A 69,973-nucleotide genomic window follows, 5' to 3' on the forward strand; every position below is an offset into this window, starting at 1 on the left:
ATGTATATGTATATATATATATGTATATAAATACATATATGTATATACAGTATATATACATATATTCATCTTCTATACCCGCCTATTCCTATTCAGGGTCACAGGGGTCTGCTGCAGCCTCTCCCAGCTATCTTAGGGAGAACCCGGAGAGAACCCATGCAGACACAGGGAGAACATGCAAACTCCACACAGAAAGGCCCCAGGCCCGGAATCGAACCAATGACCTTCTTGCTTTGAGGCGGCAGCACTAACCACTGCACCACCGTGTTGCCCTATATACATACATGTATATAAAATTAATGAAAAGGTGTAAATATATATATATAACTCAGTATATATATATATATATATATATATATATATTATATACATGTATATATATACATGTACGCTCTTGGTAATTTGATAGAAAAATCTGTAATAATAATGTATTTTTGCACTAAACTGCAATAATGAACCAGAGGGTATGAGGCAATTAATTATACATGGGAGACAACTTGCCATGCTGTTTTAGGGACTAATTTGTTGGTTCCTTCTCATCTGTCGTGTCTGCATGTGTCTCCGCAGCTTGAATCCGTTTGGAGAAAACAAAGATAAACTGGCAAAAGACTTGAAATGTTGCAAACAATCACTCGGGCAAGCAAACAAATGAGCAGATCAAGGCAGAGGGACGGACTCATGAAAGGCCTGAGCTGTTGGGAGACGGAGCCGTCGCTTTTCAAGCATCTTGTGGTCGAGAGGATGGAACCGCAACTCCAACCCCTTACATAATGAGACCTTCTGCCTCAGAGAGGGGAATCCCCTCAAATGCTGTCTCACGTCTGGAGAGCTTCATTAGGTTCCTTGGGGGCTGCTTGGAGATCCATGTCAGAGGAATTTATGGAAAATGGTGCCTCATCGAGGAGTCGGATAATAACCAAAGTCGATGGAAAAAGTTGCCTCATGGATGCAGCGGCGGGTTTGGTCTTTGGTTTCAGGTCTGGGATGAAGTCATGAGACACGCAGTGGCACAAAGATCAGGTTCCGGTGGCTGGAATGCGTACGTTCAGCGCCGGAGCGCCGCTTTAGCTGCACAGGACAAGATCTGCCCTGCACACGAGACGAAGTCCGTCAGCCACATCTGGCTTTGTAATGCACCAAATGTGATGTCCTTTACAAGAAAAAGGGCAGAAGAAATCTCTGCAAGTATCTGCTGCAGGAGTTGACCAGGCTGCGGTCCTTTCTGTCCTTCGAGCAAGACAAGAGGAAGTGTAGTCGGAATCCACGTCGGAGATTGGAATCACTCACATTGAGTCAAACTGATGACGCATGTCATTGGAGTTCCTCCATTGTAGAATGTATAATATGGACAATAATGCGACACGAAAGGAGGAAGAAGAAATAGAGTAAAAGTCACACATGGTTACTTAGTCAGAGATGATGAGATGGGGAGTCACCAACATCGCCTACAACATCCACTGACTTGACAAATATATAACACGCGGCTTCCTTTAATAACTGGCCAATTACCTACTGCTCTAGACTGCGGATGGAACGTGACACTATTGCAACCAGTGGCAGGGAGAAGCAAAAGCAATGGGAGGAAGTGATTTGCTTTGCACATGTCCAATCGAAGGGGCCGAGCCATGACTCGGCAATTCCGGTAGACGAGCCGCTTTAAAAGACAGGGTCAGATTGTGTGAGCGTGTGTCTGTCTCGACCAGAGAGGGAAGTGAAGACACGCACTGAGTCAGAGCGGTAGGAGTGGATGGAGATGATCGGCATGACTCACATATTGAATGTTAATTTCTTATGAAAACAAACTGGACTCAACGGCCTGCTTATCTGGTCCATCACAAATCTATGACTCACATCAATTGATAAAGATTTCACATTGTGAACGTAAGTGAAGCCACGAGCTGTGAGTCATGAGCATGACTAGGAAACAAAAAAAAATAGATCCTATCACGCTGACTTTTCATTTCACCACTGACCTTTATTCAAAAAAGACAAGTAAATAAAAGATAGAAGATCTTTAGAAGATTTGAGAGGGACAGAATTTGTCCGAATTTAAACTGAATTCCTCCTTGTGACAAGCGGCTTCGATCGGTTTCATTCCACGAAGAGGCGAAATTCAATGAAAGTGGGACTGGCGGCGACTCTTTCCTGTCAATCATGGCCTTCACAGAACTCAAGAGTGGGCGGCGGAGTGATGCCGGGGGGGAGGGGGTGGAGGAGCATGTTAATTTGGAAATCTCGATCTGAAACTGATGTATGCTTTTTTGCTTTGGCAGAGGGAAGCCAGCCAGACGGTCAAATGTGATTGGTTGAAGTCGTGGCGGCAGGTTGAAGGACCGTCGTTCAGATCGCTGACGACTGATGTGCGAACAAACACTTGTGAACGCGCGGCGAGAAGACGTGAAAGTCAACCTGAAAGGGGGGTCCAGCCGAGTTTACACGCATGACATTCTTTTCATTCCTGCAATTCCCTGAAAATATTCGCTGGCTCACTTGATTTATTATTGTTCAGATTCTGGTTCTGATTTTGATTTGTTTTTTTTTAGATGAAAGGCAAAAAAAAAGAAAAGAAAAATATCCAATATAACACACACAATATATGCATACATTACACAGTATAATGTTCTTACCTGGAGCTACCACTCCGGAGCCAGGTGGACAGGTACTATGCGTGATGCAGAACTCGACCACTAGGCGGAAGCCTGGAGCGCACTCACAAAGCTGGTCGTGGGTGCTGTTGCACTGGTGCTTGACAAGCTGACGCTCCTTGCACACCTTAACGCAGCAAACACACGCGCAAACAGATACACAAATGAGTTTGACCACTAAAACTTGTCCTCGAGATGCGTTTCATGCGCAAAAAGGTGATTTCTCAGCTCGTTTTTGCAAGGCCGTGCGTCCGTCTCACCGAGGTGCAGTATTTGCACGAGTCTCCCCAGTGCCAGCTCTCTGCGAAGTGGTCCTGGGGGCAGGCGTGGCACTCCGTGGGAGTGTCCGCGGTGCAGTGTCGCGTCACGGCCGTGCCAGGAGGACACTGGTCGCACATCAGGACATCAGAGGTCACGGGGTCACGGTACTGGTACTTTGGCGGTATGTCCTGCTCTTGGAAGGCCCAGGATAGAGAGGCTGTGACGAGCTGCAAAGCAGAGCAGGAGGGAGGAGCGGGGGGGGGGGGGGGGGAGCGTGAGGACAATGCAGAGAGTCATTTTGAGTCCAGCGCCAAGCAGCGGTGGCAGATTCTCTAATGAAAGCCATCTTTCAGTGCAGCACTTTGGCTTAAAGTTTAATTTTTTTTCTCCCTCCTCTTCTTCTTTTTTTCGAAAAAAATAATTTGGAGTGCGCTCCAAACCAAAGCTTCCAGTAAGAGTGAGTTCAACGAGAGGTCACAGCTGTAAAGTTGAAGGTCCTAAAGTGATTTCCTCTTCTTTGCAGAGGACAGCAGAGCAAAGAGTTCAGCAAATGTAAATGCAACGTTAGCAGCTAATTTGCGTTGTTTGCATGCTGGCACGTCGTAGCGCCCGAGGCTCTGGGCTTCGTTTCATTCGAGCTCAAGTCTTAAGTCTTGATCAGGGGTTCACATCTATTTCTGTTTCGCTCTCTGGCAACCGGCGGCCTCCTAATCCAATCCAGAACTCCTGACTGGATTCAGATGTTGCGCTCAGGTCCTCCATCATGTGGATTCAGGATCACAGTGAAGGGTCACAGACCATTAGCGCTAATCGACCCACCGCGGTGGGCTAATGGATGAAGCCGTCACCTCCAAACCCCAAGAATAGACGAGGGGATGGCTTGCAGTATGTTTAGGTCGATGTGATTGTACATGGATGTATTCATATCCTTGCCTGTACACATGAATATATTATAATTTATGTTATGATGTTATTCATCATTTACTGTGCAATATTAGAATTATTGGAAAACAGTTGTAGGACTGGAAAAGTTTTTTTTTTACTTCATTCTGATCCTTTTTAAAAAAAATGGAAATCTATGTTTGAATGATGTACTTGAAATGTCAGAAAGATGTTTGACAATTCTGATGTGGTTTGTTTTGTTTCTTGAATGTAACCGCATGTACATGTTCTCATTCATCTTTTTATTTTTATTCCTTTCTTTTTGCTCTAAATAAACGAAATAAACGAAATTCCCGAAAGGGGAAAGTCCTGCCGGAGCTAAGCTAAGCTACGCTAAGCTAAGCTATCCGTCAACGAGCCCGTTTGGCCGTGCAACTGGTCAAGGCCGCATGCGGACCAGATGTCACACATCTGGTTCCTTCCAGCCTGCAGCCGCTGAGCCGTCACTACTGTGGACTTTCCCGTTGGCTGGTTCACATCCTCGCTGGCTGGACAAACTAACAACAGGCCGCTCCTGCATTGTGTGCATATGAGTATATGCTTGTATGTGGTTTCTCTGTTTCCCACCGTGTTTGTGTGTGCATCTTCAGAAATGAATCAATTCATACAAGCAGCACAAAGTACAAAAACCTTTGTGTGTGCGCGTTACTCTGTGTGTGTGTGTGTGTGTATGTGTGTGTGTGTGTGTGTGTGTGTGTGTGTGTGCACGAGTGCAGGAGTGCACGCTGGAAGGAATGTGTTTGTTGCTGAATGCCTGCGCGTGCGCCCGCGCGCGTGTGTGCGCATGACTTTCTGCCAGTGTACATATCCTGTTACCAGCTTCACTCTGCGCTATGCGTTCGCCTGCTGGCTGCTCTTCATACCAACAACAGTTGGAGGTTGCTGGGCTTTCCCTAGTGTGCATTTGCACGGATCCCTTTTACCCCAAACTGACAACCGCCAAACACATCTCGCCGACCAGAGAGACTGTATACATGTGTGTTGCTGACCCTCTCCAGTCTTGCCGTCTTCGGGGCGTTCTGTGTTTACGTTTGTTGTGATTCGCTGTGTGATTTATGCTACACGTTTCATACATTTGCCGGCCTCAGACGACAGCTTGTGCATATTTCAGTTTTCCGAGGTTCGAAAAAAAAAAAAAAAAAATGAAAAGATGCCCAAAGACGTTCCAAAAAAAATAAATAAACAAAACACGGTCGCCTTCCTCTATTTTTTGTCTCCTCTCGCAATCGAGGTCATTCAAGAAGTCAGTAAAAATAGATGAATGGGTTTTACACTCCATAATAGAAACCTAAGCTTCAAACAGTGCGGCAGGCGTAGCGGTTTTCCCGGCAAATCCTATTGACCTCTGAGCACCGTGTTTGCTGGAAGACTTTCATCCGCTGCGACTCCAATGTGTTTGTTTATAGCTTGGGTGGCCCCGGCGGGAATCGGACCCATAATCATAGTCCTCAACGGTCTTCAAATTAAGAAGCGCGTATACACAATATTAAGCCGCGAAAACCACATCCAATCAATTTCAAACGGAGATCAGGAAGGTCGAGTGCACCAAGGGCCGCATTGGTTTCTCTGGCCACTTGCGAGCACTTGTTCCTCCGCTCGTCGCTTCAAGTGGGGATGCTTTTACTGGCAGAGACGGAGCGTCTTCGGCCGCATGACTGATGAGCACATGTGGAAATGGTCGGGCTTCCTTTTTCATGTCTTTCCCACTCAAATTAGAGCACAGTAGTTTGGCTCTGCTCCAGCTCGATCGTGCTGCCGGTCAAGTTCGGCGGGTGAAACATGACCGCGTTCACGTGCGAGATGCGGCTCGATATACTCGGTGACAGTGACTCTCTCGGAAAATGACTGAATGACTGAATGACTGAATGGAAGAATCACGCAGTGGCTCGCACACTCACTTTTAGAAGCATCTACTAAAAATACACTCACGTGCTATTAATTTTTTTGCCGCAACTAGATTTTTGATTGCTCATAGTGAGCAATTTTGTTTCGATAAAGAACATGCCCACATATAAGGAGGCACTCATGTGGTACAAGCTGATGTGGGATATCAGCAATAAAGGGATGTTATTAAAATATCATAAAAAGAGATAAATGCTAGTAGACATTTCAGTCAACTTTTTTCCTGTAGGATTCCTGATCTGATTGCACGCCATCATTTGATAACCTCTCACAGCCAAACTTGCATGGGTATAATCCTGTACTCGGTATTTATTTGCTTGCAATATGCTTTACTAACACTAGATGGCACTAAATCTTAGAAACTCTGCCTTTAAAAAGTAGCTGTAGCTACTTAATGATTTCATTTTTCAACTCAGCAGAGACTCTGTTTCTACAGTTCTGTTGTTGTTTGTTGTGAGTGAGAAAAAGACAAAATAGGTGAGTTGTTAGTTCTATGCCGTGCGTGTGTGTCTATCAGCAACCAAGAAAGATACGGAACTCTTCCCCCATCTCGCGCCCCTTTGGACGCAGCCATCCGATGACATCCAGAGCAACTACTGGAACCCTAAATTACACCGAATCTGGGGTCCAATGACAGCCATAATTACGCTGTCAGCGTCATTAAAGAGAAGGCATTTTCTTCGTGGAGCCCAGCCAGCGAGGAAGAACGGGGTGGACAGCGAAGGTATGAAGGATTTCTGGCCTCGACCAGCACGGCTGATATGTAAATGACTGTAACTGATGAAAGAGCAGATTCACTACAGTCACACTGCAGTGGGAAAACAATGTTTAAGGTAAAAACACTGCAGATTTAAATGTACTAAATCAGCCCCAATTTGCCTACGTAATTTATGCAAATGTACTTAAAGCAACAAAAGAAAAATCACCCTGAACCTTCTGACTGCTTTAACCATCAGACCTACATCAGGAAAGTTGACTCCACCACACAAGGATGCATTCAGTCACATGGAAATCAAGGTTGTTGGTCTTTTTCTTACTCAGGCCACAATGTTTAAACTAACAAAAGAATTAAATTAAACAAAAAACACCAATACAAACAGTATCCGTGCAAGTCACAGGTGGCGACGTGTTCAATCCTCAGCTTAGGTCATGCGTTGCTTCAACTGACCATGAGAGGCTACACTTAACGACTGTGGCAAACACTGCTGAGAAATCCGTGTTTCGGAAAGTTACAAAAGATTAATGGATTAGTTTGGTGAACTAGCGTTGCTCTGCAGTTGAGCCCCCTGCCAGTAGAGGGTGCTGCAGCCTCCTCAGCACAGCTTTTCCATTGTTTTTTTGTTTTTTTCACTGAAGAGATTTTCTCTCCCGGAATGACTAAACGGAGGGCACGAGTGTGTTCCGTCACCAAACGAGATCACGCCGGGGCGACGGGGGGGGCAAACAGAGTTCTCACTCTGCCTTTTATTGGCGGTGAGGACGAGTTGTTCGCGCCGCCTGCCCACATTTAACGTCTGTGACTCAGGACTCGTCAGAAAGGCCCTTTTCTTCAGCCTTTTCAGCTTTTTTTTATTTTTTTACTTCCCACAGCATGGACTGCCATGTGTGGCAATCGCAGGGCGGACGGAGGGTTTCCCCATCAGACCCAGAGGGAAGCAACGCAGGTCCAACCTGACCTGCGAGGACGGACGGACGGACGGACGGGAAGCGACTGAGGTCGGTTTCAAGAGGAGGATGGTGTGAGAAGAGACGTGGCACAAAGGGACCAAACCGCAGCAGGCACATGGCTTCAGTTAGAAGCAGAACGCAGGTGGTCTGAGGGGGGATTCCAGTGTGTGTGTGTGTGTGTGTGTGTGTCGTTTCATGTGACTCAGGAATCCGTCGCCGTCAACTCACACTGACCGGGAGCGTCAATCTGTCCTCACGTCAAGCTACAATGGCTCTGCTTTCAATACGGTCCGGCAGAGTTGAGATGTCAGTCAGATGTCGAGCACATTGACAGTTTTTTTATTGTATTGTTTCGTTTCTTTGATCGTGCAGGGAATCTGAAGGAGACACAGGCAGGAAGTGAAGCCAGGCTATAGTGCTGCAGTCGGGACACCAGGTGGAGTCGGGACTTTTGAATGCATCACTGGATATAAGTTCAATGAGATGCTAAATCAATCTCCGTTCCCTTCCCTTCGCCACTGACTGATCACTGGCCAATGTTCAGTCCTTCCACTGGCGCTCGCAGGTGCATCAAATCCCCCTCGGAATCTTTCAAACAAAAATATTATTTTCTCTTAAAAGGACACAATGACCCCGACATCCTGATGACGTAGACATGTTGGGGGTTAAAAGGCCGTCGCTCGTCCGTGAGAGTCAGACACGCACAGCGGGTTTTTTTTTGTTTTGTTTTTTAATCTCCCAGAGAGGGAGATACGGCCTCGGAAAAACAAGCCAGGCCTGCGTTTGTCTTTTTTACTGCCCATTTGATATGTAAATACCGCCGGTGCCGTGGCTGTTTAAACACAGGGGGGACAAATAAAAGCCGCACGTTATCGTCCCATCGACCGTCACGTAAACTTTCTCCTGCCAGATTTGCATGAGGTCAGCGGCGCTGATTTCAATATGACTCATTGTGGCTGCGATAAAAGACGTGTGTGTGTATGTGTGTGTGTGGTGCCAGGGGGGAAGAGGGGGCGGGGGCTTCGTTGGAGCCGTGTAGCGTGCGCACGCACACAGGCACACACTCACTTCTGCTATCAGCGTTGCTGTTGATAGAAAAGGGGAAGTCAGTTGTTGGGAAGCGACTTCCAAAAGGCCGTCGTTGTTTTCTGAACAAACGTTTGCGCCTGTTTGTTCAAAGTGCTGTAATCCTCCACATCAACCCCCCCCCCCCCCCCCCCCGACATCCCTCCTTTCTTCATTGTTTGTCCTGGGGTGGGTGGTGGGGGTGCTCATAGCGATGCAACGTTGTCAATGCTTTTGTCCCGGTGACACCTCTTGCAGCGCCTGCGAACCGGCTGCAGGTTTTGGGGAAGTTGGCGCCGCCGATGCCAACGGCCACCGCCGAGAGTCGAGGATGAGGGGGAGATAAAGGGAGCGGTAGATGAGAGATAAAAAAAAAAAAAAACAACACACAGAGGGAGCTATAGTGTGTTCCTGCATGTCAGAGGGTGGGGGGTAGGGGGCTGGAGGAATGGATATGGACTCTGTCAACCACCTGCTGCACAAACCAGACAGTGTTTGTCACACCGGGAGCAGATTTACGACTTGGAAACAATTTGTCCTTGCAGCAGCAGCAGCAGCAGAAGCAGCAGAAGCAACAATGACAAAGCGTAATCACAATTCATCCCGTTCCACAGTGTTTCGCTGATTTCACTCACAGCAACACCAACACAATCAGGCATCTCCATGGCGACCTGACTGACTGACACGTCAGGTGCACCAGGAGGCAGCAACAGCTCTGAGTCTCAGCAGCCGGTTCCCTCCGTCGACATTGACAGAAGAAGAAGAAGACCTTCATTGATCCCACTATGGGGAAATTTGCATAAGCAGCAGGAGGTAAAGAGGCCGAGGAGCAGAGCAGGTTGACTTCTGGACAGAGCGACCAGGACCTGGGCCGACTCACGACTCATGACTCACGACTCATGACTCAGCCAAACCGGGAGCTTGTTTGGCAGAGTCAAAATTACATCCTGGCAGGCTGAGAGGCTGTGATGATTGACAGGCAGGAATTGTAAAGAGCAGAATGTTTGCCCAGCAGGGACGCTGATAAACATTCACCTGCAAGCACAATGAGCAGCGGACAAAGAGCCTGCTGTTGTCAGGGACCGTAGCGTATGAACATATGAACATATCCAAACATATCGCAAACATGCGACGACGAGAGAAAGAAAGAAAAAAGGAACCATCAGTGGCTTCAAGCTTAATGAAATTGCAGACTGAGAGTAAACACCACCTGCTGCCAGTGAGCCTCTGTACGGTGACACACAGTACACGTTCATCCAGTGAGGTGAAGCTGGATGGTTGGCTGTTAGTTCTGCTGGCTGACAGTGTTTGGATGAGGAGCAAACAGGAGGATGGACTCGGCTGAAGAAAACAAACTCCTGAGATGAAGTTTCGCCTTTTTCTTTTTTTTTTCCCAAGATTTTTTTTTTTTTTGTGCAGACAAGCGGAACTCTTGTAAATCTGTCACTGCCGCTGCACGGGCACTATTACACACACTCTCTCTCACACACGCACGCTGCTGATCCAGATATATAAAAAAAAGTATCACTACACAGCAGATGCCACACCGGCTGATGTGGAATCAACCGTCCTCCTGCTGATCAACAAGGCCATTCATGCCAACCCAACAAGACTCAAACTCTTGCAGCCAAATGGAAATATCATGCAAATGCACTTGGCTATGCAAATGCGGAGGAATGACATAGCGGAGAATTGTTGTCTCTCTCTTTTTTTTGGGGGGGGGGCTTGAAAAGCTGTCGAACGGCTCAATGGGAATTTCAGCAAATCATGCACAATTTCATTATCAGGCATAGTGCAAATGTACCATAAAAACACAACAAAAGAGTCTGCCTATGAAATAGTAATAATAGTAGTAGTAATAATCATAATAATCAAACGCCATCATGACTTTTCCTCCTCACTAAAAGCAGCGACGGTGCAACAAGGAGCTCCATTCCCTGCAGGGGCACGCGAACCGTGACGTTTAATCGATCGAGTCCAAACAACAATGACGCTTCATCTTTTTTTTTTTTTTTTTTTTTATGACGATAAAAGAGAAGCGGCGGCGGCGGCGGCAGCTGTTGTAGAGGCGCGAGACTCCTGCTACTCACCAATATGAGTTTCATGGCCGGGTTGCAGTTGTTGACTATCCGAGCGCTCATCCCCGCTGCGCGACACTGAACTGCGGCGTGAAGTGCGGGTCTCCATCACACTTCTGTACTTATACAGCGCAGTGAGTGAGGGGGGAGGAGGGGAGGGAGCGGGGGTGGGTGGGAGGGTGGGTAGTGCCCACCCACCTCGTTATTCAGAGCTCCCTCCTCCTCCTCCACCTCCTCCTCCTCCTGCTGCTGCTGCTGCCGCCGCCGCCCGTCCTAAAAATACACCCCCGCTGCATCCTCGGCGATTACGCAAAGTTGTGAATGGCGCAAGGCAACAACACGGCGAGGCTATAAAAAGCTGCGGTTCCGACAGGACGGGGGATCCATTCATGGATCCAGCGATTATAGAAGAAAAAGAAAGAAAGAAAGAAAGAAAAAAACCCCGGGGGAAGCACGGCGGAGTTCTAGTGGGACGGGATATTAAACAGCTGTCCCGGTTATTTATTGGCTGATCGGCGTCTGGCGCAGCGGCTGCGGGACAGATGGAGAGTCCACACGCGGCGCACAGTGCAAACCCGCAGCCCGTCAGCGTCTCATCTGTCTTTTCACCAAGTTCGTTTCTCCTTTTCATGCAGTTTGTTTAGAAATTGCAGCATGCGAATAGATTATTATTATTATTATTATTATTATTATTATTATTATTATTATTATTATTATTATGTAGTTAATGGCCTTGAGTATATGTTTGCAGTATTTCAAGGGTGACAAAAAACAATAGCAAGTATGTTATTCACTCCAACTACACCAAGAATCCTATACATCATAATAATAATAATAATATATATAAGACTATAATAAAGTTTTGTTCCCTCTACTGTCACTATCATAACTCCACCAGCTGGTTTTCCTACTTTTTGCAGATTTCTTAATGCTTTGCGTCATTTTCATTCTTTCAACAGCCACCTTGACTATGATGTGTGGAGCCACTGTGTAACAGAGATCTTGTGTTTAATCATTTATTTTCTGCTTGTCACTTTAGGTTTACATGCTTCAATATGTGGCTTTTATTTCGTGTCTTATTCTACCAGTGATGCGATGCCTATTTCTGTTTACCCACGGGACGACTTTGCCATTTTGGGACTTTCACAATATGTCACACACATGCGGATACAATGAGCTTTTGGAGTTTAATTTAACCATGACATTTAGTAAATTTCATGTTTAAAACAACTTGAAATGTTTGTCTTCTTTTTCTCCAGTTGTGTGTTTTTCATAAAAACACTGCTCCCACATTTCTACATTTTAGTGCAGGGACAATACAACAAGAAAACCATCACTCGGAGTTTAGAACAGAAATAGAGCTCATGCGCCGAGGTCAAAAAAGTAAAACGGGCTCTGGATAATTCCTGTAGTAAACCCAAAAGATCTCAACATATGATGTCAAAGATCACAAAAATATCAACTTTTCCTCTTTGCTGTTTTTTTGATGGGCGTCCAGCCCAAGCTCAGCCAGAATGAAATGTCATAGCCGACTGGCAGAGGAGCAAAAGGTCTCAAAGTAATCAGAGAAAATCCAAACTGGCCCACCTACGACTCTCCTGAGGTCTCGGTTCCAGCTGACCACGGCAGGATTGAACATGAACTAGCTGGACTGAGGAACTGGATTGTTTTCTTGGTTACTTGGTTACTATCTCAGTCTAGTGGTTGAGCGTCGACCCTGAGACTGGGAGGCTGTGGGTTCCATCCCCGGCCGGATCATACCAAAGACTGTAAAAATGACACCCGTTGCCTCCCTGCTTTGGGCTCTCTGTAATCAGGGGTGAGATCATCCAATGATTCCTGGGTGCTGCATTGCTGCTGCCCACTGCTGCTGCCCACTGGTCCCTCAGGGGGACGGTTTAAATGCGGAGGGCAAGTTTCTCATCCTTTGTAATGTGACAATCACTGGGACTTTGACAATGAAGTGAAGACCTTTTTTTTTTGTAAGTAGTGAAAGTAAAATGCGTTCAGTTTCCACGGCTGTGTGTCCTATTGAGGACTGTGAATATTAAACCCTCTTTAAACTTGACATATCTGACATGCCTGTGGTTGTTGTTTCACCATTAATACTGACTGTGATTGCTTGTCGTCAGCCAGACTACAGCTTTTCTTCTTCCATCTCACGTTTCTGTTTGGTCCTCAGTGCGTGTCGAAGCATGTTTAGTGCTAATGGAGAGGTTTCAGTTCACATGAGACATCTTTTCTAAATGATGAAACAGGTCGGGTTTTTTTTTGTTTGTTCTTTTTTGCGTTTGATGGTTTCCAAGCAATTGTAGAAAATTAGTGTTTTAAGTTGTTGTGTAAATCTCACAGCACAGCAAGTGAACGCCACACCATTTTAATATATTGAATGTCCTTTGTGTTTGTCTGGTCTACAAAAACTGACACTTATTGGTCCATTTAGCGTCTACCAAACCAGATACATCACCACTAAAAAAAAAAGGAAATTTGATTGTTTAAATGTATTTAACATGGCTCCCCCTGATTTCTCTGTTTTTCCTGGCAGAATTCTGTGCGCTCGTTCGCCGCACAGCAAGAACATGAACGCTACGCTAATGCTGGACGTGTAAGGCTACACTATGTTTACAATGTAACACTGAATTCTTTGCAAATTTATTTCAACAAAAAAATAATTTGGGCTGATTATAAGATTATGAGGTGCAAATGTTTTGAGCAGGAGCCGGGAAGCTTCCAGTGCAAAGACTTCAGAGGAACCACTCGGAGTTGTGTTGTTGAATTGGCAGGGAGGAAGCATGTTGCCTTGTTAAGGTTCTTGACCTTCTCATATTCTCCACTTCGCCTTCCTGTGGTCCACCTCAGAGTTCTTGTTTCATGGTATTTTATATTTATCATTGCCATGGCCCCTCACATGAAAATCCCTCTGGACGCCATTTTATTTTACAAAATGTTGAAAGAAAAAACAAAAACAAAAAAGCCCAGACAGGATTCTGAATGGATCAATGTGGGGCAAAGATCACCAGAGGGGAAAACGGTGGATGGACGGCGGAATTACAGGGAGGAAGCAGGTCGAGGACGTAAAACAAAACAAAACAGAGCATCTCAGTGTGAGAGGCACAAGGAGTTAGTGTGGAGAAAGTAGTAAAGAAACGTAAAGCAGGGTCACAGACACAGACAAGGCTTCCAGCAGACCTTGTGCCTGAGCCTTGGAAGTTGTGCCAGTCAAAGCAGTGAGTCACATGTGACCTTGAGAGAAGAGAAAACAGCAGAGGGATCCCTGGACTTCCACAGCAGCTGATGTGGTCACCTTGTTTGCACTGGTGAGGTTTCTGAAATGATTTAGGGGAAACTCTTCTGGGCCAACGAGCTACGTGGTGTCAAGACTGACGCATGCCACAGGGCTCCAGCTCTGGAAACCTTAGCAGGCCTGCAGACTTGGAAAACTGTCGGCGTCCAAACACGTGGAGGTGGGATTTTTTTTTTTAGATGAGACACATATATCCACCATTTATAAGAATATCAGACAGGAAAGAATGTAAAGAATGTTTTTTCTGACAAGGGAAAATGAATAAAATGACCACGCCATGTCCAGCACAGGGAATTCTTCTAAGTCAATGAACTGCAGGGCTGCACTTTAGAAAAAAAAAAACAAAAAAAAAAACCTATGACCTTCGACTTTAGGTCAAGTGATGTTTAAAAAGCTCAAGGAGTGGATTCAACTCAGGATGTTTGACCTACATGGCAAATGCTCTCATCCACTGGGCTTTCAGGACTGCACAGACGAGCATTTGTTTTGCAAAGTCTCGAGATTTCGCTTTAATCCTGTTGGTTCACTGTGGTCTCAGCTTCACCTTTGCATTTGACAAATACAGCAAATAAGAGTGAATCAAATGTTTTTAAGTCTGCTATACAACAAATTACTTCTGGTTCTTTGCCAATTTTAAACCCATCTGTGTAGAAGTTATTATTTTGTATATTATGCGTATGTGAATTGTTGTTGAGACCATCATTAAATCAAAACCGAATCAAATAATTAAATCACAATATGGTTTTGGAAGCTCTGCCGTATTTTTGTTGGTCATTTCAGTTGGTAACTGCTTTGGGATATTTAATGCATCTTGTGTTGATGTTTGTTTAAGTCTTTTTTTTACACCACCACACCCTCAACCAGAGATGAACCTCAAGCACACCGTCAAGTTATTCCAGAAGCCCATAATTAGTTTCCAATTATTGCACCATGTTGATTGTGACTATTGTGATCAAACGGTTCAAAGAAAACACTGTTTGTTAAGCAAAGCTAATTTTATGTGAGCGGCCTTAAGGGGAAGTCTTGTTTGATTGAATTCAATTCCAGGGCCTGACTGTTAGTGAGTTCATTCTGAAGGTCATTACTTGAAGGGCTGCTGTTATTTCCCCATCTCTTACACTTCCACAAGGAATAATAAAAACGTGGTGATGAAGAGGATTCTACATGTCACAGTTCTTGCTGCTATTGGAACACAAAACGTTGACATTGTTTCTGTCTTGTGTTTCTATTGCTTCAGCATGAATTTCCCCCCTGGGGATCAATAAAGTTTATTCTATTCTTTTCTATTCCAGCAACGGATGAATAATCTTAGTCGAATCATCAGGTTTTTTCAGTCTGTTCCCAACGTGAGCCTGTTTATGTCTTCAGATTTATAAGCAATTGGAGCTTAATTAAATAAATTTAACAATCAACTAATCCTACATGGTGATGGAAAAAGAGAAAGTTGGAGCCACGTTGGGTCTTATTGTTTTGGAACCGAAAGCAGAGCAGATGTTTTTCTGCTAGACAAATGATATTTTGTTTAAGTCTCACAATTAGTTTAATCAGAAACACTTGTTTTAAGACTTTAATAAAAGAATTAGAGAGTCATTAGCAGAGTTTGGTTGGACCACTTGATGAGCTTCTTTTTCCCCCTGAGCTCTTCCAGATTTTATTTACGCCAGAGCTGGAGGCATTTCCCTGAAATCAGACTCAGAGTGAAGAACTGCAGCACCACCTCTCAAGTTTTCAACTTTGGCTCTTATTTGCACATGACACCTTGCAGGAACCGTATCAGTTATTGATTCCATGTGTGAGCGGAGGCCTGACTTCATCCGACCTGGAATCTTCCTGAGACAATAAAAATCACAAAATGGAATTCACATTCCTGCCACTGGTTTATGAGCTAATAAGAGTCGTCTGGCAGCACGGGTTGATCAAACAGCTCCAGTGCCAGTAATGTATTTGTATAAATACAATCTTATCAGCCAGAGTCAGACAGAGCGACATGAAGACAGCGATTAAGAAGAGGAAACTAAAGACCAGAGCTGAAACAACACACAGATTTTTTTTTTAATCGTGAAATGTGATATCAGTCCACGCCATGCCAAGATCAACCAGGCTGCTTATCAGACCGTGAACCGTGAGCTAATAGGAATTTGGATTCCATTTAAAGTGCCAATATTTATCAAGCTTAGAATGTCAAGTGTGAGGTAGTCAAAGTTTTGGCCACAAAACACAGTCTCTTCTGGGGGATTTCCAGATTGAAATGCATTTCAATTTAGCAGTGTTGTCAGAGTGATGGATTCATTAGAATCATCTTTGCTGGCCGTCAGTTAAAAAATAACTGGTCAGAGAAAATCAATGGAGGGTGAGGAGTTAGCCTGCTTCCCTGTTTGACTACTCACTTTCATGAATGTGTGTGTTTGTGCCCAGTGTTTACTGTCCCTAACTAGAGCACGGCAAAAAAAAACAAACAACAACAACAAAAAACCCTCTTACTCATTGGCCACAATCTACAGTGGCAAAGATCCAAAGTAAAGGCGGCTTCACTATGAAGCTACTGTACGTGCAGTGAAAGCGACCAGAATTCACCCTCATGGTGACCTCATCAGCACCTCCAGAGAACCAACATGACAAAAATAAAACACACGGCTTAAAGGGGGAAGTAGAATTCAGTACAAATCAGATGCTTGATTCTGCCATGTATTGCTGGATAGATCTGGGTGTTGAAATGCTGAGAGTGTTGGTATCTGCAGTATGTTTTATGGCAAAACTTTGTTTGGCGGCAGCTTTGCGGCCTGTAACAAACCTCAGAGCACCATGGTTCACAGTATCAAGAGATTATAGACAATGTACAGGGGCATGCATATACAACACCACCATCACTGTACAGGGTGAAAAGGTAGCAGCAACTAATTTCTTTCCTTGTAGCAAAGGAGAAACATGACTTGTTCTCGAAGAAGCCTAGCTAAATTTTCAGCTTTTTGATGAGGCTCTCAACGTGGGTTTTCAAAGTTAGGTGGTCATAAATTAAAATTCCCAAATACTTACAATGTGTAACCAACTTAATCTGGTTTCCCTCCAAGGACAATATGCTGGTTGGAGGATCACTGACCTTCCTGCCATTGGTGAACATCATAAGTTTAGTTTTGGAGACATTTAAAACAAGTTTTCAGGTCAATCAGTTGGGATTCCAAAAGATTAAAAGCAGTATGCAAATGGTCAAAGGCCTGATTTAGAGTTGAACCACAACAACATAAAACCGTATCATCTGCATAAAAATGAAATTTGGCATTGCGAACATTTCGACCCAGCGCATTAACATAGATACTGAATACAATTGGACTCAAGACCAAGCCTTGAGGAACACCAGACAAGACATTTAAAAAACCAGAAGAGCAGCCATCATAGTAGACACATTGGTACCTATCGGCCAGATAATTTGAAAACCAACCAACAGCTTGTTTGGACACTATGTCAGTGGTTAGTGTGCCAAAGTCCCCCATGCACAAATAGGAAGCCTTGAGCTGGCTAGCTCGCAACAGCAAATGTGATTAGTCCACTTGAACGTGATGAACGTAGGGTTCACCCAGTCACATTCCAACTTCTTCTTCAATTGCAAACATTTCTTCTGGGCTCTTTCAGGTGGACATGTGGCATGATTTCACAGGACTGAAGAAGAATTCCATCTGCTTTTCAATATAAGGCAAAAATAATAAAATATGAATGAACTGGACTCTATATTGCAGTTCTGTCTGATCTAATCATGTTGGTTGTTCCAGCCAAGCTGAGCTGGACTGCCTCCTTCCCGCCTGATTTCCCATGTGATGTCAGCTTGAGATCAAGTGTTCTCTGATACCGGGTTGAGAGATCATCACCACTGTTTCCTGAATGTGTCTGTCAAATCCAACTATCTCCTTAACATTCATAACGTAAGGTGAATTATTTTAGTTTTTTTTCTTCTTTAACTCACAATCAAGACTTGAGCAGAGGGGATTTTGAGCCGAGTCGTTCAGCTTGTTTGTCTGTTTCCATCATTATCGCTGCGAGTGCTTTCCACTGGCCTGATCTCCCGCAGCCTTCTGTTGCCTTGGAAAACATGACAAACAAGCCTGCAGCCTCTCAGCAGCGCGCTTTCCTGCCGGCTCACCGGGACGCCATTAGCAGGTCGGCCGCCGGGAAGGCAGCCCCTGTTCTGTGTGTTACATAGTATTTAGGTTAAGCATGCGTGTGTCAAAGTGGGTAGCTGAAAACTACAGTATGTAGTTTGAACAGTTCACCACAAAAAGGGAAACGTGTAACATGATTTTGCATGACGTGCACACACGTCAAAGGTGGAAAAGAGGGGAGTTGTTGAGCATGACAACAAGGGATAACAGGCTTAGCCAAATTCTCTTATTCTGCTCAGCAGTTATTCACTGATTCTTATTCTGCTCCTCGTGTAACATTTGATTGGAGCTCAGCGTGACGACAGAACATCAGGACAGGCTTCCACAGCGGAGGGAGGTGCACAAGTGGGACGACGACCAGAACCTGCTGCTGTCTTGTGCCAGTACAAACAAAACCTCCATCTATCATCTCCTCACCACACAGTCTGTGGCTCTGTGTCGGTTCCTCCGCAACCATCCTCAAAAAAATAAAACAACTCATCTGCCTTTTCAATCAGCTCCTCCTGCACAACAGTGGCCTGGCACAATACCTGGTGCAGCAGAGTGTGTCACTGATCCGCCACCTGGTGGCCACACCCCGAGAATCATCAGCTCGAGATAGCAAAACCTAAATATCGCAAGAGAACACACTTCGTAAAACCTCTTCAATAGCCAAAAGGTTTTACGCTATCGTATCGATATTGAGGTATATCGCAAAAGTGTCATGGAAACACTTTTTTCGCATTTACACGTCAGCGGACGTGACGTACGGGGTCACGTGACCCGTTCACTTCAAGTGAAAATGACGCGTTACTTTTGGACGGAGGAGGAGACAGAATATTTTTTACAAGTAATCAAACAGAAAAATATAACAACCATTCTTGACAGCAAACAAACGTAAACAAACAAAAGCAAACGTAGTTCTCGTAAAATCTTGTCTCGCAAGATTTTATGAGAATTATGGCTTGTGTGCTTCACACCATTCAATGGAAACACCTGTAAATCGCAATTGTACTTTGTCGAAATTTTCGAAATATCACTTTTATTTTGCGGAACACTGTAATTGAAACACAGCTACTGACACCAGTTAGGAAGCAATGAACAGCACTAATGACACCAGCAGTAGGTTTGACATCCTGGATGAACTCTACTGTGGAAAGTTTTCACAAAAATGAACATTTCCATCGGACAGCTGGGGGTCCTAAATCAACTTGGTGTCCCTCCAAGCGAAGTCAATGAATAGGACGATTGTTAACTCACTGGGTTTGTCGAGCGTTGCGCGCCACTTTGCTAGCTGGAATCACCACCGGTGTAATCAGCTGTTCAGGAGGTATATAAAACATCAGCACAACCAGTGGAAAAGTGAAAACCATGCAGTAAAAATTCTCTAGCCTGCCCCTTCAGACCATATTTACTTGTGTTTGCCCGTAAATATGTTTTTAAGACACCCAGGGGCTAGCGGGGGGCTAACAGGGGGTTCCAGTCAACCTCTCACCGGCATTTAAGATCAATTATCCTTTTAAGTCTTATGAATGCTCAGTGTGACTTCATCTAGGACTGCTGCCGTGCGGTTGCATGACCTTACTTTTTTTCATTATGCTAAAATACCCAAAATTCAGATTCAGAACATTTTTAACACGACTAATTGCCAGTTTGCTAACTCCACTCACGGCTCCATTACCGGTAAAAGGGGCGTTAAAAAAAAATCTAAATTTGTCAGTGCTGGGGTCTGCCTGCCTGGAAGTGACACAGAGAGCCCTTGAAGGTTGCTGCAGAGAGAAATTGATAGTCGAGCTGAGGGGGGACATGCCGGCGAAATGAAAGGGGAAGAGAGGGAAGAAGGTATTTTAGAGGCAGTGCGACGGAGCCTCTGAGACATTGAGATCGCAATGTCGCCGATAACCGACGAGGGGGAAAAAAAACAACGTAGCAACGGAAGCGGAGAGCGGATAAATATAACTGATTGTGTTCCGTCCTTCCTTCAGCGCTCTAAGCCCTGTTTGTTTAACGGAGGTTGTCGAGGGGAGGAGGGACCTCGCTCAGCTGCGGCCCGTCCGTCCGCGGCAGGGTTTTTACTTTCAGCGAGGTCTCCCTCCCCGACCACAGCGGTGGTCTGCTGACGGTCACGGCGCGGCCGAGCCTGCGGAGGAGCCGCTCGGCCTTCTTGGAAGCGTCATCACGGCCCACATGAAGGGAGGGGAGCAAGGTAGGAAGGGAGAGAGGGAGGGAGGAAGGGAAGGAGGGAATACCGTGGAGGACCCTGTGAGCTGCTGTGTGTTCAAGGCTGGCATGGACAGAGAACATTTATACGCATGCATACACACACACACACACACACACACACACACACACACACACACACACACACACACACAAACACACACAAATCATGGACAAATGCTCTCTAACTAAAGAAGTAAGGCTGGGAATCACCGTCAGGACAGCTGCCTCCCAGGAATAGCAGCTCCAGTGGGTGTGTATGTGCAAAATAGAAAACAAAACAAAGAGATTTGTGTATGTGTGTGTGTGTTTGTGTGTGTGTGCGTGTGCACGCGCGCACGCGGGCCTGCGTCTATTCTTATAAGTCGGAGTGCTGCAATTTCCCGGGGATACTGTTTACAAACAGTCGAAGCGAGTGCACTAACCTGACTAGTCCTACGGTCACCGTGCTTAAAGAAGCCTGAGGTGACTAACGCAGCCCTTAATTAGAGAGTCAGGGGAGGATGAAAAGATCCGGCCGTGCTGTTCATACACGGGGAGTTGGATCCTGATTCAAGAAGTCAGATTGAGGCCAATTGAGAAGTACGTGTAAACAAAAAAAGAGACGGCAAATTCGTGAGTCGTGGGCAAAACCGAAGGTGCGTCGACACGCCATTGGCTGCTGAGATCAGCTGATACCTCGACTTGAAGAAGCCCAGATACAGATAATGAGTGTGGGCATGCAAAACATGCAAAGCGGAGTAATAATAATGATTAAAATGAACAACTAGGAAACAGGCATGGGTAGTTTGGGAGTTTTTTTTGGAGCTCCACTTTTGAGACGGTTTTATTCCACCATCCCGTAGTATAAGATATACCTGTAACTCTGATTCATGACTGTATTTGTGATTCTCAATTGCAAAAAGGTCTCATCCATCCACTGTAAACCGTACAAAAGCACCATTTAAAAATTTGTGTCTTATTTATATCACATTCTTTTTTACCTGAATTAATAAATATGAATGAACTCATTCTGATCGGCGCCCATTCTGCAAAGCAAGTATTTTGTTTTTGTTTTTTAGTTTCTAAATGGATTTATTTTCAACGGTACCATATGTGAGGCCTCGTTCTACTGAGAAACCAGGACTCCATGGGAAAAAGACAATAGTAGTGGAGGATCTCTCTCGTGATGATTGAACCGTGGCTGTGGCACTCCAAAATATTTTGTGAACCAGAAACCAGAACCAGAAAATTTGAATGGGATACCAACTGTCCTGTGCATAGTGATTTAAGTACGTTTTTGAACAATGAATGAGAAAATTGCTTCAACATTTGACTTAAGTAGAAGCCAGTCTACTCAGTCTGGATTTGCACTCCAGGTCTAGAATGACATCTTTGATTGATAAGGGGGTATTTCCCTCAACTTAACAGATTTCCCTCAACTTCAACTGTAGGTCAGATAGATAGATAAATAGATACCATAAAAAAAATGTCTTTTGAATATCACATTTTAGACATTGTGTATAAGTAGCTTTGCCGACCATGGCTACAAATGCTGGAGTGCTGCTTCTAAAACCACTTAAATGGCCTCCATTGTGGTCGGAAACTACTTATTTCCACATTCAGAAGTTAAAGGAAACATAAATGAATGTTCTTTAGTGAAATCACACAGTGGCGCGCTGCTGGGAAGACGCTGTGGGTTGGCCAACAGCACACACACACACACACACACACACACACACACACACACACTGCTCCTGCACTGGTGTGTGGGCCACCCCCGAGAGGAACGCTGCAGTGTGTCAGAGTGGCGTCCGCTGCTGTAATGCTTGGCAGAGGTTCCCACCAACCACAAGCACCTTCATTAGTTCTAATGCACCACTAGTAAGTGAGGGCTTGGCAGGAAACCACCTCGGTAAACAGCTTCTAATTGTGTCTGAGAGGGAAGGCGGTCGACTTCGACCGGGTTTGAAGAGGTGATTATGAGACCAACCGAGCAAACCCCCCCCATCCAACCATCCCGGACTTTCATTCACAACACGTCATTCTTTTTATCAGTCTGTCTCTGTTCTGTCTTTCCCTGTGCATCCCCTTGTTCCCAGGATCCTACGTTTGCCAAGGTGCATCATGGGATGGTGATACAGGGCCTTTAGTCCTACCTTCCCAAAGTTCAGATTTCACCATTCAACATGTTTGATATATGAGAAAGGAATACCTGATATCATGTTTCTCTTTCAGTGGTGGCCAATCAATGCTGGCCGTTACTGGTTGGTCGTCCATAGACTTATTATCTCATTTATTTATTTGTTTTGGGCTGCCAAACTCCATCAGACAGCGATCCTTCAACTGGTTTTAGAGGTTAGTCTTGTATTTGCTGTTGCCTTCACCTTGACTGTTACTTTTATTCATAAGCTGAATAGATTTATACAACGTTCATTTCCATTTATGCAGAATTATGAACTGCTGAGTAAAAAAAAAAAAAAAAAAACATATGCATGCAAAATGTTGTCTTTTTTATTTATTTTGGTACCGTTGCTACACACACACACACACACACACTCACACACACACCGCATACACACACGCAGGACCTCAGAAAAATGCTGAATTAAAATGCCTGGGCCTGGATGCAGCCTGTAAAGCAGTGTGAGCACTGGCGGGTAGGCTAGCTCGTAACTTACAATAACAGCGGTCTTGTTAGCTTGTGTTATAGGTGATTAAACACTGGTTTTTGCAACTGGCAGCACTCTGTGTGGTCGGGATGAAATAATGCTCGCTATGTATGTCAAGCAGTCCTCCTGACTAATAAAACTGCACCGCAACGGCACCCAAACACAGGCACTACATCCTGATGCAGACTTTTAAAAGACACAGTTGGTTCTACTCTCAGGCGCCGAACTAACTTTACAATTTTCTTTTTTTTCTTTTTTTTTCTTTTTTTTAAATTATGAGCTGCTTTCATCCCAGGTGACTGAGGCCTGGTACAGAAATTGACAGCTGCGCATGAGCTGCACCACATTTCACTTCTGGACTTATTTAAAGGGGCCAATGGTACAATCGACATGGTGCCAAACTATACTAAACAAAAAAAATGTTTTCTTAAGGTTTGATATGACCAATTATAGTGACGCTGTGGCATGTTTTGACCCACAGTAGCTGTGATACTGGCTGTGCTGCTGACACACCGCTAACTACATACTAAGTATATAATCAAGACAAGGCAGCAACCATCCACTTAGAACACCATTAAGCTGCAAAAAATGTGGTAATTCACTGTGAGTCACTGCCGATCCTACACAGTTTCTCTTGTGTTTGCCGTAATCGTCTGAATGATTGCGTATATTTTTAGGATCTGCGGTTAAGAAACACCTCACAGTGTTTTTTTTGTTTTTTTTTCAACCTCTCGCAAATTTCTCCGGTATCGGTCATAAATATAGCCAACTGCATTTTCCTACGCTTGTTAAGTGGCAGGACTTTTTTTTTTTCTCATGATGCCAGTTCCGGCAAACCACGGTTGGAACTGGGTTTTATTGAGGAGGAGGCCTGTTGCCGCACATCAGATATGATTGGCTGTAAAATAACACCTTTAATTACTTGTGCTGGATCAGGCCATGTGGGATGCGCAGTGATTAAAACTGAATGGAAGACGTAGACTCCACGTTTTCAGTCAACCACTCTGGATGGTGTTGCAGAAAACTTCATGGACGATGGTTGAGACAGTTTGCCTGACCTTGAAGGCCCGGTGCATACAATTCAGTAGCATCTCATTGGAAGAAAGCATAACGTTATTGTTATTAATGGTGTTCATGTTATTCTTTTTTCTCCACAACATCACAAAACCCCAAGCAGGTTGGTTCACCATGTTGTGGGCTCCTATAGTGACAATATGATGGTTCAAAAATCCACTTACTAGGTCATTTAACCTTATCCTAGCATGGCTTTAATCCTAGTCTGCTTTGGTAGCCTCACTTGACATTGGGGTTGCTGTTACCAAGCTTGTAAACTGTTTCAGACTCAGAAGAGTCGGAGCCGCTCGTTCAACTGCAACCAGTAGCCAGTGTCAAGACAGGCCATTTCCCCCAGAAATTGGCAGAACTTCCAACCGTCCGTCAAGCCATCTCCAAAAATTACAACTTTTATTTTCACAAGGCTTCCTCGATACTATTACGCATCATTCACAAGCAAAGTATTCGAGGGAAGTTACGAAACGAGTGAAAGCGGTAGCACCACAGCCGAGATGTGCGTGTTTGTGTGTGTGTGTGTGTGTGTGTGTGTGTGTGTGTGTGTGTGTGTGTGTGTGTGTGTGTGTGTGTGTGTTGGGGAGTGGTCCGTTCCGGGTGTGAAAGCAGAGGCAAACCCAGGGCATGATTCACTGGGACCAAGCCACCGACGCGAAAGTGCTCCATCAAATCTGTCAATGAGAAACAGCAGACAGGATGTCCTGGTTCATGACTGGACGGCTGTGTCACATATTCGCGGCGTGAATCACTTATTTCCCAGTGACTGAACATATTTCACACAGGCTTGTTAAACCAAAAGCTGTTCCAGTTTTGATTCCCAGATGTTTCTGAGCAAGCAAGCGTTTGATGAGCAGCAACCGGGTGAAATTCAACTCAATATAGGTCTCGCTCAAGTGTAGCAGTCACATTTTGGAGAAGGTCGTTTTCTTGTGGTTCATATCGTAGCTCGATCCAGCAAGTGAGGTGAAGCCAGATGTCTAAAAATCTCCAGAACAATTGCCTTTCGTTTCAAAGTGCCTTGGCCAGGAACCGAGTCTTGTTTTTCGTTTATTCTATTTTTCTGAAAGCGAACATTTTTCAGCAGCAACTCCAAATCCAAGAGGGACTAACATGGCTCCGGTCCGGACTTTTCCCGGCACTTCATAGGGAGGTCTGGCTTGGTTAAAGGATGCCATTAGATAGTGATTGTCCACAGGTCCTTATGTAACCCCCCTTTCCCTCGATTAAAAAAAAAAAAATCCATAACTTTTGCATTCAATTCTGAAATGAAAAAGTTTTTTTTCATTTGAGTTTTTTTTTGTGAAACATTTTTGTTTTGAATAATAACACTTAGGCACCTTATCAAGTTTTGTGACTGAAGGACATAAAGCAGAACAACTTTGTTTTGATGAGAATCTTTTGATTTGATTTGATTTGAAATGGATGGATGAAATGTTTGGGAAATCTTTGCTGAGAGTGAATTTTAGCTCAGAAATGTACTGAAATGGCGAGTAGTGGAGACTTTCTTCACCAAATATTCAGAGAAGCTGTATGAATTATTCCACATACTTTTCCACGTCCCAATCCAAGGTTTGGAATGCAGAAGATTTTGTTTTTTTTTAATCAGCTTGTTCTGAACCACAAATGGAGACACGTGGTAACAGGATGTGTCCAGGTCACGGTGGCTCTCTGCGCTTCTTCTAATTAATAGCTGCTGCTGTGGCGGCTTCCACATCACGTCCACATCATACTCTTTCGTGGCTGCTGCTGTTTACAAGCATGCAGCCGCTCCTGGCTTACACACTGCAGCTAAACTTTAACTGCAGATTCCATCTTGTTTTTCCACAAATTAAACAAATTCTTCTGGCAGAAGAAAGCTGTCATTAAATTATACATTAGCTCAGCTGGCGAGACATTTGGATGTAGACGTAAATGAAGTAATAAAATAAAATAAAGAACTGTGAATACACACTGCAACAATGAATTCTGTGCAAGTTCATGCAAAAAAGTGGAAAAAGTGATTAAAAGACAACTGTGACCTCAATTTTAGGGGATAAAATCACTTGTAAATTATACTGTTCATGTCCCGACAATTACTTCTTCTTCTTCTTCTTCTTCTTCTTCTTCTTCTTCTTCTTCTTCTTCTTCTTCTCCAACCATACAAGAATTTCAACGGCAATTTCTCCTCACTTTCTTGGACCGCGCGTGACGCAGTTCTGACCTCATCGTGTGTTTTCGGAGACAAAGCCAGAAGAAACGCGACAGATTAAAGAAGAGCCGTGAAATGTGCCGAGTTCTAAGAGCCCCGGCGGTGTGTGTGTACACTGCGGCGTAGCCACACGGGGACCCTCGACATTTCAGAGGCATCGCCAACCAGTCAAACAGCGCTCATTTGAAGTTGTCATATTTTCCATTACTTGATAAGACAGGGGTGGGGGGGGGATCGGGGTGGTGGGGGGCGGGGGGGGTCATGGAGCCGGCCAAGGGGCATTCCCTGCATCTTGCAACCTGCCACACTACAAAGGCGCGCGGCGGCCGTCGGCCAGCTGCTGCGGCCCTCAGAAGGCAACTTCAGAGAGCAGCGCGCGGTCACTGGTGGCTAACCAGCGACCAGATTATGAGCCGAGGCCCTAAAGTCTCTCTACAAACCTTTGCCAGGTTCAAAGCGGCGCTGAGGTTTTTCGGAGGCCGAGGCCACTCTGTCATGTCTCCTACTGGGAGGAGCGAGCGCTGCGGTGCCGCACTAGCGGGACCGGGGGGCCCCCCGACTGGAGCCGGAGTTTATCAATAAACATCTGGATGAGGCTGCTGCTGGTGGTGTGGATGTGGGCTTCATGCTCGCCGGCCGGCCTTACGTAATCAATCAGCAGTTCAGAGGAGCTCTGGCGCTGCAGGAGTTTCAGCACTGCTAGCCCGTCGCAATTCCTGATGAGGTGTTTCTGAGCAAGCGAGCGTTTGATGAGCAGCAACCGGGTGAAATGTATCACATTTTGTCACAAATGTGTCACATTTTGGAGAAAGTCCTTTTCTTGTGGTTCATATTGTAGCTCCATCCAGCTCGATTATTACAGTGTTTGGCACATGGATGTATTACAAGAACTGGATACCGGACTGGCAATATGGCGGAGTGCCGTTTTTTCCCAGTGGCCACTCAAGGTACTGCAGCAATAAAATCCCATGGGCCAAAAAAGCATTTTTCACATAGACTGTAATCCAAAAATAAAGGCCTTTAAAACAACTGACAGGACGACTGTGAACTGAAACACGATTCATATCAAATCTTTCTATTGTAGATTTTTCACTTAGGGTCTTTTAGTCGTTCAAAAAAGAGTTTATTCCCAGCGTGACGTCACAGCGTTGTATGTGCTGCTGTGTCTCAGCTCAGTCTGATTGGCTGCGTCCTGACGCAGATCATGTGAGTTACAGAAGCAGGATGGGAAGTGACGCTCCTGCGCATGCTCTATGGGCCCATTAATGCGGAAGTCAAAAACTTTTTCGCCATATGTGTTGGTTGAGCAACTTCAATAAAAATGAATAGGCCGCCATCTTGGATTCTGGGGACCTGGTTTGGTGCCGACTCGCGGCATATTGGTTCTTCAGATCACTGAGCTGACGGTGAAAAAAAACGTCCCATCTGCTCGTGCTGATCTGTTCAGTGAAGAAGCTCGTCCCGTTTCATTGACTTTCAGCAGCAGCACGGAGGAGTTTTGCCACAGTTGAATCTAAAAACCCGACCATTCTACCACGAAAACCATTTTTGTTGAATTTTTCGTGTATTATTAGCACTAATCTAATTTCAAAACTTGACTGACCCTTGCCAGGAAATCCTCCGCCAATAAAAGAAAAAGCACTTGAGAGTGAAAAACTCCCACTGCCCTTCAATCAGCCCTCTGGTCTCTCTTTCATGTCGTTTTCCCTCTCGGCCGCTCAAAGTCTCAGAACCGCCGCTGTCATGTAATCATCCTGTTAGAATCTTTACCGTTAATGCAGCTTCTGGTAAAGCAGGCAGGACGTCCCAGAACACGCCAGCGCCCGTACGTGCACGTGTGCACATGAAAGCAAGCAAACCATGTTGTTCCTGTCCCACGAAAGTTTTGGGATCTTCTGCGAACGCTATGCTCAACGGAGGAGTTTCAGCGAAGTGTGTGCGTGTGTGTGTGTGTTTTCTGCGAATGTCTTCCTGCCCCTCCTAAGAACTGCGGTTCACATGTCCCTGATTCCTGCCGCTGGGTGATTTATGTCCAAGTTTCTGCTTTGGCAATTAACTTTATTTCTCGGAGGCAACGCAATATGATTGTAAAAAGCCAAAGTAGGGGCGGGAGGAGATGGGAGGGGGAAAACACAATTCCCTCAATGGATCTCAGAAGTCGAAGCCATTGATGTGGCGCTGTGATCTAACGCGATGGTTTCCTTTTCCGTCCAGTGTAGGTGCCGTAACAACACGCGAGAGGACGCGTGACAAAGAAGGTAGTTTTATTGTCCCCCGAAATCCGACAGAGAAAACACAACATCTTTAATAATTAATGACATTGTCTTTATTATTTAAAATGTTATAGCTATTTTAAGGGACATAGACAAAAAGGTACAAGTTTATGAGACCTGAGTTGTTTTGTTATTGGTGTGTACCTCCATGACATGTCATAAAAAACGAGTTCACACTGTCCACAAAATAAAAGACATTCAGTTTCCGGTCTGACTTGTGCAACATCAAAAAAGTTCCCCAAGCGCTCGCATCATACTCCTCTTTGTCGTTCAATCTAAAAAAGTATAACTTAATGACGTCTGGACTGGGTGACATCGTGCATCAAGTGGGAGACGGAAGACAACCTGCGCCATCCGCCTAAACTCTACGCTGAGACAACGGCTCGAGGGCGGGAAAGCGAAATGTGCAAAGAAGAAGAAGAAAAAAAAAGTGAGCGGGGAAATGACATTCCATCCGCCGCCGCCGCCTCAATGTGTGACACGCCCCGCTCGCCCAGCCGGGAGCAGCTGGCCAGCCAGCTCGCTTGCGAAAGAGACCAGGCTGCTGAAAGCCCCTTCAGTTGTTCTGGCGTTCCCCTCCCGATAGTGGGGCATTAAAACCGTCCGTGGCCCCGCTGCGGTCGCACCGTCTTCCAACACCCCCTGCCCCACACCACCCCCAACACACCGCCGTCCCCGTCCTGCCGTCACACGGGCGACACCGCTGATTGGACGTAGGACTTCTGCTCAGCCATTGGAGCAACACGAAGGGACGGAAGTTTAAAGGTGAGGAAAGAAGACCAACGTTGACTTAAGGAATAGAGAGGCTGCATACATACATATATGTATGTATGTGTATATATAATATTGGTATGATTTTTTTTTTTTTTTTTTTTTTTTTTTTTTTTTTTAAATATATCGATTTAAATAAATCGCGTGGTGGTTCAAGTACAACAAAGCTGCTGGAGGCAAAATAAGAGTCTAGAGGAAACATATTCACGGTTAGACTCTGTTAAGACAGTAAAGTCCCAGATTGTGCCACGGCCACAGCCGTGGACGGCAGCAACAGGCAGATGGTAAGTCAGTCACACTGCACAGCATCAAATCATGTGGCTAAATCTGCCCTACAAGTGTCCTGCAGGGTCTTTTTTTCCTCAGCATTTGGCAGGTTGAACTGCTCTGAGTATGAGCAGCCTGGGGAAAATATCCTGCGCCCAGTCCTTTGCCATCCTTGGCTAAAAATAAAAAAAATTGGGAAAATGCATAAATCCTACAGTGTCCATAGGTGTCCATTAAAATAAAATATAGTATTTTTTTCTCACAGGGTCACCTCCCTCCTACTTTTCCCACGGTGGAATAAAAATATTCCTGTGCTGCTTGAATGATTTTAAGAAATCATTATTATTGTTTTGTCATTTTTTTTGATTTTGCGCTATGAGTTATCTATTTATCACACAAATGCAATAAACAGAAAATGTATTGAAGACATCTTTTCATGCTAGATATTGTCATTTATTTTCCTCCTATGTAAACAAAATGAGTATCAGTCTATTATTGTCAACAGAATTTACCTTTAAATTAGTGGATTTGTTCATTTATTTTGCTAATCTTTCTCTAAACTGAGTGTGCAGCAGCTTGAGCACGTTGACAGTGTAAGCACTGCTGGTCTAATCTGGCACAGCCAGTAATTACACAAAGACTGTTGACATAAAACACAGCCTCCAGCCTTCCTCCTTCCGTGAGGTGAGGAGAAGCTCTTTGTTAAAATACCAGCGACACTTCAAAGCCTCGCTGACACTGTGTGTCTGCAGTGTGGAAGCGTCGTCGCAGCAGGAGAAAGCTAACAGATGCGGTGCGTGTGGGGGGGTGGGGGGTGGGAGGTCGGGGGTGGTGCTCAGTCAAGAGCATTAAATATCACATGTTAAGTGACCAGAAAAAGGCATTACCTTACAGAGAAAAAAAGGTTTCCCCCATTGAAGTTTCCCTTACATACGTTTCGCAAAGAGCCAAAGTATAACACAGCAGTGCGTAAATCAAATCCAGCAGAAAATATAAAAGCGCGTGGCAAAACCGTGAGGACGGGCCTCTGTGATTTAGATGGCGCGAAAACACACTCATAACATTATATTAGGCTCTGCGTGTCACACAAGAAAAAAAAAACCCACAGATTCATCGAAGTCGCAAAATTCCTTAATAAATACAATGTGACAGCTGGATTCAGTAGGCTAACTGAGTCTGTGTGTGTGTGTGTGTATGTGCATGGGCTTTCATGTGTGTGTGTGTGTGTGTGTGTGTGTGTGTGTGTATTTGGCTGTGACAGGGGAGTTTCCAGACTCCACAGGCCTTGATGAATGGGTCACTATGCATGTGTGTGTGTGTGTGTAAACTCGTTTTTCTACCCGAGTGGAGACCCTGACCAGTAAAACCACCTTCCACACGAGGACTGAGGAAGTTAGTACCAAAATCGAGGTCTCAAGAAGGGCGAAGGGCTTTTTAAGGGACAGGGTTTAACTTCAGGGTTTGAATCAGATTTACACTGGGGTTAAGCTTTGGGTTTCGGGTTTAGCTGCGATGGTTAAAGGGACCGTCCCTTTAACCATTGCATATGCAAAATACCTTGAAGCTACATCAGACACAGGATGTATAGGTTGTGTGTATATGTCTTTACCATTAATGAAACATTCGTTGATGATTTTACAAAAATTAAAAGGTTGTGGCAGAATAGACTGGATTTCATTGACCAGAGTGACCCCAAAACTAAAGCACTCCAAGATAATCTCCCTCTAATATATGATCCACTTTTAATTTCTAAGTACACAACAGCAGACTTCAAATAGCTCCACTTTCACAATCACTTTTAACAGAATGTGTCTGTTGTTTGTACAAAGGTAGGAAGTAAAACTAAAAAGTTGCAAGAAAAATCAACTGAAGTACAGTAACAAAGTATTTATACTTAATTACTTCTTACCTCTGGTCAAGACCTGCAGAATCTTCCAGACACTTGAATGAGTCAACACAAACAGGCATTGTCGGATCCTATTTTCTACAATTAGTTAGTTTTGCTGCAGCTGTGTTGAATTCTTCTGACTGTGAAACTCCTGAACTGTCACTTGGACACTGAGGTGAGTGAAACATGGGTGCAACTTGTGTTGCCGACACAGGAATAACTCTGCACACACGTGCAGCCTCGTCACAGCCCAAAGCAGCAGAGCCCCGACTGTTTATCGCACCTGCCCTGCCAGACGTCACTCCCAACCGAGACCGTCATCGTCCCCTTTTTCTGCAAACGCGCGACGACCACGTCCGCTGGGCCTCCGGGACCCACGCGACTGTGACTAAGGAGCTCGGAGGCTTCCAGGTTTTGCTGCGGCTACGCAAATTAGCGTGCTGAGACAAGCAAGAAAGCCTTCAGACCTCAAGTCAGAGATGATGTATTGGGGCAAAGCGTCACCGCAGGGATCTGTGACCGGCAGCGTTGCTCTGCCTCCTAAATGAGGACCATGAATCTGAGCGAGGGTGGCCCTTCGAGTGCCGCCAGCAGTGAGCAGAACCAGGCCGATGTTGTTGCCACCGCGGGACCTCATTTGTTCCTACCAGCGGCACGGCATCTATCTGCCGCTGTTCAGCGCACAGGCTGTTGGTTTTTTAAAGGTTGTCTCTCCCCCGAGTTTGCTCGCACACATAATGGAAATCGGGCATTCGTCGCGAAGCTTTCATTTTAATTGTGTTTCTTTTAGAATCAGTAGTATTAAATTTGCAGGATCGAAAAAAACACTTTTTCAATGTATTTGATAGCACCATGGAGACAATGTTGGCAGCACGGAGACACAACTTGGCCACACATGTGAAAGTTGCAGCTTGTTTTTAAGCTCATCAAGTCGTAAATCCAGCTTGTGATTTTTTTTTTTGCATTTTTACAAATGCTGAAGCTTAATAAATGAATAAAAAAAAACAGCTTGTGGCATCAAAGGGAAAACATTGTATCTTGCCAATCAATACAGCACATCATCAAACAGTTGGTTCATCACTTTGATGAGACTATGAATTAAGTGTATTCGTGAAATTGTATTTTCTATTTTCAAAAAAATCTAATTACAAATTTGGCTCAGACTTCAGACAAATGGTTTATGGTTGACTGATGGCTGTTCCGCTTGTTGGAAACGTCTTCTTTAAAAAAAAAAAAAAAAAAAAGCCACCTGTTTTTCTTTCTTTCCCTGGGCGTCCTGTTTGCGCGCCGGGCATCCCTCGAGCATCTTGCATAACCCGCTCAGACTGTTGTGACAACATAATGTCCCTTTTGCACCAGACAACGTGACTGTAGTGTCGCCAGCACTCTGTCTGCTCCTCTCATCACAACCAGTCAAACCAGAACAAAGTCGCTCTCTGTCCTTCTGCTTTTACTTTCTGCTCCCTGCTTAGTTCTCCGGCAGGGCGGTGATGGATTCAGCCTGTCGCACCAGCGGAGAAGGAAAGACTGACTGCTGCTCAGTGCCCGTGTGATGGAGGCAAACAGAGGAGAAAATGGTAAAGCACCTGTGAAAGAAGGAGTCAATGGAACTTATCTGTAGATGGTCGAGTACACCTCAATACTGAATTAAATCTGTGTGTGTGCGTGTGTGTGTGTGTGTGTGTGTGTGTGTGTGTGTGTGTGTGTGTGTGTGTGTGTGTGTGTGTGTGTTGCCATGGTGGCACTTTGCTCCGGTTTAGAATAGACAAATTAAGTATGAGTGAGTGGCTTTAGAAACATGCTTGAAAAAAAAAACCTGTCAAATTGCATTTACTCAAATTGGCTTGTAATTCACACAGTGAGATACATGAAACAGAAATATAAACACCGTGAACTCTGTTGGGAATCAGTGTTTGTCTGCATTTTTTCCCTCTTTGTGGTCTTGACTGACTTTATCAGCTTTCTGCTTATTTTGATAACTACTGTCAGATAAATCTGATCCAATAAAACTCTCAAACAGTGCTTACATTAAAGTGAATGTAATTAATGTGGGGTTTAGTCTAATCAAATTTTTTGAACAGATTGTATTGTGTAATTATTTATGTTTTGAATATCGACTTTAGATATATTTATCGGTAACCACAAGATAAGTTTCTCTAAACGGCATTTCTGCTCTTGAACAAGTGGGTATTTAATTTTTAACAAACAAAAACTGAACAGACTTTTAGAATCGCACCGCCACTCAACCAGGTTCTGTTCACTCTCCAGGCTGGAATTATTCATCTTCTCCCCCCAGATAATGTCCATCTTTATGAAAAATAATATAAAACCCATAATTATGACTTTTCTCTGCTGTGTAATAGCCCGTAATAGCTGCAAAGAAGTGGGGGTTTCCATTAGCCACGCAATCGTGCTGCCTACTTCTGCTTTCCAAAACTGAAAAACAGCTAAGCCTGGCCTTGTATATGGCAAATACACTGACAGTTTAACAGAAGCATCGAGCATGACACTATAAAAGATTTGTGTGTGTGTGTGTGTGTGTGTGTCTGTCTGTCTGTCTGTCTGTCTGTGTGTGTGTGTGTGTGTGTGTGTGTGTGTGTGTGTGTGTGTGTGTGTGTGTGGTGTGTGCGTGTTTGGCTTGTACTGTTTCAAATGTAGCGAGAGACAGAAAGAAAAACAAACCTGGAAACACTGAGACAATAGAAGTGAAGGAAAGATGGAAACGTGCAGGAATGGATGTGACGGAGGACTGATTGAAAGATGTGGATGGTTTGGTTGGTAACTGGTTGGTGAGTGTGATCCAGAGAAGGTACGTTGTGTATAAGATATAAGAGTGCTGGAGATGTTTTATTTATTTAAACACTGCACTGGTTTTCCTTTAACATTCCTTGGAAAGTCATTTCGTACAGTTTCCAAGCCGTGAATCTCATATCTGAAAATGCCATTCCAATTCACGTTCCCATTTGCCCTGGGCCTGTCAGGGTATGACAGGACCAATAAGGTGGGACTACAGCAGGAACCTATAGGAACCTGCAGCTACAGTAGCAGCTGTCTCATCCAATCACAAACAGACAATATTCCATCATAAAAAATAGGACAATAGCACTGTTTTTATAATCAATTGAAGCAACAAAATTCCGAATGCTTTCACCTTGTACTTCTCCCCTACCTCACCTACCAAAGTTCTAATAGAAGGCGAAAGTCCAAAAGCACAAGTGGACATTTATTTGACCGCGCCAGCAGTCAAATCAAATCAATCCTCTCTTTCAGTCCACTTTCATCTTCCCTTCTTACTCCTCCCTTCCCTTCCCCCAGCCGAGCGCTCCTCCGAGAATATACACAAACGTTCAAGTGAAGGTGACGTGATGTCAGCGCTGTTTGGGTGGAGGTGATTAAACGCAGAAAGACGGATGCAGAAGAATGGATTGAAATCAGGTGTGGCGGGAAACGCTTCGGTTCAGATGGTTCAGTTCTGCTTTTGTGCAGCTCTCACGCTCTTTCTTCCAGCTATTAGCTTCACTCGTTGTTTGTTCCCTCCAGCAGCAGAAGCAGCGCGGCCAGAGAGGAGATGAGCGCAGTCATTTCTCCCCGCTGCCTGCAATGATCCACCGATGAACCTGGAAAGTTTATTTACTAGCGTGAGCCCGAGCCAAAGTCGAAAGCCAAAAAGAGCTGCACCCTCCCTGATGGCAGCTCAAGATGGCACCCACCCTGGCAGCCGCGCAGTGTCAGTCTGTGTGGAAGCGTAATGAGGAAAACCACTGTGGAAACCATAGTCAGACCACAAACTACTAACGGAGCCATTTGTAAAAGTCATCTCTTCAACAGAGAGAGAGAACCGACATCAAAGATCAGGAGGTTGAAGTACCAGAAGTTCTTGTCCAATTTCACTTCCTTATTATTAATTTTTTTTTTTTTAAGCAACTACGCAACACAGTCTGGTTTCACGTTGCACTTTATTGGCTGCTTTGTTTATGCTCTTAACGGCATGAGTAAGACATTCCAGGGAACCCAAGTTTTAGCCTAATATGTGGCCATTTCAGAGTCAGAACTAATTCTGTTTCGCTGTAATAAAGGAGGGATGATTCTGGTCTCCTGAGTGGCCATCGAAAAATGTCAACATTTTTCAAGGGCCGAAATCAAGTTTTCTTGCAAAGTTGCAGAGCGACGAGCAAATTCTGGCAGGTCTTGGATCACGTTGGACGGGACTATACGTACGCACTTCTTTCCTTCGCATTACATCATGGACAAATTACAGATGCCCTTTTCTTCACGTTTTGCTGAGATTGCTGGAAATGCATTTTTTTCTTCTTCATACACTCTTATTTGATGTAAATAAACCTTTTTGAATGTTTAGTCTGGATGACGATCTCGTAAAATTTAAGGAGGCTCGCGATGGGAACGATATCGGCCACAGTGGAAACGGAGGGATGGAAACACCGTGGAGGACGATGAGCTGAGAGTGAGAGTCTTCTGCACACGGAGCAACCTTCCACTCGTGAAGCAAAGACTATGAATGCAAACCTACTTCTATGAACACGCAAGGTATTACAGCCAATGTGATGCAGATCACCCACATTCAATTTATTCTATGAAACAAGTTCAATAAACATCCATGAATGGTATATTACACAAGATTGCGTGCACACGTCTCGCTTCGCCCATAGTTTGACTGTTCAGTGTCCTGCTGGTGGAGGTCAAAGGTCAGTGTCGCTAAGACATGCTGTCGTATCTCAGCAACACTTTGTTTGTTTCGCTGAGTGGGAGCGATGATGCACGAGATCTGAGCTGTCACTCAAGAATTCATGCAGTGAATGTGAAAGTTGTTGGAGCTGAAAACAGTTCTGAGAACAGTTGTTGCTTTTCATTTGTAAAAAACGGCGTCAGCGTGGACTTCGTGACTCTGCGATTGCCTTCCGTTTCGTGTGTCGGATTCTCACTTCGGGGTTTTATTTCGCAGCCTTGCATAATGCTGTTTTGAAAACAGCTCCCTAATAGTAACGGTTGCTTTGATTGGCCGACAGCCGGAAGTGCGAGTTTAACATTTTACCAAGTGTGTTTGTCCTGCTCAATCCCTTGTTGTGTCATTACGGTTTTCCTGTTTTTGTCTTTTCGTTAAGGAACTGAGCTCCGGGGACTCGGGCGGGCGGCGGGCGGATTTCACTTCTGCTGTGCATCACCAGGAATTAACTGCCCCGCCCTTCCTCTTGACACAACTTAACAGTCTCCCTTTGCTGAGATTTATAGGCTGGATATTGCAACGGAGGGGCCCCGTCTTGATATCTCTCACTGACACGGTTCTGGTGTGTGTGCGTGTGTGTGTTTTTCAACAGCCTCCAAAAAAAACCCCACAGATCCAGCCCACACATCGCGAGGAGATCCGCAGTGCTCGCGCTGGCCTGAGTGCAGCCGCGCGGCCGAGCGGCACTCCCACGTTCACGCAAGCAAGGTGAGAGCAAACCCGCGCCGCATTCTTTGGGAAGAGAATTGCACGGCTACTGTTGTAACTCAAGTCCCCACAGAGAATATCCCCTGGCTGTGTAACGCAGGCGTACACATGGAACAGCTTCTGCCTAAAGCAACACCAGTGGCTCCTCCGACCTCAAGCTTTCAAAGCCCTTCCAGCTTTCTGTTGTCATTCCATAAGTCATCTGCCCCAAATTAAATTTTCTGCGCGGCTGATTTATGCCGTGATGCCAAAGCTATAAAATCTTTTTTTTTCCAGATTTCTATTTTATTTTTTTCTTGTGATTTCTCCCACTTGTCCTCCACGATACCATGATTTGCTGCTCCTGCGACGTCGCTGAGACAGAAGAGGAGCATTGACTGCTTAGCCAGATTACTCAGAACATCCACAGTAAAGTTTATTTTATTTTATTTTATTTTTTCAAGTAGATGCATTCATTTGCAAGTGTATTTGCACTTTGTGCATCTGTTGGGTAACAGTGGAAACGTCTTGATGATGCATTAAGGAACCTGGATTAAGATCCGGGGTTTGGGAGCATCAGTATTTGAGCTCCATGAGGATTTAGGATGAACTGAGGGAGGGAGTGGCAACAGTCACGTCTCAGGCCAGCGGGGTCGACTGATACTGGAGACTTTGGCTGTTGAAACAGTTGGAGATAAAGCCGCAAGTAAATAATACTATATTAATGAAGGGAAAGGGGTTTGACTTTTAATTCAGCCTTTTGTGCAGGCAGTGAGAGCAGATCATGCCGTTCATCCATTGGACAGAATGCTCTCCGCCGTGTAACGTCTGTGTCGACATGTGCGTGTCAGCAGTGTTGCAATCGGGGCGAGAAAACCTTGTTTGTTCTTTCAGTCGCCTCACTCAGCAACTGACACGGCGGTGAGCGCCATAATCTGTCTGCGTCTCCAGCAGATAAAGTTGTCTGCCGTGTTTTCTGCTCAGCCAAATCCTGAGCAAACATTGGACGCCGTCCACGTTTTCTGCACGAGCGCGTCGATGCAAAATATATATATATATATATATTGCAGAAGGATATAAAGTTCGGCATTTGAAAGAAGCACTTTTGCTTTTCTAAAATCAAAATTCAGAATTGCTTATTTGCCATATGCAGGTGAATGTCCACAATGGAATCAAAATGAAAAGGCCAACTTGCTAAAAAAAATAAATGATATAAAAATATGACATGTAAGCAAAAGATCAATATATTTTAATAGGAAAAATACAGACATTTTCTGTTAAGAAAACATTTATTATTAAAAAAAACCAAAAAACAACAGCATAAATTTGTATAAATATGCATGGGGCCAAAATCGGGAATCTTAATGTTATTAACTAGGTGACAAATATACAACCGTGTTGTTTTATTGTCAATTTTGTACATTTTATGGAAATTTAAGGTGGTCCAAGATGAACCATATATATAAAAAATACTAATTGCTGCATGCACTTCAGTCTCATGGCAGCTTCACTTTCCTTGGTTCCCCAACTTATTATTTGTTCTAATGCCCTTTATGCTAACGGTGCAGCTCAGACACACACACACACACACACACACACACACACACACACACACACATGCATGCAAGCACAGATAGAGAGTGAGAGAGAGGGAGAGAGAGAGAGAGAGAGAGAGGGCGAGAGAGGGAGAGCAGGAATTCAAGCCCCAGTCAATCACAGAGAACAGGATGGATTTTTTCTCTTCTTAATATTAAACTGTGACCGCAGGCCTGCATGTGATTCTCTACATAAACAGTTTGACAGCTGCGAGGTGGAGCCGTGAGAAACCAAGAGGTGCTTTGAGAGGTGTTTTTGTTTTGTTTTTTTTCCTCAACACCCGCCTGACTCACATCATTTAATAGCCGCATGACAATTTGCGGCTCAAGGCTCCAAAAGTCTAATGCAACGTTGGACCGCGAGTGAGATGAAACAGGGCCTTTACGCAATCGCCGCTCGCTCCACCGTCACGTCTCCGGCGAGTCGCGGCGCTGTCATCGCCCGTCACGTGAACCATCTGATCGGCTTCATGCGCTGCCTTCAAGGGAACCTTTGACTCGGTTGGGTTTGTGTGCGTTGGCTGGTCTTCCAGAAACCTTATGGCACCAGATGAAATACGCTGAGCTCTTTTAATGAAATCCCTGCTTATCCAAATGCAGCAGAGATGTGCAGGTTTTGGTGAAAGGCCGGACCAGTTGTGTAGCCTGGTGCTGTTTCGAAGCGACGTTCTGGTGACCCACTTATCTGATTCAAAGACTGTTGTGCGCTAATACTTAGAGAATGTACTGTAAATGTATGCACAACACTGTTACATGCAATACGCCTTTACTTCTGCAACGATGAAGTTATTTGCATTACTCGTATTTAGCACCCAATGAGATTTTTCCAATAAACCAAACACTTTTGAAGACTTTGAAGTTGAGTGATGCCAGCAGCCCATTGAGACAGTGAGACAGTGGAGGTTCCTCCTGTTATTTTCCTGCCGTCGAGCCTCAGATGGCCCTTCAGACTCGGACTTTGTGCTATTAATCCGTTTGAAAATAGCCTCTCCTCTTCAAAGAGAGTCCAAATCACAAAGCCGACCTCTGTCTAAAAATGGTTTGGTTGCTTCTCAACGCTGAAAACTTAGCCTGTGCCCATTTATGGAATTTTTTTTGGGAGGCTGATGAAACTTCGCCCTGCGGGGACTTTCACCACCGGGGAAGGTGCGGCTCAAGTAATGACAGTGTCATCCAGTCCGAGAGCCATGTGAATGAAGTGTTAACAGTTTGGTAAAGAGATCAGCAGCGCTGCCGTTGTTTTAAATAATATTAGGGGTAAAGACAAAAAGAAGAAGAAGAAGAAGAAGAAGAAGAAGAAGAAGAAGAAGACATACTGTAACTAGGGACAGGTTTTGCTGCTGCTGCTGAAAGTGAATGGTTTGTCCAGAACAGCATCCAGACAGTTGGTTTGATTCAGCGCCACGAGGAAAAACACGCTGACAGCATGATGGATTTAAAGCTTCTGCATTCAGAAAATAAAGCTTGTTAGGCGGCTGTGACAAAAGTTTTTGACATTGGCCTCCAAGAAGATGGCGGGAACGGTACTTTTTCAGATCCATTGCAAATCTAAAACTCACACAGCACACTGTGAGCTGTTTATTTATCATTATTATTATTATTATTATTATTAGTAGTAGTAGTAGTAGTAGTAGTAGTAGTAGTAGTAGTAGTAGTAGTAAGTAGTAGTAGTAGTAGCAGTAGTAGCAGTAGTATTAGTATTATTATTATTTACTCTATTTATGACTTAATAAAGTGGCAGATTGGGCTCAAATGGGTGCGAGAGCGAGAGGTGGGACAGCATCGTGTCGCGCACTCGCTTTTGTTCAGAATCATAACGACAACAACGCACATCAGTAGCGTAGACAGAGTGTAAAAGCGTCTGGCGGATTCTTTTGCTGTGACGTTCCCTTTTCACCTGAGCGCCAAATCTGGTACAAGGCTGTGAGGTCCAGTCAAGTCCAGTTAAGCCGCCGAGGAAAGTTTTGTGGGAGGAAGAATTACACGTGGGGAGCAGAAATAGTTTATTTGTGCTGGGTCTGAAGCTCTTCGGCCACGGTCAAGTAAGACTGACGCTTTCCCAAAAATGAAATCCTCTCGCAGTGAAACACTTCCTGGAAGAACTGGGTATTGAACCAAAGTCAGCAGAGTTCAAGGCTGATGTAAACAGCCATCCATCAGGCCGACCACAACACCAGCACTCGCCAACATTCTGCTTCCATGTCAAACAAATGGCTGTTTGTGTTGAAGAAGCGTCTTTTTTTTTTTTGAACAGGAATTCGGAGATGGGCCTCGTATCCTTCTCACAGGTACGGAACACTTGTCAGTTCATTTGGAAGTGGCTCTGAAGGCAATGATATGTCCACCAACACGGTGTGTAAGTTTAAAACCTCTGGAATTTTAAATATGCTGCAACCGTTGCCGCCTGCGGTTCCTCCTTAGACAACATCCGATTGTCTTAACGTGAGCGACTTCGAGCTAGCGTGAGGATTCATCAGCTTTCAGTAGCTGCGTTTCCATTACCCCTGGAATTGCGCAAAACCTACCTATCGCAATAAAAAACAGGTAATGGAAACACCTAAACTTCGAAAAACCTCTTAAATATAGCTAAAAAGTTTTTACGCTCTCATTAGGTGGTTTTTCAGGCGTATCAATATAGAGGTATATTGCAAAAGTGTAGTGGAAACACTTGTTTCAGGACGTAACGCGATGTACGAGGTCATGTGACCACTTTACTTCAAGTGAAAATGCCGTTCTTGATAGCAAACAAACGTGAACAAACAAAAGCAAATGTAATTCTCAAGGGGAAAACGCTTCACACCATTCAATTGAAACACCTGCATATCGCAATTGTACTTTGTCGAAAGTTTAGAAATATTGCTTTTATTTAGCAAAAAAACGTAATGGAAACACAGCTCGTGTTTCTGGGCTGCCTTCCCTCCCTACTTGATGTGGGTGTGGCCACCAAGCTCCTTCCCCACCACACCTGAGCATCTCCACACTGAGCTCCTCCACAGACAGTCAGAGTGAAGGCAGCCAGTGGTCGGCCATCTACCGGCCATGCTTGGATACAAATGTTGTCTGACAATGTGTGTGACAAGAGTAGCAGCACCACTTTTTAGTTTCGGCCTTTGTGTAGTTTACCTGCCATGCGATGGAAAACGTTACTCATGGCCATTTTGAAAAGAAACCGCATCAAGGAATTTTTATAAAGATAATTTAAAACATTCTGTCAAATTCAAAATGAACCAACAGCATGTTCTTCTCTTAGATTGGAACCAGGAGGTGTTGTTATGGTTTGGTCACAGCTTGTCCTGCGCGTCACTAACACTGATCGTTTCAAATTCAGCGGCTTGAAAAAAGACTCAGATTGGAGATTTCAACAGCCTGTGACATAGAATATTCCATTAAAAAATGGTATTTTTACAGTGAAGCCCACATGTATCCTTCCTTTGCGGTAAGTGACATTTTAAGTTGGGGAAACTAAAATGTAACACAAGCAAAGAAAAGTCAACAAGGCAGCTCAACTGTGTTTGGATCATCAGCAAAGTATCATAGTGAGTCAGAAGGCATTTGTTAGTTCTTCCAAATAATAACATTTGGCCAATAATGTCCCCCAGTGTCTATGAATGTCAGTCGCACAAATGACAGAAGTATCCAAACTTACCAGTCACTGGACTCCGAAGTCGTGCGCTGTGGGTGGTTCGGCATTGTCAGAGAATGAGTTGCAGCAACTGATGTCGAATTCCAACCCCGCTTGTGAGGATTTTATTTCAGGAAATAAAGTGTGGAGCGACGTGTCATCTCAGATTTATTTTACGGTTGAGTTAAAAAAAAAGCACAAACCATATGAAGTGATGTGCCACAAGCTCGTGCTAATGACCACCTTAGCTCTGCTACATATGCATCTAATCACCCAGAATCTGTTTAAAGGTTAAACTGATCTCACTGCTGCTCATTGGTGGTCTTTGACAAATTGTGTCTGCTTAATGCAACACAAATCTCGGGGCCATGTGCTTTGAGTTGTTTTTTTTCCCTAGAAAAACCCGAGAACGGCTTCATTTTGTTTTGTTTTGTCCTGGTTATGTTTGGCTGCGGCGGTGGCGGCAGAAGGTCTTTCTGCTGTGCTGCTTCTCCAAAAACGCTCCAGACAAAACCAAATTTTTGTTGGCAGAGGTGGGAGTCCCAAGTCAGGTGCTAGCACAAAGTGAGAAATTCTCGGCCCTGTTTTGGCAAACAAACAAACAATTAAATCAAAAAAAAATCTGAGGCCACTGAGAGAAGGTGGAAAGAACTCAGACAGAACTTGACAAGCATAAATCTTCTTCTTTGTTCATGAATGAAGGCAAGAGTCTAGAACTTCATGAGCAGCACCAAATGAGACATCAAATTAATAAATCGCATGTGTGACATTTAAAGTCCCGGCTGCTAACATGTGCAGATGGTTAACATGGTCAACAAATTGCTCATATATTGCAAGTGATCCCATTGTTGTGATACATTAATCACTTGATCAGTCAGTGAAGGCTAGGGCTGCAAGGCTCTACTCCATCAGTACCAGAGAGGAGAGGGCGTGGCCTCATTCCTGTTTTTAATCAGTGCATATTCATTATCATTATGGGATAGACTGGGAATGCTCAGTATTAGGTTCTTGTGAAAACTGTGGCTTTGTGACGTTTCCTGTTTTTCGGTTTTGGTTGGGAGCTATTCCTTCCAAAGGGACCACCAAAGGAACTTTTCTCATTTATAGAACTTCATTAGCAGCCCAGAGACACATGTTAGTGTTGGAAAAATGCTGATGAAGTAAAAAAAAATTGCATTAAAAAAAACCACTATGGTTATGAGTGTTTTTCTTGAGCTCAAATCCCTTGAAGCCCTTTACTCGGCAATTTCATGTCCACTCACATGGACTGATGGCAGGTTCTGCCATGTCGGGCACCAACTCAGCCATTAGGAGCAATTTGAAGTTCAGTATCTCAGCTACAGACACTGAGAGGAGAACTGGAGGAGCTAGGAATCAAAGCACGGCAGCCAGGTCCACCTCCAGAGCCTTTCAACCCAAGACATATTATTTTACATACAGTCAAATGGAATCATTTGGAGTTAAGATCCTTAAAGGTTAAGTGTGTAATATTTGGATTTTGAAGAAGAGGCTGCGAGTGGTTACATTTTAGATTGCAGCATCACTCTCGCTTCCCCTCCTCAGCTTGCCAGTGAACTATGGTGGCCTACACGCCCAAACCTGGGTGCCTTCGCCACCTACTTCTTCACTGGTTTATTTGAGGACGCGAGTGTTTGCCCTAAATACCAGGTGGATTGTCCACACCAGGCTTCCTCAGAAATATCGTGGTGCAAGATGGCAGCTAACCAGGAGCAAGACCCTTATTGCTCTGTGTACATTCTTATATGTATGTACTGGAACCATTCTAGGGGTAGGAAAACAAAGTTACTTTTATAGCACTGTTATGATTGTATTTATGGCCAGTATATTAAGCGTTGACCAATAGAAAATCATAAATCAAGCCAAGTTTTACACACTGGACCTTTAAGGGACATCGGTGCCTGGTGATCTGATTCACAGTCAAACAAACAGTCTGTTCATTTGCTCATTTTACACTCTGCACACTGATGTTTGGAGTCTTGTATGGTTTCTTTTAATCATTAAGGGGAAATCTTACGGGAGGAGGCTGTTATGGGAAGTTAACATGCTCCTGTGACCACACTCTGAGTCTCTTTCCACACTTTGCCAATTAAGGAGAGTCTGATGTGTCAGGGGGGCCTCAGGCCCAGATGCAGGGACCTTTAGCACACATTTGGCTTGATTTAATGCGCCCCGTTTGTTTGTATGTTTCACATATTTTAAGAATTCCCCTGAATTTGCTTCAAATAGCTTTTACTTCACTGATGTTGTCAGGAGATCAGTGTCATTCTGAGGCTTCAGCGCAAAGAAAAAAAGCACCGCACAATAAAATGTGTTTTATCCCTCTGCCATAACCACCACAATATTTATCAGCATTTTTACATACCAAATCTGAAAATCTGAATTTAAACTGTTCTAATGAGTTTATTTGGAGGCGGCACAGAAGTTGTGTTTGATCTCACAAGGAGTTGTCAAGTCAGTCGGACTATTTAGTATGACGGCAAACAGAGACTTGACTTTTAACTCGTCCCTCCACGGGGGGAAAAAAATGCAATTGTGTAAACAAAGAGGCACTTCACTGGGTGCACAGCTCTGGCTGTCACCTCTGTTTGTTGCGTGTCTCGCTGTGTTAAAACAAACAGGGTACTTTGCATGTTGTTTATGGACTCTTTTTTTTTTATGCAACAGAAAAACACAGTTTTGTGGTGTGGTTAGCGATATACGACAAGTCGACCTTCAGTCCAGGAGTGTGAATCACTCCTTTAATTGAAGCATGCAATCGAAACCACATGTTCACAATTAGCCTCCAGGATGTTTCTGTGTGTGTGTGTGTGTGTGTGTGTGTGTGTGTGTGTGTGTGTGTGTGTGTTATCGAAGACCAGGACTTGCCTGTAGGACAGAAAATATAATACAATTTTAAAGGTCCACTGAACAGGAACACATGGACACAAATACTTCCCTGAATCTCTGAATCCAAACTTTTTATTATGTGGTTTTTATCTAAATAAACCGTGATGTATAATGACTAGGTTTAGAATTAATCTTTTTTTTCTTTTTTTTCTTCTTTTTTTTTTTACAGCACCTCCTTGATTACACCCAAACATCCTCTTCTGCCCCGTGGTCAGATGAGCAGCATAATCTGTTCAGTCTGTTCTGTCAGTATGACTGACCAGAAGGAGGGAATCACTTCCTTCTTCTTTCTTCTTTCTCTACTCAGGTGTGTTTATCATTTGGAGAGGAGGACTGGGGCGTTACACAGGCAGGCAGCAGAAAACACATGCAGAGCACCTGTGAGAGTGGAAATAAACACTGCAACAGCAAACACTGCAAGGCAAGTATGTTTTTAAGAATGAGAGCAACTCAAAGTTGAGATAAAGATATTGATTATTGAGATTGGGATTCTACCTGAAATCTAGGTTCATGACCAGTAAATCATTGGGAGATGTAATGCTGTTATGCCCATTATGACAAACAAACAAAAGAGGGGTGAGAACATGACCTTGGGGTTCACCAGAGGAAGCGAGATAACTCACTGTTGTCTCTCAGGCTGAAAAATTGTGAATGAATTTGGTTTTTGACTTCTAATATTTAGAATTGGTCTTGGCTAACAAGGACAAATCTGTCTGGCTTAAAGCACTTACTGATATTAAACTTTGGTGATTATCTCAGGTTTTAGGTTTTGCTCTTTAAAGAGCTTCAGCCTCTCCCTGTTCCTCAGTTGCCGCTGTTATTGGAACCCTGTCATGACTTACCTTCACTGATGGAGAGCTTAAGACGCAGCAGGAAGCACAGCTGCGAAAAGGAAACACCTGGTTATGTTCTGAAATGAGGCTCTTACCTTTATCTCTTCTCTACCTGAAAGCTGGACCTGTCTGTTTCCATCTTTCTGTGGCCTCATCATCCTTCAATTCCTCCTTCTCTGTGTGTCTATATCCTGCATCTCCTTCCATCTCACATACGCACGTCCACCTCGTTTCTTTCCCTCCATCCCTCTGTCTGAGGCTGCCCGGCCCACTAATCCCTGCAAGTTTTTCGCCATGCGGTGGCAAACCAGAGGATGCAATTATGTAAGAGTCGGTGTTTGTGCTCGCACTCGTTTATTCTGACAGTAGCCTTTTCTTCTGTCTGTGTTAGGATTTATGGGCGTGACCAGACGAGGCACTACTGTCACGTTCTAATATGAACACAGAGCTGGAGCCTCTGACATTTCAGATTATACACGCTGTCGTTTTGTATAAATGTTTCCATTGGTTTTGCCCAAATGAGTCATTCTGAACAGTTTTGGATATGAGTCATTGTTCCTGACTTGCACAACGGCGATGAAATCTTTCGGATTCAGAGCATTGTATTATGCAACATTATCAATAAAAAATATAAGCTAATAAAGCAAGGGTTACCTTGGTTTAAGTTGCACATGTGCACATAATTACATGAAGTTTATGTTTTTAATATAGATTATACTTTCCATATATTCCACTTATTACTCTTATGTATAATTATCCTCCATGGCTCCTATGCCACTAATTGTAAACACAAATTGCAAGGCACTTCAGTATTGAAGATATCAACTAATATTTAATGTAACTTGATTCAATAATAACGCTGCAAATTGCTGCACATATTTGTGCTAAATGACGGCGGATGCCTCGTTACCCCGCACATTCCGAGGAGCAGGGAAAAAAAGATGAAGGAACGCAGGAGTGCGATACGTTTTGTTTTGACATAATGACAAGAAACTGATAAGAGTCTGTAAACAAGAAGTGAGTGTGCGCGGTGCTGAATGTGTACAGTTTAAAGAGGGGAGTCAGTCTGCAGTGCTGGGGCTCATTAGCACTGCACAGCTCCGCTGGACTTCATTAAAAGCGCTCACAAGTGACTTCTGCTTCGTCGTTCATTCAGGAGCGACACAAATTTTGGTTCTCCGCGGAGGTCGACTGGAAGATGGCGGGACTGTTGGCGCTCGGCGTGTTTGCATCCGTGTTGTGCTGTGTGGCTGCCTCCACCGAGGTCTGCACCAACTCCTTCATACCAGGGGCCAAAGGTAACAAAGTGCACTTTAATTGGCAAATCTGGCTGCTGTTTGGGTTCAACGTCGAGTGTGTTTGAATCCATTTTAAGATATGTTTTCTTTTTATTTGTCTAAATTGAGCATAAAATTCAAATAATGACATGATTTTTCTTTATATATTTATGGCTTTCGGAGTTTGTGAGCGTAGCCGTGTGTCCGCCACTTACCGTAGCTATTAACATTAGGGGTGGTTCACAAAATGCGCCCACAGCGTAGGAACATGATTAGACAGAACAGCTCCAAGTTGAACATTCAGAGGAAACACCCTGAGTGCTCAACGCCAGTTTACAGAGGTGATGATAAAGCAAATGGGCATGTGATGTCCTGCGGTTTATTAGTTTGCAATCATGGTCTAGCGGAGGGAAAGCCTCCCCAACTGAGTGTGTGTGTGTGTGTGTGTGTGTGTGTGTGTGTGTGTGTGTGTGTGTGTGTGTGTGTTTTCCGCTTAATGACATCCAGTAGCTGCTTTCCCTGCTGATTCAGTCAGACAGACCTCATAAAAATTAGAGCAGGCACCTCACCCCCACTGCCCCCCTCCCGCCCCCCATCTCCATTCCTGAAAGCATGACTGCTAACTGCGGCTTTCACTCCCGCGTGAGAGTTTTACCGAAAACTGAAGATTTTTAAGTGTCACAGCTCCTGTGTGTTTATTTTTTTAAGCGATGATGTCATGGGTGGAGCAAAGAATCGACATCATCGTCAAATGGGCCGAGAGTGAAGTAAAGGGCCGTTTCGTCAGATTTCTGTTGTGAGAACCATCGACTGTGATCTTGTGTGCGTGTGTGTGTTTAGATAGCTGCCGCAATGCAAAGTGATTATTTACACAAGACTCGGGGTACGACTGACCTGATTCAGTCTCCCAGTCTGTGCGTTCGCTCCACGCTCTGTGTGTTTCAAGTTGCTCTGCCCACGTCCAGCCGTCCCACTGCTAACCAGCACGTCAAATTACTCTCGGCCGATATTATGTTTGGCATGTTTCGCTGGATTTTGTACCTTAATCCCACAAGTGGGGCGGGGGCCGCGGGAGAAGTTCAGCTGTACGAGGAAATAATGTCACAGAGGCAGAAACACTTTCAATTTGCAGCAATGGCAGCGGTGCCTGAAAATGTCTGGACCACAAGAAAAAGTGAATAACCGGTTTTCCTAAGTAGCCCTTAGGAAAACAGTTTTCCTAAGTAGTTTACATGAGCAAATGGGTCAAAAATTAAACCAGTTCGTTTGTTTCCAATGGCCTGAATCGTGCCGGTTTTGTCAGAGGTCAATTTCAATGATCTTCATCTCAGCCTTTCTCTTCAGAAGCAAAGAGGCCAGTTGGAAATTCTGTATGTAGTGGAAAAGTGTTTGAATAGCAGAACAACTGACAGTTTGTCGGCAGGGTTTATTGACAGTGCCGCTGTGTGTTTCCTATCAGGTGACTGGCTTGGCCTTTCTTCTTGGCTTTGAACTTGACATTTCCCATAGATTTGTTTCATAATGTGTTGGGTTATTGATTGTGTTAAATGTACAAAATTGCAAAGTGGCCAGTCAATTTAATGACAGGTAAATACATATAAAGCCCATAACTTTCCAGAAAAACAAAAGTCTCCCAACAAGCTGCGGTTGCGGATCTTCTAAACGGTTTAAAGTGGAGAAAGTGAAATTCAAGTCAATGTTTTTCATCCATTTACCTCTTCATCTAGGCGACCAAGGTGAGAGGGGCGATGTGGGAGAGCTGGGACGGCTGGGCAAGACTGGACCACCAGGACTTCCAGGTATCCAGCGTCCATCCATCCGTTTCACACACAGTAAACATGGTGGTGAACGCAACTGCCTGGCCGGTGGCTCATCGTAAGCACCGCGCTCACAATCAAACGTCAAAAAATAAGCAGAGTGAGGCAGCAGAACCGGTGACACAAATATTTTTTTTTCCCCCTCCGATTGGACTGACAATTGGGTCATGTGCGCGTTAACGGTGGCCTCCGGCTGCTAGCTGCTAGCGGAGATAAGAAGGAAGGAAGAAGGGAGGACAAGCGCATTGTTCTTATCTTTGCACAGACACATATTTCACATTTTTTAGACCTGGAGAAACACAACTTTTGTCTCTTTTTCGTTGATTGTACTCTTGAAAACTCTTGTAAATCAGACCGATGACATTGTTACGGGCCAAATCAAATAAAGTTCGCTTTGTTTTCATAGTGTCAGTGGATCTGGTGAACAAACTGTCTGAATCCAGTCACCTCATGGTCCAAACTAATGCAAAAATAGCCTCATGTTACACAAAAACATGCCGTTTGCTCCAGTTTATTTCCACTACCGTCCTTGTCCTCGAACACCAGCACAAAAGGGAGAAACAAGTTATTGACAGAAGACAATAAATCTCCTTCCAGCTTGTTAGCATTAGACATTTCTTGGGGTCGACGTATTAAGTCAGAATCAGAATCAGAATCCGACAACTTTATTTATCCTTAAAAAGGCCATTAAGTTTCTCAGTACCCAGTCAGACTAAACAGTCAACAAACAGGTTGTAGCTACAGCGGCATACCGACGAGCACGTCAATAAACTGCGGCTGCTCGTCAGCTGCAAACACGCTGGGCTCTCGCTCTCGCGCTCGCCGTCTTGTTTTCTTTGCCTTGATTTGTTACCAGCTCCTTCTTCTCCTCTTCTTCTGCTGTTTGGCATTTCTGCCCAGCCGCGTCCCTCTTGAGTCGGAGGCCGAGGCCGAGGCTGGGAGCCGCGGAGCGTGTTTGGCTGCGGTGTAAACCTGCAGGACCAACTCTGTCTCTGGTTGAATCAGCCTGATCTTCAACAGACTCACGTCTCGAGCTTTGCTGCATCTCGCAAGCGACACACAGTGCCTTTTGCCTGGAAGCTAAATTAGCCCAGAAGCTAAATGGCTAAATACAGCAAATCGGTTTGTATCTGCTGTTTGTGAACTTCTGCCGTACTTCCTGTTTGTACTAACAAACTAAAGAAAAAAGAAGTGCACTGCGTGTTAGCGCAACGTGACAACAACAAATACATTTTTTGCATTGAGGTCTGAAACGCAGATTAACAAAATACACCAGCAATACACCAAGTATTAGCATTGCAGCTTTGCCCTGTGTTTTTTCAACATGGATGAACAGACACGCGCACAAAAAACTCCACAGATTTTTTTCATCCACCTTTATTAGCAAACATACATGCACAAACAAAAAGAAAACACATAAATATTCCTAATCTCCCTTCCTGCTCCCCTATGATGTCTCTTTTATTGAGTAACTTTACTTTATTGGCAGCGCGCACACACACACACACACACACACACACACAGGGAATGCCAGGAATGATTGAGCCTTTTCCAAAAGGGTGTAAAAAAGAAAAGACGGTATACATCGGTGAACCTTTCCTCAACTTTTCAACCCTGCGGTCTTCTCTCGACAGTATAGCGAAGCCGATCATTATGGTTTCGCTGTGTGTACGCCAGTGTAGGAAGCCAGCACCACTTGCTGGGATGACTCTTTTTTTTTTTTGTCGTCTTTTCTTTCTTTCTACGGAAGTCAACTGCTCAACAGATGACGCATGTATTCCCAATCTGAATTTAAGCCGTTTTTACAGGAAAGCGCCGCTTAATTTTGGAGGGCTGGAGAGGGAAAATGAGTGCGAGGACTCAGGTGGGTAACAAAAAACAAAAAAAACAAAACAAGACAGAACAACAAGAATGAGAAAAAGTTTACTGCTCTGACGAAAGCGTGCTGGTTTTCTTGCGTTGGTGAACTGGAGCTTTTAAAACGCTGCCGTAGACAGTAGATTGAGGCGGTTTGTGATGTTCTTAATTATAGGAGTCGTCTGAGAGAACAATTTCTATAACAAATGGAAAAAGTGACTCAATGCCCTTATTTTAAATGAACCAGCGCTCCGTTCTCTTAACCGCGGAGGTCTGAAGGGATTGTGAACCCCGCTGACACATGGCCTGATGCAGAGTTTCATCTCTTCCAGCTTTTCTTTGAAAAAAATATTGAAACAAAACAAAAAGAAAAAAAAAAAACCCAAAGAGGTCGTTTGGCTCCGTAATGAATCCACCTCCACCTCTGTGATCCTCCCGTGGGGGGAATCCAGACGTTAAAAACCAGTTGGGAGGGTTTGGCCATTCCAGGCGGAGGCCGCGGTGATAGCGGGGGACGGTTATCTGAACGTCTGCGCAGGCCGTTTAACTGGCACGAACAACAACATCAATACACATTCGTAGGAATTGAGGAACAACAAGAGATTTCCCTCTCTCTCTCTCGCTCTCTCTCTCTCTCTCGCTCTTCCTCGCAGTGAGAAAAACAAATAATCACCGTTCACAACCGCTAAAGTCGGTTGAGTTTTTTTTTTTATTCCGTCGTGGGAAGAATCTCGTTGTAAACTTGGCACACGCGGCGACTCGGCCGAGATCAGAGGCAGAAAGGGACATTTTTCCAATAGCCAAATCTTCAAATCGTTCACTGACTCATGTGTGTGCGTGTGTGCGTGTGTGTGTGTGTGTGTGTGTGTGTGTGTGTGAGAGAGAGAGCGCTCGTGTGTATGTGTGTATGTGGTACATCCCCCAGTTAATATAATAGCGGCAGGCCTCTCCAACGTGTCACCCTAAATTTTAAACGCCATCAATTTGCAGTTGAATAGTTTCCTGAGGAAGTGGCCCCTTCAGCGCTGGCTCAGACCCACACACACACACACACACACACACACACACACACACACACACACACACACACACACAGAACACAGAACACACACTCAGACTCTCTCCTACTCTCCCTTTAACGTTCATTTTCTGCCGTCGGCCCCACAAAAGCACAGAGTTGCGCCGGTTAAAAGGGCCGAGGGAAGGGCAGCTCAAGGTCGCGGTGAAATCAGCTTCATCGGCCCATAAAGTCAAATTACAGGAGACAATGCGTGCGCTGGCCTTCCGCTGATATCCTGCAACAATGTACTTTCTCGCCGCAAACCGCTAGTAAACACAAGCCGCTGTCGTAAGCTGCCAGCGTAAATCAGAACTTTCCTCCTAATTTATCACAGAGCGCCGCTTACAAAACGCAGCAGCGGCAGCGGCAGCAGCGAGAAACCACTCTCGCGAATAGGGGGAAACGCGAATAAGAAAGAGGTGAAAAGTGACAAACGTCGAAGGCGAGACATTATTTTGTCTCCGTCGGCGTCCGTCAGTCTTCACGCACCAACTCCGGCCTCTGAGGTCAGAGGTCACCTCATCCTCCTGTCATCTCTGCGTTCTTCCACAGGAGTTCCAGGGCAGGCGGGACTCGCCGGAGAATTTGGCCAGATGGGGAAAATGGGGCCTCTCGGGGACAAAGGTACCACACTGTAAAGCCATAAGTGTCCGAAATATGAGAAAAAATGTTTAATAAAAAAAAAAATAAAGGCAGACTAAAGGAGCTCGTTCTCATTTATTTTTGTTTTGCTGTAGCGCAGTGGCAACCTCTCGCCTGCGAGGAGAAACATATTTCTCTGCACTTCCTCGGCTCTGACCGCTGCTACACAACCACAAACTGAAAAACCATAAAACAACCCAGAAAAGAACTTTTTTCTTTCTCTTTCTTTCTTTTTCTTTTTTTTTTTTTTTTTACACAAATAACCCCAACTTAATAAGTCCCAAGACCAAATCACATAGAGGGTTGATTGTTTTCAGCCAGTTGCGCTGTGTTTTCTTTTTCCTCTTTCCATTCACTTAATGCTTTTTGTTACGAGCCGCCAAGTTACACATCATCACAGTGTGATGCCATCTGGGTTATGTTGCCCATTGTGGCAGAAAAGTCCTTCTTTCTGTCTCCTTGTCCACTTTTGTGTTTCTTTCTTTGAATTTACGAGCAGCCAGGTTCCCCTGACGGAGCGCCCATTCATGTTTCTCAGTATTTATTAGGATGAAAACATTTACTGGAACTGGACTGGAGTCGTTCGTACGACTTCAGACTGACTGCTTTGAATTTTCTTTTCAACGGTAGCTCATAAGAAATATTTTTTCCCCTCCCCTTTTTTGGACATTTACAATAGCTTTACAGCAAATACCATTAGTTCCTGCAGCCTAGTTTGCTGCTCTGTACTTTGGTCCAGTTGTGCAGCTTTACTATGTACTGTAAGCTAAACTGCAGCCTGTCAAATAAGTTATGACAAGAGTGTTTTTAAGCTTTGTTTATAGTATAAGCAAAGTGCATCACTGTTTTAGGAAAATTCTATAGTAACACTGCACTGCAAATGTGGTTGACATTGCTTTCAATAACTACCAGAGACTCCGTGTGACAGTACGTGAACTCCAACATGTTTACAAGTAATTTGTCCATTAATATTTCAACATTTTGTGTTGGTCAGTGTTGCAAAAAGCTTCCTGGAGTGGAGTTCAACGGCAACCTGCTGCTACATTTGTGCTTAAGCTCACTTCCCTATAATTTGGGACCGAGCCCAAGCAAGACTGGTTTACTGGTTTGCTTTTTCCTCACCAGCAGCCAGCACTTTTAACGGATTACGTACACTCTTCATCGTAAACTGAAGGAATTTGGGCCAATAAAACTGTGTTTGTTATCGGTTGGAGCTTGTTTAGGGCATATTTTCAACCATAAATCCATAAATCTCTACGGCGAGGGGGCCCTTGGCTCTCATTTTGTGTGTGCTGCAGCCATCTTATGGCCGTCTCGAGTAACTACACCACAGCATGCGCATTACACCGTTACTACAAATGCAAAAGTGAACGACTGAATGGTGCAGATGTGAAATCTGTTTTGCTTAATAGGAGACAAAGGTGACACAGGTTCAGAGGGGCCGACTGGTTTGAAAGGGAAACCCGGTGGGTGCATTGATTTTCTTTCTTTGTTGATTTTTTTTTTTTTTTCATTGCATATGCTGTATGTGACAATGACATCTGTTTGAAGCAATAAAGAAAATGTAAAAAAAAAAAAAAAAAAAGAAAATGATGAGAAACGGAGATAACAAACTATGTGATGTCATACGCATTTGCTGTCATTCCTCCAGGCACAACGTGCGACTGTGGCCGCTACAGGAAGGTGGTTGGACAGCTGGATGTCACTATTGGCAAACTGAGGAGTGCTGTCAAGTTCGTCAAGGCTGGTGAGCAGCAGACACGGCAGTGTCAACACACGCCACAGTGGAGGCTGGACGGCTGCAGGAACTGGAAGCTATCTGTATAAACAACAGCTGACAGGCCTATGGAAGAAAAAGAAAAGAAAAAAACATTTTTGCTGATATAGCTAATTAGTATAGTGCCTTTTTTTCCCCGGTAGCCATATGTAACCTTGACCACTGTGACACGGCCACCTTTCACCCAGTTACCCACTTGTAATCTGACCTTTATTTTAATTTAAATCAAGCTAGACAAGAAATGTTTCTTTTGTACTATTGTTTGTACAATTTTTTGCTATCATTTTTGTTTTGAAAAGTTAAGTTTTGGATTTCAGGGTTATTTTCAGCCTGTTTCTTTCACTCCTTCACTTTATTTGCTAAAATCAGAAAGTTTAAATAAATTCCAAAGAACTGCTATTATCAAGGGGACATGCTTTTTTTTTCTATGTGCATGTCCAATTTTATTCAATTTGCACTTTTGTGCAATTTGCGCATGTGGTCTACCTCTGCCTGACTTTGACCACGTCCTTTGTTCCCAGTCATCACGGGGCTGAAGGAGACAGAGGAGCAATACTACCTGCTGGTGAAGGAGTCCAGGAGCTACAGAGAGGCGGCCGCCAGCTGCCAGCTGAGAGGAGGCTCGCTGGCCACGCCCACAACCAGCAGCAGCAACCGCCTCCTGGCAGCCTCGGTCAGCGAGGCCGGTCTGTCCGCGGTTTTCATCGATGTGCAGGCCCCCGGCAGCGACTCGGTGAGAGACATGGCCAGGCGTCGTTGCTAATCGCTGTTTCAATTCCCTCCCCATTGGTGACTGAAATCCTCCAGCACATCTTTGTTTTTCCTCCTCAGGCGGCAACAAGCGGCCACGTCGACAGTGACCCCAGCCGCCTGCAGGGGTTCACGGCTTGGAGTCCAGGGGAGGAAGATTGGGGAAGGTCCCCAAACACCACCTCGAGCTGCGTGCAGCTGCTCAGCGGCGGAACGTGGAGCCGAGTGGAGTGTGAGGCCGCCATGTTTTTCATCTGCGAGTTCCCCAAGAGCAGGAGGCGAGGACGGGGAGGATGGCGAGGAGGAGGAGGAGGAGGAGGAGGAGGAGGAGGAGCAGCAGCCCTGCCTTCATCCTAGCGAGCTCGGCTGTGTGATGAACGGAAGAATAGAAGACGAAACCAGTGGAGACACAAAGCTTCACTCCGGTTGTGGTTGTTTCAGATGAGACAGAGGCACAGACGAGCTGTCAGTTAGTTGCCGGTTGCTATTTGAAGCATTTGTTATAACCTCACACTGCAAATCATGCGGCTGTTAACCTTTTCATCGCGACATGTCGAGAAATCGTTTGTGTGAACAATATTGTGACTGTCCAAGGCGGTGAAGCATGTTGTTCATGTTTTTTTAGGAAACATCCGAAGACATTAAATTCTGCCATCCGTATCCTGCTTGACTGCCACTTTGTCGGTGCTGACAACACTGTTATTGATATTGAATTATAATCTTGGTTATTCTAGAACCTGTCCTTATGGCTACGGGGCAAATTCAACCAGCCTGTGCAAGTGCACACACAGCACTTCAGTTACACTGTTAGCTCTCGGTTCATCTTAAACTAAAATTATACAGGAATTCAATTTGGCACATTTTTTTTTTTTATTATATGTGTGTATGTTGTGAATACACACACACACAAACATACATTTCTTTCTTTATATTTCTCTCTTTCATTTTTCTCTTTGACATTGTTTTGAGCAGTCTAACTATAGCGGCTAGCGCAGAAGAATTATCATGATGCTCTACCAAACTCCAACCTAGCTTTGTCATCAACTTTGTCAAAGTTATTAGTAGTTATTAGTAAATAAAGAATAAAGACAAAAAGAAAGAACTGACCAAAATATGAAGAAATATCTTCATTCTGTTCAAAATGTGTCAGAAGTCCCAAAAACGTTGTATTTCAAGAACACACGCACACACGCACACACACGCACACGCACGCACACACACACACACACACACACACACACACACACACACACACACACACCCACACCTGTATTTCCCGCCCCTTAAATCTATTTGCCGATGATACTTTAGGTCCTCATATCAAACAGTTCAGGTCTTTCCCGGGCCGGTTGAGTGAGCGGAAGGCTGATGATGCAGTGTGAGGCTCTTGTTGCTTTGCTGCTCTGTCTGATCAAGGCTCAAACTGAAGCTCAAGTTGGATCAGGCCCATGCAGAGGAAAAATTGTGGATGTGTTTGTGGAAAGCTCCTATCTGAGCAATGGAGATTCCTCATTGGATCCAGACACGTACGTCCAGGTAAGGGTCGGCCACCTCCCTCCTACTTGTGCAGATTCAAAGATTTGCTCGAATGTGCTGGCAAGTTATCCTGGAGCGCTGAAGAAAAATGCGCTTTTCATCCAAACGCTGCCCCAAAACTTCTGCAACTAAACAAACTTCTCAATGCAACGTAGCTGACTGTGGGCGACGTGACTAATGCCACCAGAGTGGTTGAGGATGAGAAGTACGCCGCCTTCAACGAGTGGTTTTCCTTCAAGAGGGCGCAGAGTGACGAGCTGGATGTGGAAGTGTGGGACAGAGACGGCGGTCTGGCTGGAGAGGACCACCCGGTGGGACACTGTCGCATCAAACTGAACAAGGCCGTCAGTGGGGACAGGTGCCGGTTTGGCGGTGGTCAAGTGTCACTCATTTATGTGTGTACTTGAAGCCTGTCCATAGTTCTTTGTTTGTTTATTTATCTATTTATCTTTATTTTATTGTTAGGAAGGTGTAAAAATTTACTCTGAGAAATGTTATTACTGGATGCAACTTACTTACTACACTGTTAATGACATAACTTTTTATATGGAGCAAAAAGGTAAATATGGGGGTTAAATGACAGTGAATATAGTCAAAAGCTTGAGTGTCATTCTATCCCCCCACAAAAAAACAATTTGGGAAAAATCTTTTCAGTTTAGCAACAAAGTACAAAAGTCCATCAGCAAACCACTATATCATGATGCGTTTATTGGAGTTCTAACATCACATTGTATATATGTTATAATGTGCTGTGTGGCGCTAGAGTCTTGTTAATGCTGGAACCATAGTTATTACTGTTTATTACAATCGTTATTACTCTTTATGTTCAAGTTCAGCTTATACTCAAATCAACGTTGATATTTCAATGTGTAATTCAATAGTTGTACAGTCGTTGTCATGTTTCTGCAGAGGAAGCCCCCCCCCCTGAAGTCACAAATCTGATTTAATAAACACAATGTTTTCCCATGGGGAAGCTCATCAAAGCTGGATCCTGCGTTTGAAAATAATTATTAATCTTGTGTGCCGGCGCTTCAAATAAATCATTTATTTCTATTTCACTCAAGGAGACAACATATTGTGTTGGAAAACTCCCCTCTGTATAAACAGGTTATTTAACAACCTATTAAGAAAGGACACAACGTGATTCTAACTAAAACGTGCCACCTTCATTGTTGAAGGAAAAAGAGGTTATTTTTTCTGATAAAGGCACAGTGCCGTCATTCAGTGCAGGCTGACTTCCTGTTATTTACCGCAGGACTGCTTGGAATCGAGCACTAATGTGTGGAGTTTGCATGTTCTTTCTGTTTTTCCCCCCGCCTTCTGGCCCGGAGACGTACAGGTCAGCTGACTGCGTGAATACTCTCCAAAGGTTGGACTTGGAAAGTACTGGCAACTCGTTCCTGGTGCACCGCTAAGACCCACTAAGACAGTAACTCCGGCCTGCCTGAGTGTCTGATAAGTGGTGAGAAAATGGAGATTTGAAAACAGATTTGGAGAGTCATTCTACTCTTGTTACCTCCGACCACCAACACTCTTGCCTACCAGTAAGACAAAGTCCAAAAATGTACAAATATTTCCTATTAAAAATCTATTATAAACACAAAACTGTAGCTATAATGGAAATCAATGGGAAAAAAGTGTCAAAAAATACATTTTACAGAAGTGCTTTCTGCCTCTGCAACCCAATGGGCCGTCCTTCCCCATCACGACATGTCCCTACATGATCCCAGCCGCAGCGTCAGCAAGTCACAAGGCCCAATATAAGCAGCTCGATGACATAACAAGTGTGAGAGTTGAGAGTGAGAGGCTGAGTGACGGACAGTGAACCCACCAAATCGTCCCAGATGCCACTGAAATTCAACGGCCAATCAGAGGAGTTGGAGGGAGACGGCTGGTCTCCGCTCGCGCCTGCGCGACGATCGCCGGCCGGCTCATGTCGCTCTCGGAGTTCAGGTGAGGAGAGGGCAGCTTGACGTAGCCTTGCATTAGGCCACCATGAGGCCATCATATATACATATTAACTGCTTCTTTCCATTGCATGATTGCTTGGCTCCAGTATGTTGGATTGGAGCTGTTGCGCTTTGTCTGGGGCTCCTCTTGCTGTCTGTGATCCTGGTAGCCCACAGTAAGTGCAGTGATTCCTCAGTGACTCACACAAACACACACACACACACACACACACAAGCTAAGTAGCAGCTAAGTGTTTTTATCAAATTTGCAGCCACCAACAAAGTCAATCAGTGGGACGCAAAGTACACAGATTTGATGGAGCAGCTCTGGAAAGGCCAAGACGGCCAGCCAGCTGAGCAAAACATGCTGAGAGCTCCGCCCAGCAACCTGACCAGGGAGCTGAAGGTTATGCAGAACCAACACAACACTCTGGCCGCAAGTCTGGACAGGTTACAGGAGGAGCTCAACAGGTTGAATGTCAACAGAACCGGTAGGCAATCTGAGTTCGGAGGGGGGGAAAAACAGATCTCTGAGTGACAGGTGACAAGTAATTGTCGTCATTGTTCCTCTAATTCCAAAATACTTTCACTCCGTTGCAGATCTCATCCAATTGGATGCAAGGTGCAGCAACATGATTTATGAGCTCTCGAAGAGCAAAAAGAATCTGACGGCGGAGCAAGAGCAGTTAAAGACACAGTTCAACAACCTGACGGGGGAGATGGAGGCTCTGCAGAAACAGTACGACTCTGTGGTTGCAAGCAGGGACCAGTTGCAGGAGGAGTTCGACCGACTGAACCCCAAATCCAACGTGACAGGTAGGAAATTTTAAACTCCAGAGAGGCTTTTTTTCAGCAATGGTGGGCAGATTATGCAGCGTGTTATTGGTTCAATTACTTCCTGTGGACATGACAAAGACGCAAAGCGAAGACCGGGTCTTTGTGGTCTATTTGAAATATTTTGTGCCTTTTTTTATCTTTTATTGAATTGTTGGACTTTTGAAACCAACAGCCAAGGCAAAATTGTAATACTTGTGTTTTTTCCACCAGAGAGAATGTGCCCCTCCAGTTGGATCAAATTCGGAAACAAGTGCTACTTCGTGTCTCCCAGTTCACAAAAGAAAAATTATGCAAACAGCAGAAAAGACTGCCAGAGCCGAGGGGGCGACTTGGTGAAAATAACCAGCAGGCTGGAGTTGGATTTCGTGAAGACTCACCGCGCCATCGCCTGGATTGGTCTGACCCGCGCCGAGGACGGACACTCGTGGGTTTGGGTCGACGGTACGACGCTGGAGAATCACGAATTCTGGCAGGACGGGGAGCCCAACAACGCCGACATGGAGGAGGACTGCGTGGAGATCTCACGTGAAGCGTCAGCGTGGAACGACGTGCCGTGTTCAAGATCGTTTTCATGGGTGTGTGAGAGCTGAGGTCCGACGTGGTTTGTGTTGCTCTTGTTATTCCTCCACGTAAAACAAAACACTGACTTAAGAATGCTTGATGGGTTGCTGTTGTGATTCTAGGTTTTACATTCTTTTTATTACAGCTTTATTTTTTTTTAGAATGATTGTAAATTTAAAGTTATGCCATAAAGTTTTCCTCAAACATTTTATGATACTGCTTTTCTGTATTGTGTTGGTTTATCATACCAGAGTACACCAATTTGTGTATTTTAAAGGTGTACTTGCACTGCTTCAAAAACAATAAAAGGAATATAGACAACAGTGGAAGAAATCTTTTTTTTTTTTTTTTGCATTTTTGCAACATGTTTTCTTACATCCACGTGTGGGCGATCCAATGATGTCTTGATGTGCAAAACGGATTCCCTTTTTTGTTTGTTTGTTTGCTTGTCTGGAAATGCTCTTATGTATGTTTTACATTCATGCAGTGAAGAGGTGTGTCGTGATTTTGTATCAAAGTGAAACTTTCAACCTTTGTTTTCGTTCTTATGAAACTTTTTTATTAAACCGTTTTACAAGAGAAGCAAAGCACACACAATAGGACACACACACACACACACACACACACATTGAGATAAGAAACAATCAAAGTCATGAGAAAGTCTTTAGGTGTCACTTGTGCACACAGGGTGACGGTGAACACACAGGCCAAGTGGAGAAGATGCATTTTGTGACATGTTTGTTGTTGGAGGATCTCTGTGGAGGCTTGATCTTGGCTGAAAACCAGAGTTTCGGTTTTTGCAGACATTTTTGTAAAGAGAAAATTAGGGGAAGATCTCACTGTAGCAATGTAGCTTAATTTCAGACTTCCCTTAATTCAGAGTTCACTTTTATTAGGGGTCCAGGAAGAAGGTGGATGCAATGACATGGTCTGAAATTGAAATGTGTGGTTTTTAGTGTCAGGCCTGACACTCCCACTCATCCTTTAAGCCAATCCTAAATCAACCACACCAGGAGAGGCTGCCCAGGTGCAAGCCGGGGGCCTTTGAATGTGTCGTGACATGGAGCAGATTGTCACTGCCTACCAACTGGAACCCAACGCCCTCTCGGAGGTTATATCAACATTGCCTCACACACAGTGCTGGCTAAACATTGACTATGGTGGCCATGCAGATCTATTTCTAACAGCTGCTGCAGCCATTAGGCATTTTCACAAAAGCGACTTAAAAAAGCACACACACACAGAAATTATCCTTTTTTTCTCCTCTGTGTGTTCCATGTTTGGCCATTTCTGTTGTTTACGGGTTCCATGGCACTTAACCACCTTCCAACCAATATTTCCTCATCAGCTTCCTTTTTTGCCTGCAAGTCTAATCAGTGCACACACTGTTGTTCTCAAGCCTTCATGTCAATAAAGGTCCTCTCATTGTTGTCATTCTGGCTCCTCACAAAGACCAACACAGACAAGACAAAGTGATATTACAGGTGCCCTCAGAGGCACCTGTAATTCTGCGAGGAGATGAAGTTATCAAGGGGGAGCGGGGAACCATAAAAGCTCTGTTGACCCAGAGGTGAATCATTGTGGTAAACACGCCCTTTAATTTATGACACGTTAGATCTAGCCTGGTGCATTAAAAAGATGCAGATTCTAGTGTGGAAGAAACATTTAATTTCTATGTGTGACGTCCCAACTAAACATGCATTCCATTCCACTGGATTATTCATGCAGTGCTCTTGATCAATATCTCGCAAAACAGCACATCTATCTCAATATTTATCCCCTCAGCGTCCTGCTAAGAGCAGCCGCTGTCCGACCTTCAAGTGTGTTTGGGAGAAAATGCAAGCGACTTACAGAGTGTGTTACTGACCCGGGAGAGGTGTCAGGGCCTTCTGTGACATCACAAAAAAGCTGGATCTAAAAGTTTGCGGTATTATGAAATGTGGAGCAAACAAAGCAAAGCAAAAGGTGACCTTTTTCATGTTGTGGCCCGTTCACTGACACAGAGAAGACGTGTTTCTTTACAACAGAACATTGACAAAGTGGATTCCTCATCATTTGAGACCTTCACTTTTGTGTTGTGCTATTATTAGCTAATTTGTTGCCATGAAAGCTGCTGATAGTACAGTTATTGTCCTTCCGCTCCCTTTCATATAGAATGATGGTTGATTTCTCTATTTCCATGGAAATTGTTCTTCTCTTTGTCATTACATTAAATAAAACTATAGCTATTTGACTTGATTATTTTTGTGACACTACACACTTAGCGGTTCTGATTTTACCACTCAGCAATGCACCGTATTCAACACTGACACACAAGCGACACAAAGCTAGATCCTGGTTCGTCCTGCGTTCCTCGAACGCAGCGCAGGTTTCCTGGGAGTGGTTGCTGCTGCACCTGTCCAACCTGTTCGGTGGTGGCGGTGGAGTGGGAGGTGTGTATGCGAAGGGGGGAGACACATGACTCCGGAGGAATTCCCCCCTCCCTGCCTGCTTTGTTTAACGGAGTCTCGGTGGCTGGCTGAGCGTGGGAGGCTGTGACCCAGAGGAGAGATGTCGGAACCGGCCACCAACCCCGCTGCCGAAGCGGCCGCCGCCGCCACCTCCTTCCCGACGCCGACCATCAGCCTTCCGCTGGGCCTGGAGGTGTTGAGGACCTCCTCCGGAGCTCTGATCCTTGTCGAAATAGTGAGTGTCTCTGATTTCTTTCTTTCTTTCTTTCTTTCTTTCTTCTTAATTCAATTTCTTTCTCGCCGTGACCTCGCGCGCAGGTGTAGTCGTCGCAGTTGTGTAGCGACCTTTGCAGCAGACGTCAGTGGCGACACTAGAGCAGAATGTTCACCTGCAGGCTTGTTTCCCGGCCTGCAATGATCAAGACACCTTTTTGATTCAGAGCAGAGATTTCGCGTGGAATGGTGCTAATAAAGCCTATCTGACTGCTGTACTGCTTGTTTTGCAGTTGCACTGAACATTACACCTGCAGTCCAATTGCAACGCCAGTTGCAGAGAGAGTTTTTAGCCCCCCCCAAGCATGTGTCCTGGATCACTTGTTGGAACTATTTGTTCTTTGAATGCTCTTATAAAACATACAATGTCCTGTTTTCAATGACTCCTCAGTTTACGCAGCAGGTGCCTTTGCTTCGTTTCTGCCCAGTTGCAGGTGTCCAACTTGAATCTGTCGGTAACGTGCATGCACAAGTATGACCAGCCCACTCAGGCCGGTTCTGAGACAGAATACAAGTTGTCTGTGTGCTTATTGGAAAATCTGATTTTTGAAAGAGGTCAGGTCAGCGCCGGATCTGTGACGAACAGAAGGCCACCTCTGGCCCAGTAATCAGCGTACACACGGAGATATCGACAGGGTGGGAGGAAACCTGAGTGACTTTGAAAGAGATTGTTTCATTGCATAACTTTTAAAAAGCGGGACATGCGTTATGATTTCATCTTCACAAGTTATCTAAGAGGTTTAATCCAAGTATTTACAGGAGGTTTTGAACATGACAACTGGATTTTTATTTATTTTTCTGAATAGAAAGTTAAACTTAATGTTGACATAAAACGTTTTAAGGCAGTTCTAAAATCCTCGTTTCAGTGCACAGTCCTACGATCCGGCCAATTTAATGCTTTGATAATAAACTGCCATGACCTGAAAGGTGTTCAGGGTCAAAAATTGTGTCTCAAAGTTCATCTTCTTCCATCAGAGGAGATGATTTTAATGAAATATAAAATCATTTCATGTTACGGTTGCTGTGGTCCACTGCGTGTCTCATCTTTCAGAGACCTTTCTTGGCCCTCAAGGCCTGCCTGTTTTCACTTTGTGCTGCAACAGTGTCACATCATACACAGGCAGATGCACTAAAAGGCTCATCCTAGTTGCATTTATGACTTTAAATCATCATGTACTTGAGTTGAAAACAAACACTGAATGTACGGCTGAGCAGTAAGATGCTTCTTCCTATACTCCTTCCATGTTATGTTGACATTTTTTATTTTGCTTTTGACTGATTTTAAGTGTTTTCATTTGTCCTTTTGCTGTTAATTTATATTTGTATTACTCACACACTTCATTCATTCATTCATTCAAGAGTACCTGAAAGAACTTCTCATACAATTTATTCATTATAATAATTTCCATCTATGCCTCTGTCTGTTTTCTATGTGAAGCTGCTGGGTGCTCTGGTGTGGATCCTGGTGGCCTCCTCCAACGTCCCCGTGCCGCTGCTGCAGGGCTGGGTGATCTTTGTCTCCTTGGTCGCCTTCCTCCTCTCCTCCGTCTACCTCACGCTGCTCGTCACCGGCCTGGCTGACCTCATCGTCACCGACTGGAACTTCTTGGTAAAGTGCAGCCTGGCTTCCGGCATATTTCTATCGCCCTGCCTAGCTAGTTTAGCGGGCTGTCCGTTCTCCAGTCAGAAGTGAGATCCCAAAAGCGCGCGGAGACGGCTGTGTTTGGTGTTTGAGGTTTTATGATGTTGTCATGGCAGCGGGTGCCTGGTGGGTGACAGCCGCCGTGTGCTGAGAGCTGTCAAATTTCAACTAGCTGTTATTGCGACTTTGGCTGCCAGAGAGCAAATCTCACCCCGCCACTCCGCCGGCCGCCTTAACGTACGACCACGGCTGAGTTATTCATCAAGTGCGGCCCTGAAGAAAAAGGCACGGGTGAGGTTTTTTTTTTTTTATGCGCGTGTCCCATTGCTTCAGCGCTGCACATGTTGTTCTGATAACTAAATCCATTCATCCTTGGTGACGAGAAGCACAGCCTGCCCTGGGGTGACACAAACAGATCAACCTGAACTGACATAAAACTTTGCGTGTGGCATGAAGCCACTGCTCTTCCTCTTTTGCAGTGAAAAAAAATGTCTTGAGTATTTCATAACAGACCAATAAACGTGACAATACCGGTACTGTAAGTGGTGAAAGCAGAGATTTCACTTCCCACTTTTCTTTAGTTTCCTGAATAAATGTGTTGGATGATAAATACTTAAAGAAATTATATGATTTCTTTCTTTCTTTTTTTTTTTTTTTAAAAGAAGAAGAATGACTTGTTGACCACACAATAGAACTACTCAGTTGATCGCCATAAGTTTTAAGTTCCCAGTTTGAAGCCTTTAATCTCTTCTGTGGATGTGTATTGCAATGTTGTTGTTGTTTTTTACGTTCAGTGAGTCTATAATCTACAACTGACTGAAAGCAGCAAATTATGAGTCAACTAACAAATTTCAGTTCACCAGTGTCATCTAGCAGTAATATGTTTTCTATCCTGCTGAGCCTCTTCCATTCCATTCGCACTACAGATTGAGTGAAAAGTCTTGATTTTATGGGCCAAAAATAGTTTGTCACATTTTAACAGCAACTCCAGTTGGATCCATTTTCTTAAGGGTCACATAGTATGTGAAAATTCAACATTTATGCTATTGATCCGTTACCCTCATTTTCATTCCTACCAGACACGTGGGGAGGTTTCGGTGATAATTAGTCGTGCAAGTCTGGCATGGGAAATAAGAAAGTGAAACAAGAGCAATATGAGACCTTTAACCCTGATACACAATCCTGGAGGTCCTAGAGTAGAATTTCACCTCCAGCTAACAGCCCTGCTGCTCAGAGTAGCCAGTCACTGTCATTGTTTTGGTCTCAACACTGAGCGACACTGATGATGAGCTCACGCTGAGGCCTAACAAAGGCCCGTGTGTCGTTCCGCCAGACACGCCACGACCTCTCTTCTTCCCCCGCACCACCCCCAGCATCTTCCTCCGTCCTGCTGTCTTGTTTACTTTCACATTTGTGCATTATTTTGCAGCAGTCTTCCCACTTCTAAGCTATTTATTAAGGTCATCTTTCTGTGACACCCTGTTGCGTTTCCCAGTGACATGGCACAGGGAGCCGTGCAGCCAAATGGGATGTTGAACCTGAATCTGAAACTCATTTGTTGCCTTCAGAGCCCCGAGTCATTTCAACAGTTAGCCAACAAAATTCTGATATTGCCAAACAACTTTGGTCCCTGTTTGTTTCTGCTTTGATTGAATGTTTCCTCCTCCCTCTGTTTCTAGGACATGTTCTACCATTTCTTTACACTGATTTTCTACTTCGCCGCCTTCGTCTTGGAGGCTGCGACCACGGTTGCCAGCACAACGGCGTCGGTGACCAACATCACTAGTACCGCTTTGTGTGTAACACGACCTGCCGGCAACGTATTCACACTCCTGGACAGCAGGCAGTACAACGTTAACGCGGCGGCCACGGTGAGTATTTGCAGTGTAGCTGTAATTCATGTGTTTTGTTTTTTGTGTTTTATTTTTTTTTTTACAAATGTTTAACATTTCAAGTGAAATTCAGCAATAATTGTAATCGCCTTTTTATTATTGAAAATGCTCTCTCTGTGTTTTTCACTGTCTCCCAGATATTTGCATTTGTGGTGACCCTGTGCTACGGCTGCAGTCTGATGTTGGGTTTCAAAAGGTGGAGAAGCTAACAAGGACATGTGGCGCCCAGCTATTTTGTTGCTGTCGTCATTTTTGTCGCTGTTTTTTTTTTTTAACTGTTTGTAACTTAATATTAACATGCAATTATGTCCAGAGCAGCAAACACTGAGTGCGGAAATGTGTTTGCATCACCATAATCAGAAATGAAACCCAGGCAGTGATTTTTTAATTATGGAGTCTGATGAGATAGTTTCAGATCAAAAAACAATGAAGGCTTCATGCTGTTCATTCAAAGGCACGTGTATCAGGTTTCTACTTTTTTTGGCAAGAAATCGGTACTCATGCCTGAAAGTGATGAATCGGCCTGGCAAAGGATGGGAACATCTTGAACTCGTGCAGCAGTTTTTTTTTTACTTAGAAAAACACAAGCGTGATTTCCTCCATTACATCCTCATCAGAGGCTCCATTTCCCATTTTTAAAACCACATGGCTTTATCCTGCAGTTTTGTATGACACAACTTCATTGCAGTGCTGCAATTTTGTTTGGAGCATTCAATGTTTACTCTACAAGATTTAAACGCGAGTGTCTTTACATTTCTGTGTGACCAAAATTTGAAAAGTAATTTTGTCTGATGTCTAATTTCTAATTAACTCGCGACGTCACATTTTTGTCAAATTGGTGCAGCTTTTGAAGAAATTGGCACAGCTTCTCAGAATATAGTCGCATCAATAGTTGTCACCTGCGCTTTAATCTTGAGCACTACAACAGATTTGTAATACTAACAGAATATCAGTGGAAATGATCCCTGCTAATTTTAATCATTTTTTATATTCTTTAATTGAAGTGCAGTAGTGTGTCCTCAAGTGACTGACGGTTGTAGGAATCATAATGTGTGTTAAAAATCGCCACATGCTTTGTTTGTATTAGTGTTTTTTTTTTAAACTATACTAGCATAAATTTGTTTTAATGAAGACGTTTCTCTGACATCTGCTCTTGTTTGTTAGAAATGGAGAAATAACTGAAGAAAACAATTATGTTTGCGTCACATTGGCTTGTACGTTCAAGTGGCCGCCACTAGGAGTCATTAAAGTACAGAGTATGTGAACAGTTTCCCCGTGACCGTCACGCAATGGTGAAAACGTGTGTGTGTGTGTGTGTGTGTGTGTGTGTGTGTGTGTGTGTGTGTGTGTGTGTGTGTGTGTGTGTGTGTGTGTGTGTGTGTGTGTGTGTGTGTGTGTTGAGGGCGGGGGAGCGGAAGGGTTGGTTATTAGTAGCCAACGTTGAGATATTTTTGCCATATTTCTTTCATACATTTTTTTGCCATAGTAGTACACTCTGTGATGAAGCACTAAACAGGCACATTGGGAAAGGAATGTGGCATTGACGTGTACCTGTTAATGTTTAAATACACTTATAAATGTGTAAAAGAAAAGAAAAATCCAGGAAGAAAAATGTGCCAGACGATGCAAGTGTGGCCGCTTGCACCTCCGCTGCTATGCAGTCTGGACACCACAGGTAGGCAGTGTTGCACTCGGTGTTGCTTGTTGCGGGACTGGTGATTATGGTCTGGCTGGCTAGTTCTAGTGGTGCACATGGTTGCAACGATGACTCCGAGGATGAGGCATCGAGAGAAGAAACAGCTTGAGACAGTCAGTCAGAGCCTGTCGACCTGTGATGTGAAACAGCATTATGAACGAACGAACAGTGAGAAACCGGACTAGCCATGGCTAGTATGTTAGCATTAGTTAGCTAGTCGTCTTAAATGTGCCTCTTTAACTTTGTTGCTGCGGTCAGACGATTTGTATCGCCCATCTAGCGATAGAAAAAAGAAAAAAAAAATCCCAATTGTAGTCAGTATTATCAACATGTGCCACACAATACAGCCTACTATTGGAATTTTGATGCACTGCACTTTCGAAAAACTCCAAATTCCCCTCAATTCATATTACTTTTAAAAGCAACAATAGTAGCAACATTATTATGGTTGTTGTTTTCATGGAATACATAAGAACAAAATAAACTGTTAAATACTGAAGGCAAATAGCTGCTGATACTGTTTGTGATTTTGTGGAATTGGAAAACACATTTATAAAAAATGTATGTCTTCTTCCAGTGCAAAATCATCATCATCATCATCATCATCATCATCATCATCGCCATCATGGACAGAATGGGCAAGTTTGGGAGCCGGGAGGAGTCAGACTGAGGTTGCCAGGCTGACCTCCAGTGCTCTGGGTGAGGCTGTGTTTGACTATGACCCTGCCGTGTTCACCTGGCTCTCCGAGGCGACTGCAGATAGAAAACCGGGAGCGCTAGCATTAGCATCTGTCAGGAGGAGGCGGTGACTCACTGAGAACTGAGCCACCCAAACGGCTCGCAGCAAGGTTAAAGAAAAGATCACCGGCAGCGACACAGCAGTAGCTGTGCAAAAACACTGCAGCTCTCAGCGGCTTCGCAGCAGCAGCAGCAACAGAACAATAGCAAGACTGAACTAAAAATATATGCGTACAAGCATATTGAAAATGCAGCACCGACATGTGTAAGGGCACCTGATGGAACCGCTGCTGAAAATGTTGCACGGGTGATGACACAAATGCGGAGCATTTTGATGGCCGATCATTGTTTTCTGAGCACAAGAACGTGAAGCGCAATGATTCAACACAATTCGAGTATTTGTGACTGAAAAAAATACTGATGGGATTTTATGCGGTTTCGAGTTTCGTTCTTTACAACTTGAAAAGAGGCTGATTGGAGCTCGTCCGGCAGGCCGCCTTGTTGCAGTTGCACCTTAATAAGATGCAACGACACTTGGACATGTGAAGGAGCCGTTTGGGGCTGTTGCTCGGGTGACGAGTCACCAGGAACTGATTGTCGTATTCAGCGTCTATTTCTGAATCACTGGTGTGTTGCATCAGATCCGGCCTGCCGTCGAACAGGGAGCGTTTCTCTCCCAGGACTCGCACCACTGCCAGCCAATCTCACTCACACTCTTTTCTTTCTTTTTTTTTTTTTTTGTTCTTTATCTTCAGGCAAACGTCATTAGAAGAGAATGGGAAGCTGATGGGATTAAAAACAAAAAAAATTGGCAGTGTCAGTATGGGCGTAAGAATTTTTGTTCGAATTGGAGACTCTGCACCAGCTCCAGAACTGGGTCTCACATCAGCAGCTCCGTCCCTGAAATCAGGTGGTGGCCGGTGGGGGGGCGGGGCCGGACTGATGATGAGGAGAAAGGCCAGTTTTGCACGTCGAGGGCAGGAACGGATGAGAGCAACTCGGCTGCACAGAACGAGATCTCTCTCTCTCTTTTTTTTCTCTCTCTCTCTCTTTCTTTCTTTCTTTCTTTCTTTCTCTCTCTCGCTCTCTCTCCCTCTGTCTATCCCTCTCTCCCTCCCTCTCTCTCTGTCTTTTCTGCTACTGCAAGAGGCTTAAACGAGCCAATCGATGGCCGATGGGAGGAAATGAAACGAGCGGCCAAAGACACGTGAAAGGCTGGCGGGTGAGACAAATCGCTGGAAAAGCTAAGATCCAGGTATTATTGTCAAGCCGCCAGTGTTTCAAGGAGTCGCTCTGTTGTGTTGATAAAAAAGAGGTCACCGGCCTTTGAGGCTGTACAGCTGTTTCAGTAACAGAGGCAGCGTACAGGTTTACATTCTACTGATAAACTGGACATGCAGACGACTTGTAAATACGGTGCCAGCAGAGAAAAAAATAAATAATAGTAAATCAGAAGAAGCCAACCAACAGTATTCTGTGGCCTCAGCACTAATTTATTTCACCTCCACAATTA

The 69,973-nt window shown here is 44.4% G+C and overlaps 5 protein-coding genes and 2 long non-coding RNA genes across 15 annotated transcripts in view; 6 read left to right on the top strand and 1 right to left on the bottom strand.

Annotated features, from left to right (window-relative positions):
• Positions 1–10,693, bottom strand: part of LOC142898060 (tumor necrosis factor receptor superfamily member 11B-like) — an 18,177-nt gene extending 7,484 nt beyond the window's left edge. Inside the window, exons 1-3 of the mRNA XM_076040805.1 lie at positions 10,574–10,693; positions 2,906–3,133; positions 2,628–2,772 (exon numbers count right to left, since the gene is read on the bottom strand). Of these exons, the coding sequence (XP_075896920.1) occupies positions 2,628–2,772; positions 2,906–3,133; positions 10,574–10,624 (424 nt within the window). The 5' untranslated portion in view covers positions 10,625–10,693. The remainder of the gene's footprint in view (positions 1–2,627; positions 2,773–2,905; positions 3,134–10,573) is intronic.
• An 18,626-nt stretch (positions 10,694–29,319) lies between these two features.
• LOC142898063 (uncharacterized) lies at positions 29,320–46,206 on the top strand. Of its 8 annotated transcripts, none has more exons than XR_012928529.1 (8): positions 29,320–29,450; positions 32,794–32,898; positions 33,980–34,130; positions 34,637–35,866; positions 36,442–36,770; positions 37,047–37,178; positions 45,181–45,302; positions 45,640–46,205. It is a non-coding gene; the product is annotated as an uncharacterized LOC142898063 (long non-coding RNA). The 8 variants fall into 8 exon arrangements; XR_012928525.1 differs by lacking the exon at positions 29,320–29,450 and having other exon boundaries at positions 32,325–32,898; positions 34,637–34,756; positions 34,862–35,866; positions 45,640–46,194; XR_012928524.1 differs by lacking the exon at positions 29,320–29,450 and having other exon boundaries at positions 32,325–32,898; positions 34,637–34,756; positions 34,865–35,866; positions 45,640–46,193.
• Positions 46,207–46,783: 577 nt separating this feature from the next.
• On the top strand, positions 46,784–55,546 carry colec10 (collectin sub-family member 10 (C-type lectin)). 2 transcript variants are annotated; one of them, XM_076040807.1, is made up of 7 exons: positions 46,788–47,004; positions 48,711–48,782; positions 52,270–52,341; positions 53,772–53,825; positions 54,011–54,106; positions 54,658–54,869; positions 54,968–55,546. In XM_076040807.1, exons 1-7 carry the CDS (start codon positions 46,905–46,907, stop codon positions 55,241–55,243), a joined length of 882 nt encoding a protein of 293 aa, XP_075896922.1. In that variant the 5' UTR covers positions 46,788–46,904; the 3' UTR covers positions 55,244–55,546. The 2 variants fall into 2 exon arrangements, with proteins under 2 accessions (XP_075896924.1, XP_075896922.1); XM_076040809.1 differs by lacking the exon at positions 53,772–53,825 and having other exon boundaries at positions 46,784–47,004.
• Positions 55,547–55,768: 222 nt separating this feature from the next.
• Positions 55,769–57,343, top strand: LOC142898064 (uncharacterized). The gene is made up of 2 exons (XR_012928531.1): positions 55,769–56,422; positions 56,578–57,343. It is a non-coding gene; the product is annotated as an uncharacterized LOC142898064 (long non-coding RNA).
• Positions 57,344–58,197: 854 nt separating this feature from the next.
• On the top strand, positions 58,198–60,102 carry LOC142898061 (uncharacterized). The gene is made up of 5 exons (XM_076040806.1): positions 58,198–58,375; positions 58,479–58,547; positions 58,644–58,862; positions 58,972–59,187; positions 59,419–60,102. The coding sequence occupies exons 1-5, from the start codon at positions 58,267–58,269 to the stop codon at positions 59,796–59,798; spliced, it is 993 nt and encodes a 330-aa protein (XP_075896921.1). The 5' UTR covers positions 58,198–58,266; the 3' UTR covers positions 59,799–60,102.
• Positions 60,103–62,150: 2,048 nt separating this feature from the next.
• On the top strand, positions 62,151–67,296 carry mal2 (mal, T cell differentiation protein 2). The gene is made up of 4 exons (XM_076041293.1): positions 62,151–62,454; positions 63,931–64,101; positions 65,814–66,005; positions 66,164–67,296. Exons 1-4 carry the CDS (start codon positions 62,320–62,322, stop codon positions 66,233–66,235), a joined length of 570 nt encoding a protein of 189 aa, XP_075897408.1. The 5' UTR covers positions 62,151–62,319; the 3' UTR covers positions 66,236–67,296.
• A 2,227-nt stretch (positions 67,297–69,523) lies between these two features.
• Positions 69,524–69,973, top strand: part of kcnn3 (potassium intermediate/small conductance calcium-activated channel, subfamily N, member 3) — a 63,454-nt gene continuing 63,004 nt past the window's right edge. The window contains exon 1 of the mRNA XM_076041289.1: positions 69,524–69,715. The gene's annotated coding sequence lies outside the window, so the exon portion shown is untranslated. The remainder of the gene's footprint in view (positions 69,716–69,973) is intronic.

This window comes from Nelusetta ayraudi, unplaced genomic scaffold (assembly GCF_046127955.1).
Source record: "Nelusetta ayraudi isolate G7.1 ecotype Tasmania unplaced genomic scaffold, CSIRO-AGI_Nayr_v1 ptg000063l, whole genome shotgun sequence".
NCBI classification, from domain to species: Eukaryota; Metazoa; Chordata; class Actinopteri; order Tetraodontiformes; family Monacanthidae; genus Nelusetta; species Nelusetta ayraudi.

Coding starts and splice junctions, on each gene's coding strand:
- mal2 (XM_076041293.1), top strand. CDS start 62,320: ATGTCGGAACCGGCCACCAACCCCGCTGCCGAAGCGGCCGCCGCCGCC. Junction 62,455..63,930: donor CTCTGATCCTTGTCGAAATA/GTGAGTGTCTCT, acceptor TTCTATGTGAAG/CTGCTGGGTGCTCTGGTGTG. Junction 66,006..66,163: donor ACGTTAACGCGGCGGCCACG/GTGAGTATTTGC, acceptor ACTGTCTCCCAG/ATATTTGCATTTGTGGTGAC.
- LOC142898061 (XM_076040806.1), top strand. CDS start 58,267: ATGCCACTGAAATTCAACGGCCAATCAGAGGAGTTGGAGGGAGACGGC. Junction 58,376..58,478: donor ATGTCGCTCTCGGAGTTCAG/GTGAGGAGAGGG, acceptor GCTTGGCTCCAG/TATGTTGGATTGGAGCTGTT. Junction 58,548..58,643: donor TGTGATCCTGGTAGCCCACA/GTAAGTGCAGTG, acceptor TCAAATTTGCAG/CCACCAACAAAGTCAATCAG.
- colec10 (XM_076040807.1), top strand. CDS start 46,905: ATGGCGGGACTGTTGGCGCTCGGCGTGTTTGCATCCGTGTTGTGCTGT. Junction 53,826..54,010: donor TGGTTTGAAAGGGAAACCCG/GTGGGTGCATTG, acceptor TCATTCCTCCAG/GCACAACGTGCGACTGTGGC. Junction 54,107..54,657: donor TGTCAAGTTCGTCAAGGCTG/GTGAGCAGCAGA, acceptor CTTTGTTCCCAG/TCATCACGGGGCTGAAGGAG.